Source organism: Citrus clementina, unplaced genomic scaffold, assembly GCF_000493195.1.
Source record: "Citrus clementina cultivar Clemenules unplaced genomic scaffold, Citrus_clementina_v1.0 scaffold_1, whole genome shotgun sequence".
NCBI lineage: Eukaryota > Viridiplantae > Streptophyta > Magnoliopsida > Sapindales > Rutaceae > Citrus > Citrus x clementina.
In genome coordinates, this window is record NW_006263303.1 from 20,169,596 (window position 1) to 20,241,684 (window position 72,089).

At 34.1% G+C, this 72,089-nt stretch overlaps 3 protein-coding genes and 2 non-coding genes across 5 annotated transcripts; 2 read left to right on the top strand and 3 right to left on the bottom strand.

The window, feature by feature from the left end:
* The first annotated feature begins 1,023 nt into the window (after positions 1-1,023).
* LOC18054578 lies at positions 1,024-2,194 on the top strand. The gene is made up of 2 exons (XM_006452063.2): positions 1,024-1,587; positions 1,960-2,194. The coding sequence occupies exons 1-2, from the start codon at positions 1,241-1,243 to the stop codon at positions 2,015-2,017; spliced, it is 405 nt and encodes a 134-aa protein (XP_006452126.1). The 5' UTR covers positions 1,024-1,240; the 3' UTR covers positions 2,018-2,194.
* A 3,991-nt stretch (positions 2,195-6,185) lies between these two features.
* LOC18054579 (organic cation/carnitine transporter 4) lies at positions 6,186-10,011 on the bottom strand. The gene is made up of 2 exons (XM_006452064.2): positions 9,472-10,011; positions 6,186-7,536 (listed from the first exon to the last, which is right to left on the bottom strand). The coding sequence occupies exons 1-2, from the start codon at positions 9,896-9,898 to the stop codon at positions 6,365-6,367; spliced, it is 1,599 nt and encodes a 532-aa protein (XP_006452127.1). The 5' UTR covers positions 9,899-10,011; the 3' UTR covers positions 6,186-6,364.
* A 9,153-nt stretch (positions 10,012-19,164) lies between these two features.
* LOC112095923 lies at positions 19,165-19,268 on the bottom strand. The gene has a single exon (XR_002904083.1). It is a non-coding gene; the product is annotated as a small nucleolar RNA R71 (small nucleolar RNA).
* Positions 19,269-29,251: 9,983 nt separating this feature from the next.
* LOC112095984 lies at positions 29,252-29,358 on the top strand. Its single transcript, XR_002904144.1, has one exon. It is a non-coding gene; the product is annotated as a small nucleolar RNA R71 (small nucleolar RNA).
* A 26,630-nt stretch (positions 29,359-55,988) lies between these two features.
* On the bottom strand, positions 55,989-58,586 carry LOC112095865 (alpha-copaene synthase-like). Its single transcript, XM_024178435.1, has 7 exons — positions 58,455-58,586; positions 58,077-58,341; positions 57,333-57,708; positions 57,031-57,249; positions 56,773-56,911; positions 56,359-56,607; positions 55,989-56,279 (listed from the first exon to the last, which is right to left on the bottom strand). Exons 1-7 carry the CDS (start codon positions 58,584-58,586, stop codon positions 55,989-55,991), a joined length of 1,671 nt encoding a protein of 556 aa, XP_024034203.1.
* Positions 58,587-72,089: the final 13,503 nt, after the last annotated feature.

Sequence of the window (72,089 nt, forward strand, 5' to 3'; positions counted from 1 at the left end):
CGTGAGCCCTAGCCATACAATCACTGTTTATGTGAGTGGTTATAAATTACATTACATGTAACTTAGAATTTGTTTTATTTTAATAGTTTCAATGAGATTATATATATATATATATATATATATATATATATATAAGGTTCCAGATACTGTACACTTGGAGCATGGTACCCCCCATTTTGTCCGTATATGAGTTATCCTTATATCAAACAAAGAACTTGCTTCAATGTTATGAATATACTTTTATGATTTTTAACATCGATGTCCTTAATGTTTTTTCAAAAAAACAAAAGAGTCAAAAATTTGACATATAATTTTAAATTTTTATATTTTGACCCAATTTGTCTCTTAGAATTAATGATAGTATAAGGACAATAACTTGTAAAACTTTTTAGAACATAAAAGATTTTTTTATAAAAAAACATAATATTGATTTAATCTATAATAAATAATTTAAACATATAATAAAAGTATATTAATTTATCAATAATATTAATCTATTTTTTGGAAACAACATAAAATCTATTTAATCAATTATAAATAATTTAAATATAAAATAAAAATTAATTTATTATTAATAATATGACCAAATAACAATGCAAAAAATTTCATAATAATCAACTATGGTTTAATATTTAATTATAAATAATAGGAATATACTCTAAGTGTAAATAATAGAAATATATGGACTTATCCATTACAATTTTAAAACTTCTAATTTTTTCACTTTTCATCAAATAAGAGGGACCCCAAAGTCATTTATAAAAAAATTAGGGTACCATGCACCGGGGGGCACCGTAGCTTCGTCCATATATAAAAATAAATTATTGAACTGAGTTAAGTTAGAGTGTTCGTGACGGCATGTAGTAACTGTCGATGAATCAAGGGAATAGGGCCCGCCGCCGAATGATCCCACATAGACTTGCTAATTTTGTAACAATTCCGAAAAATCAGGGCCACTCTTATCCATAAAAAATAAAACACAAAATTCATTAATGAAAATGAAATCAATTAATTATGGGCCTATAAATAACGAAAGCCAAACCAGAGATCGGGTACACTAAATAGATCCACACACAAAACAACCACGTCAATTTTTTATTTTTTACACCGCCACCCACAAAACCAGTGAGTCTCTCGGTCTCGTTTCCGAAATCCCAATTGATTCATTCGCGAATACAACAACAACAACAAGAACAATAATTTTTTTATTATTATTGTTATTGTTATTATCAAAAATCAAATGAGGTTCTTGTTGGAGCTCGTTTCGTGCTGCGGGTGCCAGGAGTCGTTTTGTGGTGGCGGTGACGGTGGTGGCACCAGCCCAGTTCCCGAGAGTCCGTCTTCGGAGTCGAGCAGGTTGGTCCCCGTCTCGCGGAGGAGTTTCCGGCGGAGGAGGAGGGGAAGGACGGCCGGTGGTGACTTTGGCGGGCGGTCATCCGGTGAGTGGAAGCCCTCCCTGTTTGCTATTTCTGAAGACAACGTTGTTATTGAAAGACAGACGAGTGATTCGGACGGTGCTGTTAAGAGAAAATCCGGAAGTTTTAAGCCCGATAAAATTCGTCTTCGTACTTTCAGCAAGGATTTCGGGTTCGTTTTCTCTTTGGCCTTTCTTTTTTTCTTTCATTTAAATTTTCTCATGTCTGCATCAGTTATTTTAAAAGATAAAAGTTTTGTATGTGATTGGCTAATAATAAATTGACGTAATCTTTAAATAGCAATTAATCGAGTTGGTAAAATTCCTTTTTTTTTACTTCGAATCCGACTTACACGGACACAAGATTATAAATGAGATTAAATTACTTTAAATGCACGGTAGGTGTTTGGTGGATCATATTTTTAAGATAAGAAAATAATCATAATTTTAAAAAAAATTAAATATACATATATATATATATATATATATTTTTTGGAAAAGACCGAAGCTTTTTATGTTTTAACTAACTGGGATTTTGGGTTCAGGCAAAGTTCAATGCCAACATTCATTCCGGCGTTTTCTCCGACACCATTCATGTTTTGATGATGGAGTTGACTTGACTTGCCGCTCACTCAAAGCCCGTGATTGGAGATCTAAATTTGGATGTATACACTTATTATACATAGCTACGTTGTCTATTCAGGATAATAATAAAATTTCTGTAAATTTCGATATTTATTATTATTATTGTCCAATATGGCTGTTTATTAATTAAACCAACCTCAAGTGGCTACTGACTGATTCTTCTTTAACTTAGCAAGTAATATAAATTCATCTTCCAAATTTTGTCGAAACATATTTGGCTTCGAAGGACAATTATTAATTTCAGGTGTGAATCATGTGATAGTAGTAATAAATAAGGTATATAGGGGGAATGATACTTTGGTCCTAGTAAATTTGTAATATCACTTGTCAATTATGTCATAAGTAAAAAAAAAACAAACAGCTTCTACGTAAACCGACTACCAAGAAAACTATTTACATCATGAATCACAAGTTATGTTCAAAATTTAGTACGATCTGGGGCAATTTGCAAATGAGAATATTATATTTATCCTTCAATAATCAGCAATTTATTTTTTCCAATACTTCATATTATAACATATGATATAAGTCTATTAGAAATAAACTACAATAAAATTAAGGGAAGATAGAAGGTGTCGACCAATCCAATCATAAAATTGTTGATAAAGATAACTAATAGGCTGGAACATCAAACAAAAGCCCAAGAGGGTCTGTGGGCTGCCACGGCACAACCCATCATTTGATTCGTGTCTTGTCGTGTTTATTTTTTATTTTTTCTTCAACTCCGCTCAACACAAGAACCAAGGGCCATGCCTAAGAAAAAAGTAACACAATCTTTTCCTTTTTAAATATTTTTTAATTGGGCATGTCAAATTATTGGCGTACTTTTTTCAAGCACATGTATATTTTTTTGGTCCACGTGCCTTTAATCAAATTTAATAAAATAAAAAATTTAAAATTTAAGTGTATATTCAATAATAATAAACTAATAATAGTAAGAAAATGTAATACTAACTATTAAATTAAACCTTATGATATTTTAATTCTTTTTTAATACTTAACAACGACAACAATAACAACAACAACAACAATAATAATAATAAAAATTTCTTAAAGATTAATTTAATTGTTAACTTAGATTTACATGGAGTCATAGATCATAGTCCATAATAACATTAGTTCATACATTCATAAAATCATGATATTTATAATTTTATTTATTAAAATCATGATATCATCTATTCATTTAATAGATTATAAACACAAAAAACTAGATTTTTTTAAAACTAAGAATTAATTTAATTTAAAAATTTTAAGCTAATAAAATAAATTAAAAAATTTAATTTCAAATTATTTATAAAATCATAATATTTTAAGTTTATTTTTATTAAAAAAATTTACTGTAATATACTTTGGCCCATATGTTTATTCATGGGCTACAAGTTGCGTGCTAACTCACCAATTAAACGTATTTGCTTAAGTCCAACCCATACCATGACATCTCAATCTCAACCCACCAATGAAACCTTTTGAAGTGTCGTTAACATATCTCTAATTATACTATACTTTTAAGGTCCATGTGTCTAAAATTTTTAGTTCAACCCAGTCCGCGTGCATGCCATCTCATGCTATGTCCCTTATCAACGTGTTCATTTTCGTGCTATACCCTGATGTATAGACCCGTGCCATGACACATGCCACCCGGCCCATTGACCATCTCTAGTTGTTGACTTATATGTATTTTTGGTTATTGTCTTAACACCAGGGATAAAATGAAATTTTAAAAATTTTATTAGGGACCTAATTTATAATAATAATAATAATAGTGTAATTTTTAGATTTTACCTATTACCCCATTATCCTATTATCCACTAATGTCAAAATTCGATTATTCTGTAAATGAGATGCGTTTTTTCAGTAACATTTTTTACATGAGAGGTAAGGGGTTATGGAAAACAGAGTTGGAGAAAACTGCAAAAGTTGAAATCTGAAAATAAAAAAATGTCGTTCTCCCTAAAACTAATAGGATCATAGCATAAAGTTTAGCAAATTAATCTAAAAAATCATATTGTTATAATCAAATCTTTTCTCATTCCTCTTTGAGACTTGTTTTTGTACTGACAAATTTTGTTATTTTCACTATAATTTTTTTTTATTTTCACAAAACTTAAATTAGTTTAAGAATAAAGAATTATAACAATTCTGATCAGTGTTCTCTGGACTAGTTTGAAGATGCAATTCTGCACACTTTTGTTCTTGACCTTAACCATTTAATACGCTTTTACACATTTAACTAGCTCTGGCGATTTTTAAATTAGCTAGAATTACCTTACTGGAAGTGCTTGTTGATCGCTTCTTTTAACAAAAAATTATGTCTACATAAAATTTCCCCTTAGCTTTATCAAAATGATGAACCAACAAGAAATGATGTTTTGTGATGGCATTGGAATACTTGGGCCCATTTTCCGTACAAAAGCCAGTCGCTAACCGATGTTGGGCTTCTCTTGACCAGTTTGAGATCAAAGAGTTTGTGTTTGTCAGTTTTGAGTCCCAACCATTAGCAGAATGTACATTCAATTTGGGTATCTCTGTTATTGACAATTGTTTCTACATAGAGGTGGACTTGACTTCTTCCACACAGATTTAATCTAATTGGTAACTACTTCATTTTGAATGGTACGCTTTTATTCTTCCCCAATCCGTAGATAGATGACGATCATCGTAATATATAATACATTTAGGTAGCGTTTACTTTTTGGATTGGATTGGGAATCCTAGGAGTGGGAATCCTATGATTGGGAGTGTGGAGTGGGAGTGGGAGTAGGTTGTTTACTTACACTGGAATGGAAGCATGGAATAGAGATCAGAATCCAATTTATGTGTTTACTTTGTCTTGGATTGGGAGTAAATAGTTTCAAATTACAATTTTATCCTTATTTAAAGAATTATAGTTTTTAATTACAAAACTAATAAAAAATATATTTAATGAATAATATTTATTTTATTATATTTTTAAATTTATTATAATTATTAATATTCTTAATTATGAACAATAAATTATTAATTTTAATACAAAATGAAACCTTATTTTATTTTATTTAATATAATTATATTAAATTTATTATTATATAAAATAATAATATAATATTATTTAGTACAAAATTAATATTTTCTTAGAATAAACTATTTATTATTATTAATATTAAATAAATATAGTACTATTATTTTTAAAATAAATATAATAATATTATATTTATTAATTCTCTATTAATATAATAATATTATTTTAAAATAATTTTAACTTAGAATCAATGCAAATTATTATTTAGTTAAATATAATATTATTATTCAAATAAATATAATAATATTTATTTTATTTTATTAATTATAAAATATTAAATTAAATTAAAAAAATAAAAGGATAAAAAAGAGATTTTCCACTCCCACTCCCCACTCCAAAAATAGGTAGAACCCACGGAGTGAGATTCCCACTCTCTTCTTATTTAGAGGAAGTAAACGTTGGAGTGGGAGGAATCCACGCTCCTCACTTCCACTCCATCAAGTAAACACAGCATTAGTTACTATAAGTATTGTTTTATTACTGTCAAATCCAGTTTAAAGCATTATTCAAGTTGTTGGTGATGGAAGCACATATTGCTTCGCTGCATTCAAACATTCATTTACAGGTAGCAAAATGGATTACAATACAATTACATGCTATAAATATGCATGATTTTTTTTTTTTATATTCGTATTGATAAATATTGACACAATTAATAAATGGATTAACACGGCACACCACAAAAAATAACCGTATCGTATTTATATTACACAATCTCAATATGATTATATGTTTATAATACGTGTATCAATTAATATGTAATAATATTATTGAAAATACTAACTAATCTATATACCGAACACTTAATTAATCAATCGTGCACGTCTATATTGTGTTATAACTTATCCATGTTATATTTATATTATGTTAACTTATTTATGATCTATTTTAAAGAATAATATTGACATATTTATTATTTTTTAAAATTATTTTTAATTTTTTATTAAATATATTAAATTAGTTCACACGATTAACACAATTAATAAACCGATCGTATTTATATTTTGACGTTTCAACAAGATTAATAAATAAGTCGTATTCATGTTTGCTTAAATTTAACACGACTGGAATAAGGCACGATAGATTATACGAATTGACACCCTCAACATTCATTTACCTCCATTCACTGGTAAATTCTAGGTGAAATTCAAATTCAACAGCAGAAGGTGATTAAAATAGAGAAAAAGAATTCATCAACAATGATTCTCTTCAACCCTTGCCTGAAGATAAACGCGGTTAAGAGTCTAAACAACACCTTCTCCTTCTTTCATTCCGGCCATTGTGTCATACAACGGCTTGTTTAATGTCTCCGGTAGGTAAAATGCAAACAGCCCTCCGATAATGCCACATGCTGCAAACACTGCAAATGGCAACCAACCACCCAAAACCACCACGAATGGTGCCAAAATCGCCCCCAGTTGGGCGGCCTGTGTTGCACACCCGAGGGCTGCGTTTCTCACTACTGTAGGGAACAACTCTGTAGTGTATATAAATAGCAAATTGTAAGTACCAGCCACCCCAAAGATACCCATAACGCCACAAATCATCCTCACAATTTTCCATATGCCATTGTTTTTAACTAAACTACCAAGTAAGCAGAAAAATCCACTAAACCAAAGAGTGCCTATTGTCATCGGTTTCCTTCCGAGTTTGTCCAACAAAACTGCTGTGATTGTGAATGCTGGCATCTCTGCTACTGCATTGACGAGCACGTTTAGATAAAGGTTCGTTTGGAGATTGACGACGTTTAAACTAATGCCATAGTAGACGACTGAGCACAAGAAGTTAATGGTAACGGCCAAAAACAGGCGTATACGCGTCAATGGGGACTTAATAACATCTATGACAGAACCTGTGACTGCTTCTTTTGTCGCCAATTCTTCCTTGTAATTTTGTTTGCCATTTGAAGCATCATTTTCTTGTTCGTCATCAAGCATGAGAACAACCCCATCAGGCAAATGGCGCCCGTTAGACTTGGCAATAGCACGCATGATTTTCATGGCCTCATTTAGTTTGCCTCGAACAAGATACCATCTAGGAGATTCGGGGAGAAAAGGAAGAATAATAAGAAGGAACAAAATTGAGGGGATTGAAGAAGCAATGTAAAGAGCACGCCATGTTTGAAAAATATAAGCTATGCCTGAGAGTAAGGCTATTCCAGTTGAGAAGAAGTAGAATGTGGACATGCCAGCAGCCCCACGCTTTGATGGGCCTACGGGTTCTGTGGCGAGGACGAAGGCGCAAAGGCCAACACCTCCAGTGCTAAAGCCAGTAAGCATGCGAAGTACGACATAGGTTGAGTAGTTTGGTGAGAATGCTGTTAAGCAACCAAAAACAGCATTCATCATGCAGACTACTGTTAAAGAACCTTTTCTTCCTAGCCTGGAGTCTGAGAGATGGCCAAATACTCCCGCACCTGAAAACATACAAACAATTTTAGTTATGTATTTATCTATACCAAATTTTTGTTAAATTAAGTGGTGCAAGAATTTTCATTTGTGCCTTATTAAGGCACTGTTGTGTTTGAGATAAGTGCTTTCACTTGTCCATATATTCAACCTCAGTCCTTACCTCAAAAATCCAATTCTTGAAGCTAAATCTGTTTAAGTTACGTATAAAATGCTTATTATATATATCTTATAAAATATTGCTGTTGGTTTACTGTAGAATCGCATTAATCTCGTAAACATGTAATTTTTTTACTCTTGTTCTACAGAGAAAAAGTATTGAAACTTTACCCAATGATTTACGTGTTTATAGGAATAATTATTGTGTGCTAAGAGTTCATGCCAACACAGCTGTTCTTTCCTAAAAGAACAACATAAATGGGGACAGGGAAGCTGGCCATACGTAAAGAAGTCATATATAATCTGATGGCCGTACATCAAGAAAAGATCATCATAGGTCATGTTTTCTGATGATGACCATCATGTGTTACCTTATCGTCAATAGCTTTATCGTTTGAGGGAAACTCGCATGGGAGTAGATGAAACGTTTTGTGGGTCACATCCTTTTTTTGGAGAAAGTATTTCGGAAAGATGAGTTGTGAGCCAAAGAAAGTCAGAAAGCTTAGCACAAAACGTCGAAAAACTATTTCACAAACAAACAAACTTGAAAAATCATATACATATACAATCATGACATAGACCATAGAAAAATTATTTATTCGTTAATGCCAGTTGAATCCTTTAATGTTTATTGTGTCTAATCAAAAAATTAATTCTTAATTATACATATTTTTATTACAACTATAGTATCATGTTTTGTCCGTTATGATGTTATTATTTCTTTTGTGAGAATTTCGTTTAGAAATGGCAATTGACAAAAAAGGAAGCAATACACCACTAATATAATTTCCAAATTAAAAAAGCCGTCCTTGATAGAAACATCTCTTTACTTTTCTATTTCATATTTTTTTTAAAAAAGTAATAAAGTTAATCCTGTCACATCTTTTAACAACAGTTTGTTACAGAGAACAAAAGTACTACAATCGTCAAAAGCAAAAAAACAAATAAAAAAAAAACAAGTGGGAGAACAATTTCTCAAACAAAGCTTGGCTGGCCTTTAATGGACAAATATTTGGATCATTTAGGAATCATATAGAAAGTTCACCAGTTGCAACTCTAGATAAACTTCAATCAATCCTTGCATAAATAGAAAGTCGACGCATACACACACATTAAACAAAAAAAAAAAAAAAATTCTTACTAACTTTATGCCTTAAAGTTTTGGAATTTAAAATCTACAATACCATATCTAATTAATTTGCATTTAAGTTAATCTCAAGTAATATCCTAATCATGTGAATTCATATCTTCATTTCTTAATTTATTATTATATTATACATGCAGCTGAGATCGCAGTTTCAATAAAATATTGACTAGACAAGAACCAGTGAATCACCACAAGCTGCTAGCAATATATAAATTAAAATTTATTCGTTAATTTTTTTTTTCTTTTTTCCTGAAATATTTGAGGGCCTCAGAAATTTCACTGCAACCACGCATTCACCTAAATTACAGTGAAAAACATTAGCGGACCAAGAGATAAGCCTTACATATACACCGTTTTTGGCTGTGTCTGCATCTGCCAGCTATGTCTTTATCTTTTCGCTGAATCATCACCACGGGTGATACACACACAAAATTCAATTTCTTCATCCAATTATTTTTTTATGTTATGTTTTTGAAAGTCTTTTGAACGCCTCCTTAATCTTGCGTATGACAACTTTCTAGGCATTTTAATTTCACGTCGACAACGTGACAAGTAATTATTAAATAAAATTAATTAATTAATCAACATAAATAAATGAATAATTAACTAGGAAAGAAAAAAAAAAAAAAAGACTTACCAATCATGCAGCCAAAAAAGAACAATGCCTGGACGAGTCCAACCTTATACTTTTCTTCACAAAAGAGGCCCCACTGAGTCACCGTCGAGCTACCGTCCCCGCCTGTCCAAGCCCACGAACCCGGTTCGAGCCCACAGACAGTTTTCTCCCCGGGGTCACACCCCTGTCCGAGGCAGCTGTATTCCGGTTCCCGGTCGGCAAAGATCATGACCATCGTGTGGAACGCCTCGAGCGCCCACGCAAGGCTTGTAAGCACGAAATGACGCAGCTGCCACGGCCCGAACTCGCCGCAGTATTTGTGTAGCATGTCGTCGACGAGGAGCTTCTCCTGCTCGGCAGGCGGTTGTTTTGGCGGGGATAGGAGAGGTGACCGGAGGGACTCGCCGTTGCCGGGATCTGAAGATGACGTGGATATCCCCATGTTCATTAATTTCGCGTTGTATATTTTCCTATTATAGCTCTTGCATCATGGTGGTGGATGTTTTTGTATTTGTAAATTGTAACGGAGACAGTGTGTGCGCGCATCTATATGGTTAAGAATGAGGGTATTTTTGTAATTTTATTTTCATGAACGGTAGTTTGATATAAATACGACACGTGGAGGGCTTATCTGCCGTAAGATTGTCGGGAATGTTGTTGTTGTCATCTCTAGTTGCCTACCTTGCCGAAGTGAAAATTAAATAGAGAGGAGAGAGTCGGAAATTTCCGAGTCCCACTTGTGACTTAACTTTTAACTTTCCAATACTGTGAAGATATATTAGATAATCTGTGTGTTTTTTTTTTTAACAAGAATTAATTAAGAAATATATTCGTAAATGTATTTTATTTATGAAGTATTGATATGATAATAAGGATCCAACTAAGTTACAACTGGCTTATTCCTTTCACATAAACAGCAACACAATAATAGTGTCCGCATAAGTTTAATTATGAGAAAAATCAGTTTACAGTAAACTATAAATTATCATTTACTTGATAATAAAATTGAGATATAAAATTAGTATGCACCGGACGCAAAGAAAATTCACATCTTCGGTAAGTAATAATAATAATAATATTCAACAATATTAGTTAACATTTAAACTCTACTTCCGATTTTTTATTTATGTGCTAAAATTTTTGTTAAAGTGGCGTTGTGATGGCGTCCTAAATCATGAAGTGATTGCGACGCCCACAACTTAGGCAATTAAGTAGTTTGCAAGTCTTTCACTACCCTGTTACGTGAGGACTAAAATTTTGTCTTGACATATGGCTGCCAAATTAGTTTAAAAAATCTAATCCGCTGGTGTACTGTAAGAAGTCTGGGTTAGCTCACAATTGATTGTCAACGAACAATAATTGTAAAATAAGTCATAATTTGACAATGTTTTTACATGGATTGCTGTTGTTTTATATATATCATTGAATTTGTATCATGATGTGGTGGTCATCAGAGAGTCCATTAGAAGGTACATATCATCATAATGAATCTATTAATTACGTAAGAAATTGATTAGAAATATGTATTTATAGCCGCTTGTCCTGTTTAAACCTTAATTTAAATAGGTTGATAATTTTATTTCCTTAAAACATGGACTATGTATGAGGTCAATTACAGTTGCATATATTATAAATGATTAGACAATTCACTAGAGTTCCATTGGGAATGATCAACTCAACAACTGATAGGATTACTACTTTCAATAGAGTTATACTAATTTGATTCTCTGCCAACTTTCTAATTCAAGTGATAACAACAAATAGAATTAATCATAATCCATTTAACCGAAAAAAAAAATAGAACTAATAATAGATTCATAATCTCACGTTCAATTTTTAGTGTTACATTAATTAATTAATATGCCACTTACATGAAATTAAAATTAATTGACATTACATGACTTCAGAAGAATGGGAATAATATTTCCTCAAAGGATATGTATGCGCGGTGGTTCTCTCACACAGACAGCCCCCACTTAAAAAATATGCGGACACTCACATTTTGGGCGTTGTTGGGGTGGGTAAAAAAACCGTGCACTAGAGAAAACCGATCTAAACCGATCCGAACCGTTCCGATTGGACCGGTTTTAATTTTAAAAAATAACCGAAATATATGGTTTGTAAAAAAAAAAACCGAAATGCAAGTTCGGTATTCGGTTCACTCAGTTGAACCGAAAAACCGAACCGAAAAACCGGGTTATTATTGAAATTTTATTTAAATAGACACGTGTTAAATTTTAATTGGTTGCGTAAGATAATTAAAATATTTTGTAAGTACCTTATTAGTAGTTAGTAAGATATTAGTGATAAAATGTGTTTTGAATACTTTATATTTATTGTTAATAGTTGTAATGAAATTAGGATAAATTAATTGTTGAAAAAAATTATTATATTCATGAGGCCTAATGGGCTAAAAATTTAGAAATTCAAAATAGGTCCAAAAGGCCCAAAATCGAACCGATCCGATCCGAAAAGATCCATTTATGTTCGGTTTTTATTGAGTTCGGTTCTTATTTAGTTCTTTTTATAAAATAACCAATTTAAATCGGTTCTGCTTAATTTCGATCTGAACCGAACCGGACCGAACCGTGCCCACCCCATCAACGGCTGAATTCAGTTGTGAAGTAAAGGCCACTTCTGACATTTTCTACGTGTGGGCCCTGCGTTAAAAACTTTGAAAAAAAAATTCATTTATCTCTGCACGCTTTTATTCAATGGGGACCATGTGTATGCAAAAACATAATTTGCTATTTTTCATTCAACTCTGTTCTCCCCGAGGTCTTGATTTTAACTTGATTTTCACTTTTTTTTTTGGTACAAAGACGTGCAAGACTGTACAAAGACGTGCAAGACTAAGGCAAAACAAAACGAGGGTGTGAAATTCCAATACAATCATGAAGAATCCAAAACTCAACCCCTAAAGGAAGAGAATTGAAGATGTGCAATTCAACAGGCAGAGAAAGAGCAGAGTTTGCAAGAAAGTCAGCTGCAAAATTTTATTCTCTGTAAACATGCTTGACCTGCACTTGCCAGGTTCTGTTCAGCAATTCCTTGATACCCCTGATAAGAGAAGCATGCGCATTTGGCCTAATCTCGTCATCAGCCACCAAACGAGTAATACAAAGGCTGTCAACCTCCACCTGAAGCTGCCGAATTCCATTATCCTAAGCCAGACATAACCCCCGATAAAGACCCCATAACTCAGCACCAGTGATAGTACCCACACCAATATTCATTCCAAAACCAATTATCCACCGCCCATAACAGTTTCTAATCAAACCACTCGCACTAGATAGACCAGAACTTTTACGAGCTCCATCTGTGTTGAGTTTAAACCAATGCCAAGTAGGTGCCACCCATCCAAAATATTTCTCAATCTGCATGGCAGCATGAACCAACAAACTCTAATTAACCTTTTGAATTTCTTCCGTACGGATCTTAATATCCATAACAACAGTACTCTTGCTAGTAAAAACACCATTACGCAGATTCTGATTACGCCAAAACCAAAGCCTCCAAACTGTGACTCCAGACACGGCCAGTCAAACATTCCATCATACTTCCACAAGTTCCCCAAATTATATAACATCCAATCTCGGAGATTCAAACTAAAAAATTGATGACTAATCCCGTGAGGTATCAATGACAACCAGACATGCTTAGTACTGGGGCAATCCCTCAGCACATCAAGAGTATTTTCAACAACACAGCCACACCTTGCACAACTCATATCATCAACAATATGTCTCCGGAAAAGTTCTGCTTTAGTTTTAAGTCTATTCTGACCCACCACCCACAAAAAGGTTTTGATACATTGGGGACCTCTCCACTGCTAAAGAAGGCGCCAAAAGGATTCTTCATTGTGAACCTCCATTTTTGACAAAGCCCTACATGTGATCATCCTCATCATTTACACTGGGAGGCTTGGTCGCTGCCATTTTGAGAATTAAATGATGGGGCAATAAATTCTCAAAAAGCTGCCAATTCTAAGTACCCTCAACAGTGATAAACTTCACCACACACTCCTCTAGCTACTCTAAAAGTATCGGCTGCAAAGCGAAAGTATACAAAGGGTATTCCTCTGTTACCCAGTTATCCCACCAAAATCTAACTCAGTTGCCATTTCCAATGTCCTATTTGATCCCTTTCAAAACCTCAGGCCAAATGCCTCATACAGCCTTCCACATGTAAGAGCCATATTTCGTAAGTAGTGTGCTGGGGAGAGCATTATGAGCCAGCCTATACTTAGACAAGAGAACTTTCACCCATAAACTATTTGAAGAAGCAATTAAACCCCACCCAATCTTCATAAGCAGAACATCATTCATTAAATTAAGCTGCTTAAGACCAAGGCCTCTGCTAAGTTTCGGTTGACATATGTTATCCCATTTCACCAAACTGATTTTCTTCTTGTCTTCTGCCCCGCTCCACATAAACCTCCTACAAGCCTGATCAATTTTCTCTCAAATACCAAACGAAATCCTCGTAGTTTGCATTGCATCAATAGGAATCGATTGGATTACCGATTGAGTGAGAGTGATCCTACCCGCCAAGGACAAATGCATCGCATTCCACCCCGACAAACGTTGGTTCACTTTATCCAAAATTCCCTGATAAGTCAGCTTATTAACCCGTGAATGAATAAATGGCATTCCTAAATATTTTCCTAGGTATTTTTTGATAGAAAAACCCAAGGAACCACCAATTTCCTTAGCCTCAGCTGACTTTACGTTGTGAGAGAAAAAAAAAACTTGTGTCTTTGTTTTACTGACTTTCTCTCTAGAGGTCATACAAGAAACATTCAACACTTTGTTTATAACCATTGCTTGCCTACAAGAAGCCTCTGCAAGCAAAATAAGATCGTCAGCAAAAAATAAGTGAGATAAAAGGGTACCTCCACGAGACAGTTTAATAGGGTTCCAGTGCCCTCTCTTCACTGCGTCATTTATTCCATGGCTTAACCTTTCTATACATAACACAAAAATATAAGGGTAAATGGGGTCTCCCTGTCTAATACCCCTAGAAGGGGTGAAACTCTCAGTAAGTTCTTCATTCCATAAAAGTTGCATAGTCGCTATTGTAATACATTCCGTAATAAGTCAAACCAAATCAGTAGGCAATCCAAACTCCCTCAAGGTTTCATAAATAAAATCCCAACTTAAACGATCATACACCTTTTCCAAATCCACCTTAATGGCCATCTGCCCAATCCTCCCTTTCTTGCGTCTCATTGAATGGATAACTTCCTGGGCAAGCACTATGTTTTCCGTTATGTGTCTCCCCGGGATGAAACTAGTCTGGGTAGGTCCAATAAGATCAGGCAAGACAGATTTCAGCAGGTTAGCTAATAACTTAGTAATAGTTTTATAGATAACCGGACAAAGGCTAATGGGACGAAAAAGTTTAAGGCTAATAGGATTATCCGACTTAGGAACTAACATAATTAGAGTTTTGTTTAGCTCCTTAGGGCCATTAAAAATGCCTTTGATAAGACTACAGACAGATTTTCCCACACATGCCACTGGGTCTGGTAAAAGAGAGCATGCAACCCGTCTATTCCAGGGGCTTTCAAAGCCTTCATGCTGAAGACAACATTCTTAATTTCTTCATCCTCCACTGCTTGTCCCAAAGCTTGCATTCGACTCTCCTCAAGGACTGGGAAGGCATGAACAATAGGGTATGGATGATAGGTTGCATCCTCTTTGGAATAGAGCTTTGAAAAGAAAGACACAACATAAGCTCTAATCTCATCATTATTCAACAACCAATTATCCATATCATCTTTAATCATTTCAATGTTATTTCTCTGTCTCCCCTACATTGTTTTGCGATGAAAGAAGGTAGTATTACGATCCCCACACTGGATCCATTCCCTCCTCGACTTTTGATACCATAAAATTTCTTCTTGAGTTAACACTGCTTCCAGCTCCTTTTTGAGTTGAATTTCCAACCGAGTTAGGTTAACAGAATGGTACTTTTTCAAAGCCTGCCGGATACCCCTAATTCTCGCTAACAAGCGATTTTTATGTCTGAAGATATTATCAAACACTTCTGTACTCCAGAGGGAAACCTTTTCAACAAAATGTTTAACCGAATTCAAATACTCCACGTCTTGTTGCCAAACATTTGACACAAAAGGCTCAAACCGTTAATCAGTCAGCAAAAAAAAAAGGAATCGAAAAGGCTTAGGGCTATTACGAGCAGTTTGAAGCTTCCCAAATTGGACTAGGATCGGTCGATGATCAGAGCAAACCTTAGGAAGGTGGAGGACCGAAGTGTCAGAAAATCTTTCGATCCAATTGTCGTTACAAATTGCTCTATCAAGTCTTTTGTGTAACGAACCACGAGCCCATGTGAAAGAAGGGCCTTTGAACTCCAAATCACAAAATTTATTATGATGAAACCACCCGTTGAAAAGTTGACAAACACCATTAGATCTCAGAGAACCTCCCTGTTTTTCCGACGCATTTAAAATAGCATTGAAGTCACCCCCAGGCAGCCAAGGCCCTTGGACAAAGCCGGCAAGCTTATCAAGATCACTCCAAAGTTGCTTCCTCACGGAAAGAATCAGGCTGGCATATATAGCAATAATTGAAAAAATGAGCCCACTGTTGTTAGACACTCTTAAATGGATAAACTGTCGATGGTTCATAACAATCTCAACATCCAAACATTCTTTCCAAAGTAACCAAATTCCTCTAGAAAATCCCACAGCTTCCACTCTATGAGATCTTGCAAAGCCACTCTTTCTAATAAAATTATCAGCCTTGATACCACTGACTCTGGGCTCAAACACGGCTACCAGAGTAGGATTATAACTTCTGACAAAGCCATTAAAAGTTCTACAAAAACCCTGAGATAAAACTCCCTGACAATTCCAAAACATAATGGAGAAAAACATTAAAGACATAACGCAGAAAAAAAAGAAGAAAATGTCCCTTACACCTCAAACTCAAAGGCCCGGTTTTCCAGAGCCATCTAATTTTTGTCCTCCAAGGATCCAGCAGAACTCGACTCCTCCGAGTCCTCATCTCCACTCTCTCCTATGTAGTCACTATCATCTGGGTCATCTGTCAGATTATCCATATTCCAGCTTGCCAAATCTGGCGGATCCCCCATAGGTTAGTCACCAAACTCCTTGTCTTTTCCATTCTCGCAGAAATATAAGTGGTTGGGTGTAGATGCAAACTCATGTTTGTTCCTGTTGCCAGTTATCTGTTCCAGGGTCACAACAGAATGTTTCGTAGGGTCGAGGCTTGTGGAGGACTTCGCTAGATTGATAGGCTTAGCCATGGTTTCTATGTGTTTATGTGAAGGATGAGGGAGATGCATGGGAGCTGACGTGTCCTAAAAAAGAGTGTTCTAAAAAAGTCTCCTTTCGTAGTTTTTTCTCTGCATGAGAGAAAGCTAAATGGTAGCTTTATTGGGTCTTTAGGACTATGAGAATCACTCCTTGAGAGTGTTTTGGTGGTGTTATGTGTTGAGTGTTAGAAAATGCATATTTATAAAGGAGAAAACCATCATTTTACATTTTAAGTCTTACTAACAACCCTTACTTTTATGTTTTTAACATTCTTGTGATTTAATTACGTGTGTTTTATTTTAATTAAGTATTTTATGTATTTTAGGAGCATTATAGTCATTTCACAATAAAGGAGAAATCAGACGGCAAAACGGACATCACTTTTGAACTCAGGACGGTCAAAAACCTTAGGAGGAGCATAAAAGGAAAAATGACACTATTCACATGTACGGTACTATTCACGTGTACGGTACTGTATACGTTACTGTTCACGACATTGTTCACATAGACAGATGATGACGTGGCATTGACCGATGATATGGCATTGACTGATGAGGTGTCACGATCCTGTTGGACTAAAATTCTTATGTACTGTTGATGGTGACGTGGCAGCATATCAGTGGACGAAAAATCTCGCGTACGGTGCATGCATCACACAGGATTATTTTCAACCAAACCGCGTTACTGTTCATCCGGGTCAAACCGTGTTACTGTTCATCCGCGTGGTCAAACCGTGGACTGTTGACTGATGACGTGGCGCAATCCTGAGCGTCCAAACTGTTTTTAATCCGATGGCCATGATTTACTCCATGTATCTATAAAAAGGGGGCCTCTCCCCCCTAATTTGATATCTCTGAATCCATTTTTAGACTCCATTTTCTGTAATTCCCTCTCCATCTTGTATTTTCTTCGTATTTTAATAAATTTCCATTTTGCCCCTAGTTCAATTATGAGTGGCTAATTTTCTTTCAAGCTTGGGTTGAAGGTGAAGTCTCAACATGTGTCATGGGCTTAATTTGGTAAATTTATTTTCTCTTCCCCTCTAGTTTTTGTGGATGTTTTGACTTCTCGTCGACAAATAATACTAATCTTGTCTAGTACTGCCTTGGTTTCACCAGCCCCCTAGTACAAGGTTATTATTATTTGGCACGATAAGCCCTTAGTACCATATTGATTAGAGCGCGGTTCATGAGGTGTGGATTCCCCCCTCATGATTTAATTGGCATTAATACGGATTATTTAGCCCATGATGCATGTTGATACGGATCCAGATACCCAAGTACGTCAATTTAATAGATTTTCTCTTCAATTTATTCTCTCCATTGCAATTCCAATTTTAGAATTTATTCTCGTCATTTTAATTTAAGTATTAGCATATTCCAAATCATTTCCACCATAAATCCAACTACCCATTTACAAAATTAATTCTATATATAATTAAAATCCACCTCCTCGTGGGATCGACACTCGTCACCATTAGTCTATACTACAACAGATTCGTGCGCTTGCGAGTACATTAAAATTTACACAATAAATTTTTGGCGCCGTTGCCGGGGAGGTAAGTAATTTTAAATTCATAGAATTAATTTTTGTGAATAATTTCTTTTAATTGTTTTCTTGTAATTTTTTTTTAATTAAAAAAAAAAGAAAAAAGAAAAAAAAAGTGAATCTACATTTAAAGGTTAGTATTTCTTTCTTTTTTCTCTTCTTTAAAATTCTGTAATTCAATTTTCAATTTATTTTTCTTTGTAATTTTTTTTTGTTTATTTTATTAATTTAATTTTTAGTTAATTTATTTCACGTATTTATTTTTGTGTATTTTTATAGAAAGGTTGTAATAGCGCAATAAGGTTAGTATCGTAAATTCTCCCTCTTCTTTATTTTTATTTGTCTTGTTCCCATCTTTATTTTTATTTTATTTGTTTTGCATGCATGGTCGTAGGTTATTATTAACTAATCTTGAACCTATAGATCTTGAACTAGAAAAAACATTTCGCACACAAAAGCACATTAAAAATAAATTTGGAATGGATTTACAAGCACCACAGGAGAGGCCATTTAAGGACTATTTTAGTCCCTTAGCTAATTTGAGCACATCATGCATAAGATACCCAAATGTAGCTGCTAGGAGTTTTGAATTAAAACCCAGTGTGCTAAATTGTCTCCCAACATTTTATGGCATAGAAAATGAGGACCCATATAATCATCTGAATGATTTTCATGCAATTTGTCAAACTTTTAAATATAAAAATTTTTCAGACGATGATGTTAAACTCAGATTATTCCCATTTTCTTTAAAGGATAGAGCTCGTTCATGGTTAAATACTTTGCCTGCTAATAGCATCACATCATGGGAACAAATGGTAACAAAATTTTTGAATAAATATTTCCCAGTGCATAAAACCAATACTATTCGCAGGGAAATCTCAGAGTTTACTCAGAGAGAAGACGAGCAGTTTTTTGAAACATGGGAGCGATTCAATGGGCTACTCTTGAAGTGTCCACATCATGGGTATGAGAAATGGCACCAATGCCAATACTTTTTGGAGGGATTACTACCAAATGTGCAAGAATGGCTAATGGCAACAAGTGGAGGAGAGCTAATGTCAAAAAGTGCATCAGAAATTTGGGAATTCTTCCAGCGACAAGCAGATAATTCCCAACAACGGAGTCGATCACTCAGGACTACTAGAAGAATTAAAGGAGTGAATGAGGTTCAAATTGGCGAATCAACTTCAGGAATCAAAGAAGTCAAGGAGATGGTTGAAGGTCTTGCTCGACAAATAGCATCGTTATCGACTGCTAAATCAACAGAATCACATGACCATGACTCATACTCAGATCAAGCCAATGCCATAGGTGTAATAAGAAAACCATCGAATTACAACCCATACTCCAACACATATAATCCTGGATGGAGAGACCACCCCAATTTTTCATGGTCTCAAGGATTCCAACAAAATGGACCAGCAGCTCCAGCTCCACCAATGCAACAAATTCCTCAAGCCTCTCAGCCCCCATTTAGACCATTCAATCAGAATCAGAACTACTCTCAACCCAGACCATGGGAGGATGCATTCCAAAATTTCAAGAATGTTACTCACTCCACGATTGAGCAACAGAACCGCACCATTGATGGACTACGAAATGAATTGAGAGCGGGCTTCAACTCACAAGCTCAATCAGTTTCAAGCCTCGAGAAGATGATGGGACAACTTGCTTCTTCAGTTCAGACCTTGGCAATGACTGTTGAGAAAGGCAAGTTTCCAAGTCAACCAGTGCCTAATCCTAAAGGAGTGCATGAAGCAAGTACCAGTTCACCACAGCAGCATGGAGAGGTCAAAGCAGTAATGACCTTGCGAAAAGGAAAAGAAGTCGACAACAAAGTGGAGATGCCGGTGACAAAAGAAAATCAAATTGTACCTGTGAGTGTTGAGGACTCATCACCGGAGGAGAAAGAAGAAACCAACCCACGAGAATACGTTCCCAAAGCTCCATTTCCTCAAAGGTTAGCAAAAGGCAAAAAGGGAAAATCCACAGGTGAGATTCTCGAAATCTTCAAACAGGTAAGTGTTAACATCCCTTTACTTGATGCTATTAAACAAGTTCCATCTTATGCCAAGTTTCTTAAAGACCTTTGTACTAAAAAGAGAAATATGCATGTTCAAAAGAAGGCATTTTTAACAGAAAACGTTAGTTCTATACTCCAACATAAAATTCCTTTAAAATGCAAAGACCCAGGCTCCCCCACTATCTCATGTAGTATACGGAACCACACAATTGAGAATGCTTTGTTGGATTTAGGAGCTAGTGTAAATCTTTTGCCTTACTCTGTATTCGTGAAACTTGGACTTGGAAAATTACACCCAACTCCAGTGGTGTTACAGCTTGCAGATCGGTCCACGAAAATACCTCGTGGTATTGTGGAGGACGTGCTTATCCAGGTAGACAAGTTTTATTTTCCTGTTGATTTCATTGTAATTGACACTCAACCAATACAGGACTCGAGGAAGCACATCCCCATTATTCTAGGTCGACCTTTCTTGGCAACTGCGGATGCTCACATTCAATGCAGGACTGAAAATATGCAGTTGTCATTCGACAACATGACTATGGAGCTAAACATTTTCAACATTGCCAAACAACCTCACAGTGCAGATGATGGAATTGTTGATGTGGATTTAATTGAAGCATTAGTTGATGATACTTTTCTTTCAAACCTTAGTGATGATCCTTTACAAACATGTTTAACTCACTTTGGTTTGAATTTTGATATTGACAGATCAGTCGATGAGGTCAATGCCCTGCTTGACTCAGCACCATCTATGGACACTAATAAATGGAAGTCAAGAGTTGAGCAACTAGCACCATCAGAGAAGCAACTCATTCCATCATCAGAATCACCACCGAAACTCGAGCTCAAACCATTGCCCAACACTTTGGAATATGCGTTTTTGGGAGAAGAAAGTACTCTACCGGTAATCATCTTATCATCCCTAAATGACGAACAAAAAGGTAAGTTGTTGGATGTTTTGAAAGAGCACAAATGGGCATTAGGATGGACCATAGCAGACATTAAAGGTATAAACCCAGTAGACTGCATGCATTACATTCACCTTGATGAAAATGATAAAACTACTAGGGAGATGCAACGTCGGTTAAATCCTAACATGAAAGAAGTTGTTAGAACAGAAGTCCTTAAGCTATTAGATGCAGGTATCATTTACCCAATTTCTGATAGTTCATGGGTCAGTCCTGTACAAGTCGTCCCCAAAAAGTCAGGAGTCACAGTAGTTACCAATGCCGATAATGAATTGATACCTACTAGAGTGACTACAGGATGGCGTGTATGCATTGATTATAGAAAGTTGAATTCTGTCACACGTAAAGACCATTTTCCTTTACCATTTATTGATCAAATGCTTGATAGATTAGCAGGACATGAATTTTATTGCTTTCTAGATGGCTACTCAGGATATAATCAGATTCCCATAGCACCAAAAGATCAAGAGAAAACTACTTTCACTTGCCCTTTTGGCACATTTGCATATAGGAGAATGCCATTTGGATTATGTAATGCACCTGCTACATTTCAATGATGCATATTGAGCATTTTTTCTGATATGGTTGAACGATTCCTTGAAGTCTTTATGGATGATTTTTCTGTCTTTGGTGACTCATTTGATCAATGTTTACATCATCTAACTCTAGTTCTGCAGAGATGTATCGAGAAGAATTTGGTCTTAAATTGGGAGAAATGCCATTTTATGGTAAAACAAGGTATTGTTCTTGGTCACATCATTTCGAGCAAAGGTATTGAGGTTGACAAAGCCAAGGTGGATCTCATTTCTAATCTTCCTCCACCTAAAACAGTCAGAGAAGTAAGATCTTTCCTTGGGCATGCTGGTTTCTATAGACGTTTCATTAAAGATTTTAGCAAAGTTTCTAGACCCTTATGCAATTTACTTGCTAAGGATGTACCTTTTGTCTTTGATGATTCATGTCTTATGGCATTTGAAAAATTAAAACAGTTGTTGACATCATCACCCATCATTCAGGCCCCAAACTGGAGCTTACCATTTGAGCTCATGTGTGATGCATCTGATTATGCAGTAGGAGCAGTATTAGGACAAAGAGTTGATCGAATTCCCCACGTTATTTACTATGCTAGTATGACATTGAATGATGCACAGTTGAACTATTCAACTACTGAAAAAGAAATGCTAGCAGTAGTGTTTGCATTAGAGAAATTTCAATCTTATCTCATTGATTGTAAAATAATTATATTCACGGATCATGTTGCTCTTAAATATCTTCTCACAAAGAAAGATGCAAAAGCCAGACTAATTCGTTGGGTGTTACTTTTGCAGGAATTTGACTTGGAATTCAAAGATAAGAAAGGCACAGAGAATGTTGTGGCGGACCACCTCTCTCGTCTCCATTTTGACACAATTACAGAATCATTACCATTGAATGAGTCATTTCCAGATGAACAATTAATGAATGTGGAAGTATTACCTTGGTATGCTGATATAGTTAATTATCTTGTTACAGGTAAACTTCCAGAGCATTGGACCAAGCAAGATAAAGCTAAATTCTTTGCAGAAATAAAGAATTTCTTTGGGATGACCCGTATTTGTTCAAGTATTGTGCAGACCAAATTGTTAGACGATGTGTCCCAGAAAGTGAAATTCATAATATCCTTTCATTCTGCCATGAACAAGCTTGTGGAGGCCATTTCAGTGCTAAGAAAACAGCGACTAAAGTTTTACAATGTGGTTTATATTGGCCATCTATATTTCGAGATGCTTACACTTTCTGTTCTTCATGTGATAGGTGTCAACGAATGGGGAGTATTACACGGAGGAACATGATGCCACTAAATCCAATTTTAGTGGTTGAGATTTTTGACGTATGGGGTATCGACTTCATGGGACCCTTTCCCCCGTCTTTTGGCCATCAATACATATTGGTTGCTGTTGACTATGTATCGAAATGGGTAGAAGCAATTCCATGTAGGACCAATGATCACAAGGTGGTGATAGCATTTTTGAAAAGCAACATTGTTTCACGCTTTGGATTCCCTCGAGCAATAATCAGTGATGGTGGTGCCCACTTTTGTAACAAAGCATTCAAAGCACTTTTGACAAAGTATTCAATCACACACAAAGTGGCGACTCCGTATCATCCGCAAACTAGTGGCCAAGTTGAGATCTCCAATCGAGAAATAAAGCACATATTAGAAAAGACGGTGAGGCCAGACAGAAAAGATTGGTCATTAAGACTTGATGATGCCTTATGGGCATATAGAACGGCTTTCAAGACCCCGATTGGGATGTCACCCTACAGGCTAGTATATGGAAAAGCTTGCCACCTACCTGTGGAACTTGAGCATCGTGCGTATTGGGCCATCAAGAAATTCAACTTTGACATGCAGTAAGTGATGGGTGTCGAAGCCAACAAAAATAAATTCCTACTCTAAATAAATTGTGTATAGTGATTGAGCAGGGTCGTGTCCACAGAGATCGGTAATTATTTAAATCCTTTTAAAATGCAAAACATAAAATGGGGGTTTTGTTGACAATAATAAAAATCAAATTAAAATAATAAGAATGCAAATTAAAGTTGTAATTCAAATTGGAGAAAGCTCTGGTTGAAGGAATTAACTCAGCTTGATTCGACTATTGATCATTGATTCAAATATATATTATTATTACTTATGAATAGACCGGTTATAGCTACTGAGACCCTCTAATAGCCAATCTCTCCTTAATTAGTTGATAACCAAGGTACGACCGTTGGATATTTCCCTAATCAATAGACAACCCTAGATACGATCATAGGATTTAATCAATTGACAGCCTGAAAAACCAGAGAGACCCAAATCCTAATCAACACATATGATGATTCATTTAAATTAGATTGTTTATTCTCACAACACAACTCTCTGCTATGTTATTTGTCACAAACATTAAATTCTTCATACGATGAATCCTTTAATTGACAATAGATTAAGTTGATAATTAAATAGTGGCCAATTACCTAATTAACAAACATAATCATAAAACTAATTCAGAGAATAAACAAATACCCAAAAAGTAATAAAACAATTAAAGCATAAGAAAGATCTCACAGTAGTGATGAATCAAAGCTTCGTTATCCTTCAACCAGAAAAATAGGTTTAGTTCTTCATAGAGAGAAGAGAAAAATTAGATCTAGGGTTTCTTTCTTTTTCTCCAATCCAAAAATCCCCCCTTTTCACAATAGATTCCTCCCTTAAATACTCTTTCTCTCCTCTCTTTTAGAATTCTATTTAAAATAAAATACTAATATCTGAAATATTAAATTCGTAATTACAAAAATAACCAAAAATACAAAACACGTTAAACTAAAAACTGCAGGTCCGCAGTTGACAGCACGCGCCCACGCCTTATCAACAAAGTTCTTCTGACGCTCATAATTTCTCCAAGAGAACAATCATCCTTAAACATCATCTTATAGCTCAATTTTATCATCAATCAATAGAATTGCACCTACAAAAGTAAAACACAAGTAAATCACTATTATTAAGTGCAAAACATTGATATTAAGGGAAGTAAATAATGCAAAACTAGTGCATAAATTGCACTCTAACAAATTCCCCCACACCAAGATGATGCTTGTCCTCAAGCATATAACTCAAGACTAATCTCAAATCTCCACTAAATTCTCATCTCAACTCATCCAAAAATAATTTTAAGCAAGCATACCTCAAGAAATTAAGTCGATCAACATTCGAGAGACAAGGATTTTTAAAGCATAGAATCTCATAAGATAGAATAAGAACATTCAACCACCAAGAAGATCCATTCAAAATTCAAGTGCAACAAGATTTAATAACCCTCTCAATGACTTCACTCCATGCACTCAAAGTGTTTAGGGTATCATTTATGCACTCAAATCAAATCAAAGAATGCTATTACCATAAGCTTGCTCATATATCACATCTCAATCCACAAAACATGAATAAAATGCAAAAATCTAAGGGTCTTAAAAGGGTTGTAATGGGGTTAAATAGGTTAAATGAAAAAGAAAGGTCTATGAAAGAAAAAGAGATCAAAATGAGAAGAATGAACTCATTGAATGAACTTATGATATCAAAATGCTTATTTCTACTCAAGTCACCACGAATGTAAACATTTTTTTTCTTCTTTTTCTCTTTTTTTTTGATTTTTTTTTTCGATTTTTCTTTTTCTATTTTTTTTTCTCTTTTTCCTTTTTTTTTTTTGAATCAAACAAAAGAAATGAACCTTGCACAATTTAATTCAAGCATAATGCTTGTTGATCTAATTGAGAAACTTTAATACAAGGTAGAAAGAGCAACAAAATATATACAAAATATATCCACACAATGAGTCCAAAAATCTCCTTAAATTGAGGCTCAAAAAGAAGAAGAATGGTTAAGTAGACGGAGAGAATTAGATGGGTAATGGTTAAGGCTCAAACAAAGATAGTAAATCAAGGTCTTCGGGTAGAGAAAAAAAAAGAAAATGCAAGAATAGAAAAATGGTAAATGGTTTGCCCTTATCATTTTAATGCAAAAAAATCCCGTAATGTGGCTTCAACATGCATAACAAAGCAAGTTCTAGAATAAACAAACTAAGATTGATATTCACATAATAAAAATAATTAGAGCAAAGTGGTTGCTCATAGGCTCAAATCCTCACAAAGTTGGTAAATTTGCCATCAATTCATGTACACTCTTCAAATGAATCAATCATCAATAGTGGTGTAGAATGGGAAGAAGGTATGAGTGAAGGAAAGGTAAAAATGATAAGAAGTGAGAAAGATGTATATAGTAATATGAAAAGTGAAAGATAAAATGTGAGTGATGAAAGAGTATGATAGAATAAAATAGATGTAAATAATTTGAGATAGATGGGAAAAAAGTAATGAGAAAGAAAAGAAAAGAAAAATAATAATATATGAAGCATACTAACTCCAAAATCATTTAAGGATAAGTAGAATGAAAATAGATGAGTAGAGTGAAAATAATAATTCCAGGAATCAATAATGCAAAAATCCCTCCCCCACACCAATAACTTACATTGTCCCCAGTGTAAGATAATCAAAGCTCACATAAAAATTAAAGCGTAAGGATAAAAGATTAAAGGCAAAAACTTCCCTGAATTGTGAGCTTTGATCCTCATAACGTCTATGGGCTTGGCGGGAATGGTGGGATAAATCCCACACTCTTGAAGTATGCGGCCAAATTCTGCTCCATCTTGTCACGGATTTCGATTCACGCGGCTGGAATGCAGGTCGTAGGCTGGTTGCGGACTATTGCTGCTCGACTGGAGCTTGCGGGTACACGGCTGGTGGTTCAGTTGCGCGCGGATGGGACTGATGCTGCGAACTGGTGACGTTGGATCTGCGTGCTGCGGCTGTTGCTGCGCACTGGGGGATTGCTGGTGCGCGCGCTGGTGACGCTTGTTGCGTTGCGTGCTCGGCTGGAGCTTGCTGCGCGGCTTGGGGCTGGTTGCGCACTGCTGGTTGCGTGCAGGATGCTGTCTGCGTGGCTGCGTTGCGCGCGACTGATGCTGCATTCTCCGGCTGGCTGGTTTGCTGCTGGCGTGCTGCAAACGGCTGGAGAAGAAAACAATTTCTGGAAAATTAGGGATTTTGTGAACAGTAAATTTTTTTTTTATTTTTAACAATGATTTTTTTTTGATTTTTTTTAAATAAAAAAAAAATATATATATAAAAGAAAGAACAAAAGAAATAAATAAATAAAATAAAATGAAATAAAATCAATTAAAATTAAATTTTTTTTTTTTTTTTAGTGATGAATCACTTTGAGACACTAAAAATTTCAGAAGTACTTTTCTAATAAGCACGTGGGCACGCCTTAAAACTATTTTACTTTAAAAATTACAGAAGTACTTATTAGTTAAGACGTGGGCACGCCTTATCAAAAATTTTCTTCTGACCAAAATAAGCAAACACATTATTTAAAAAAATTTGAATCAAAATTAAAAGAAGATATAACAAAAACCAAAATAAATAAATCACTTGGGTTGCCTCCCAAAAAGCGCCTTTGTTTTATGTCTTTGGCTAGACACATTTATGCATCAATCTCCATAATTTGGACTTTCGAGAGCCACATCCTCCACAATATTCACCGAAAAACCTTCATAAAAAGGTTTTAAGCGATGACCATTAACCTTAAGAACTCTGTCAGAGGTCGGGCTCCGAATCTCAACTGCACCATGAGGAAAAACATTAGTAACAATAAAAGGTCCAACCCAACAAGAACGTAATTTACCCGGAAAAAGTTTACGTTTAGAATGAAAAAGAAGAACTTTTTGACCAGCAGAGAACTCCTTTCTCAAAATCATTCTATCATGAAATGTCTTCGTCTTTTCCTTGTAAAAAATTTCCTGCGCTATAGGGTTAATAACATCTACAGAAAATACCGAATGTTCCTCACTAGGATATTTCATGGCATCATTCATATTGAATTCTATAACCTCTCCATCAAACTCCATAGTGAGAGTCCCTTTATGTATATCCATTTTAGTCCTAGCAGTCTTAAGAAAAGGTCTTCCTAGCAAAATTGGGACAGAATTAGAGGAGTTATCATCTTCCATATCAAGTACATAAAAATCAGCAGGAAAAACCAACTCATTAACTTGTACTAAGACATCTTCTAATACCCCATCAGGATATGCATTAGACCTATCAGCTAGTTGAATTATCACACCAGTTTCTTTTAATGGACCAATATTCAAAGATGAATAAATGGAACGAGGCATGACATTAATAGAAGCTCCTAGATCTAACAAAGCCTTTTCAACTCTAACACTACCAATTTTACAAGGGATAGTAAACATACCTGGATCCTTGCACTTAGGAGGTAGTTTCTTTTGGAGAACTGCTGAAACATTCTCCCCCATGTGAACTTTTTCATCTCCTCTTAATTTTCTCTTGGAGGTGCACAGTTCCTTAAGGACTTTAGCATATCGAGGTATTTGTTTTATAGCATCTAATAAAGGAATATTTACCTCAACCTTGCGAAATGTCTCAAGGATGTCTTTCTCTTGTTCCTCCTTCTTGGATTTTGCAAATCGGCTTGGAAAAGGAGGAGGTATCACAATAGGTAGGGATTTCGCTTTGGTGGGTTGTGCATCTTGAGATTGAGGCATTAATTCATTCTTCTCAAGCTCATCTTCTACATGCTTTGTCACTTTCTTACTAGGCTCTTGCAACTCCGTCCCACTTCTAAGGATGACAGCACTAACGTTTTGCTTTGGATTCACCTCAGATTGTGAAGGCAGTCTCCCTAATACTTGAGACTCCAGACGGCTCACTGTAGTCGCCAATTGACTCATTTGGTTCTCCAAGTTCTGAATGCTTGCTGTAGTTGCCTGCTGAAATTGTTGAGTGTTAGTCGCAAGTGATTTAACAATTTCTTCAAGAGATATACCTGACTTGGAGTTTGACTGTGGAGGTGCTGGTTGTCTTGGTGGATACTGTTGTGGGAATCCTGACGGCCTAACTCCATAGCTGAAGTTGGGATGATCCTTCCATCCCGGATTGTATGTTTGTGCATAAGGATCATACCTCCTCTGAGGCATGCCTGGAAATCCTCCAACTGCATTGGCTTGTTCAATGGGTTCTTCTTGAAGTGTAGGACACATATCAGTTGAATGACCCATATTGTAACATATACCACAAGTCTTCACCTGCTGCACATTACCTACAACAAACTTTTCCACAAGAGAAGTAAGTTTATCTAAACGTTGTTCAACAGAAGAAATATTTACCTCATTCACCTTCCTTGAAGTGAGCTCTTGCCTGCTGCTAAATTGTTGTGCATTGGCAGCCATATTTGATATCAACTCCCTTGCTTGAGTAGGGGTCTTGTTCACCAACACGCCTCCACTAGCAGCATCTATCATACTCCTATCCATCAATGACAGTCCTTCGTAAAAATATTGAATAAGAAGTTGATCAGAAATTTGATGCTGAGGACAGTTGGCACACAATTGTTTGAATCGCTCCCAATACTCATATAAAGTCTCCCCAGGAAGTTGTCTGATCCCACAAATATCTTTTCTGATGTTGGCAGCTCTTGAAGCCGGAAAGTACTTCTCAAGGAACTGCTTCTTCAAACCATTCCACGTTGTAATTGATCCAGGAGGCAAGTAGTACAACCAATCTTTAGCTAGCCCATCTACAGAGAACGGAAAAGCACGCAGCTTAATCTGCTCTTCAGTCACACCTTGTGGTCTCATACTTGAACACACAACATGAAACTCCTTAAGATGTTTATGAGGATCTTCACCTGCAAAACCATGAAACTTGGATAATAAATGAATAAGACCAGACTTTAATTCAAAATTTACCTCCAAGTCTACATATTGAATGCAGAGTGGTTGTTGATTCAAGTCTGGTTCAGCTAACTCTCTAAGAGTTCTTTCTACAGGTGCAGGTCTATCCATCACTTGTTCTTCTGAATCGCTAGATGATTCAACTAAATCAGGCACCGTATCTGTTTCAGAAAGCAAAGGCGACGAGGATCGTTGCTTAGCTCGCTTCGTCTGCTGTCTCAGCTGGCGAGCTGTCTTCTCAATTTCAGGATCAAACGAAAGTGTACCTGTACGAGAAGAACGAACCATACACCAAGTAAAACGTAAAAAGGATTACATAAATGACACCAATCCCCGGCAACGGCGCCAAAATTTGATGGGTGTCGAAGCCAACAAAAATAAATTCCTACTCTAAATAAATTGTGTATAGTGATTGAGCAGGGTCGTGTCCACAGAGATCGGGAATTATTTAAATCCTTTTAAAATGCAAAACATAAAATGGGGGTTTTGTTGACAATAATAAAAATCAAATTAAAATAATAAGAATGCAAATTAAAGTTGTAATTCAAATTGGAGAAAGCTCTGGTTGAAGGAATTAACTCAGCTTGATTCGACTACTGATCATTGATTCAAATATATATTATTATTACTTATGAATAGACCGGTTATAGCTACTGAGACCCTCTAATAGCCAATCTCTCCTTAATTAGTTGATAACCAAGGTACGACCGTTGGATATTTCCCTAATCAATAGACAACCCTAGATACGATCATAGGATTTAATCAATTGACAGCCTGAAAAACCAGAGAGACCCAAATCCTAATCAACACATATGATGATTCATTTAAATTAGATTGTTTATTCTCACAACACAACTCTCTGCTATGTTATTTGTCACAAACATTAAATTCTTCATACGATGAATCCTTTAATTGACAATAGATTAAGTTGATAATTAAATAGTGGCCAATTACCTAATTAACAAACATAATCATAAAACTAATTCAGAGAATAAACAAATACCCAAAAAGTAATAAAACAATTAAAGCATAAGAAAGATCTCACAGTAGTGATGAATCAAAGCTTCGTTATCCTTCAACCAGAAAAATAGGTTTAGCTCTTCATAGAGAGAAGAGAAAAATTAGATCTAGGGTTTCTTTCTTTTTCTCCAATCCAAAAAATCCCCCTTTTTCACAATAGATTCCTCCCTTAAATACTTTCTCTCTCTTCTCTTTTAGAATTCTATTTAAAATAAAATCCTAATATCTGAAATATTAAATTCGTAATTACAAAAATAACCAAAAATACAAAACACGTTAAACTAAAAACTGCAGGTCCGCAGTTGACAGCACGCGCCCACGCCTTATCAACAAAGTTCTTCTGACGCTCATAATTTCTCCAAGAGAACAATCATCCTTAAACATCATCTTATAGCTCAATTTTATCATCAATCAATAGAATTGCACCTACAAAAGTAAAACACAAGTAAATCACTATTATTAAGTGCAAAACATTGATATTAAGGGAAGTAAATAATGCAAAACTAGTGCATAAATTGCACTCTAACAGTAAGCTAGCTCAGAAAGAAGATTACAACTGGCAGAACTTGAAGAAATTCGCAATGATGCATACGAAAATGCCAAGATTTACAAGCAACGAATGAAAGTCTTCCATGACAAGCACGTTATGAGAAAATCGTTCACTCCAGGTTAGAAAGTGCTTTTATTCAATTCTCGCCTGCACCTATTCCCAGGTAAGTTACGCTCTCGTTGGTCTGGTCCATTTATTGTACATACTGTTTTTCCACATGGGGCAATTGAAATTAAGGACCCAAAGAACGGTGTCACGTTTAAAGTTAATGGTCAAAGATTAAAGCCATATCTAGAATACCAACCACATAGAGAAGACATCGAGATAAATTTGAGTGACCCACCAAATTTGAATTGATTTTTTTTTCTTTTCGTTGATTTGATTTTTCTTTCTTTCTTTTTATCATTATTCTTTTGCTAATTGAAATTGTTTTTGCATAAGTGTGTTTATTTTACCATTAAGTTTTCTCTTATTATTTTTAATCATGAGTCTCATACTTAGACCGTTCCTCCTGAACATTCTTAAACCACTTCAACGTGTCAAAACTCATCTCAAAAGGCAGATTCAATTTTGTAAAACACAACGCATTTGGGCTCTACAACCACCAGAGTTAGTAGCCTATGTTGAGGGTTTAGAACGCCAACTCAGAGACATTGAGAGAAGTGTTTACGACATCCAATTGGAGCTTGAGGTAAATTCAATAAGAGGACGATTTTAATTTTCTTTGTGTGTTTTAATTTATTTTTTTTGTTTGAGTGCTTTAGTTTGTTGCCCCGGTGAAGTGGCGGATAACGGTACTCCGTGATAATCAAGTCGGTTACTTCAGTTTCCCATAATAACTGATATTCTGAGGCGAAAGAATGGACAGAAACGAGATTCTAGCGAAGCTTCACAAGCGATTCCCTTCACTTCCTCAGAATGCCCTCCTTACGATCTATAAAGCTCGGTCCGAACGCATGCGATTACTCATGAGGAATAACATAACTGCTGACATCCGTTGGTTAATCGAGGCTAAAGTACGATCGGCAGGTGAGTTACCTCCAAAATTTATTGCATTCATGCCTGGTTGTGGTAAAGGAAATTATGCAAGAAAACGACGAGCTCGAAGAATTTCTGTTGCTTGTCATAAGTGTGCCAGAATGAGTTGCAATAAAAACCCATGTTCTTTAGGAATGGTTTCTGATAACAGGGAAGATAAGATTCAATTCATTAGGGATGGCTTGAATAAGGAGTCATTGGATGATATCCTTTTGTCTCTTGAAACGCATCCCAATGGATATGTACAAGGAGCGATTCTCCAGTTATGGCCATTATTCTAGAAAGAGCATGCACGATATAGTCTCGGGAATCTGACTATAAACGGCCCTGTTTGCCAGTTTATAAGAAAACTGGATAGGAAGCCTATCCTCGACCCATAGAGGGCGTTCAAGCCGTTTCTGGACGTAAAACCCGAGGAAGATGTGAGCCACAGTCGCAACTACCTGTAAATATCCTTTTACTTTATTGTTATTTTATTTCACTATTGTCTTATTGTTTGCATTATTGTCTTTAATCATTTTATTACTGTTTGCTTTTTCCTTTTTACTGTTTCCTTTTTGACTCGCGAGCCACGTGCTTTACGCGTTATTTGACACTGACATGTTACCTCATACACAACTGTGACCCATTGTCACCAAGACTCTTAAATGTGATTTTTTTTGTCAAGCACTCACAAATTGTTTTTCGAGAAGTATCGCAATGGCAGCTACTCCCAATAGACAATTCAAGAACATTTGTGTGCTTTCCGGATTTACCTATGGCAAACATAAAGAGTTCGTTGAGGCAACCATAGATCTTGGTCGAAGCACAGCAGCGAGAAAATTACACTTGGTGTATGGAGGAGGTAACCGAGGGTTATCAAAAATGGTCTCAGAAGCAGCTTTTATCAGAGGAAGTCAAGTGTTAGACATCATCCCAAGAGTCCTAAAACCATTGGGCAGTTCGTCTGACTCATCAACTGGAGAAGAGTTAGTCGTCTCAGGTATGCAAGAAAGAATCACTGAAATGCTTAATCATGCTGATGCTTTTATTTTCCTTCCAGGAGATCTTGCAACACTAGAGGCACTTATCACACTAGCATCTTGGGCCCATCTGCACATCCACCAGAAACCCATCGGTTTGTTAAATGTCAATAACTTTTTTGATGGCTTTATCGCATTTCTTAACCATGCAATAAAAAACTATTTCATTCCCGCTAATGTGAAAAAACTGTTTATTTGTGCTCACACTGCTAATGAGCTACTTGATCTGTTACAAGCTTATAGACCGGAGCCAGACCCCTGGACCTTTGTGTTGGAGCGTCCAAATAATGATGGTAACAGTAGCAGTAGTAAGAAGTACAAATTAGATTTAACTCTCCGCCTGTAAATATTTTCTTCTGTGTTGCACCACCCAGGTGATGTCTTCTAAACTCTACTTCTTTCCTTTCAAACATTGAGGACAATGTTTCATTCTGGTTGGGGGGAGGGAATAGTCGACAATTGTGGAATCTTGGTTAGGTTTTTACTGATTTTTGTTGTAGAAACTAATTGTTGCTAACTTTTTGTGTTGAAGATGGCTGAATATGGAGTGTAGTTACTCTAGAAACGCATCTTCATTGTTTGAAAAAAAAACAAAAAAAAAATTTCAAAAAAAAATCAGACATTTTCTTTTTCTTTATTAAGTTTTGATGTTTATTTTTCTTCTTTTTAATTTCTCCTCTATGAATATACATTTTCCAACTTTTGAGTCGAAGATGGCTGAATATGGAGAGTAGTGCCTCTAGAAACGCATCTTCTAAGTTTAAAAAAAAAAAAAACTATTTTCGTTTTCTATCATTTTAAGTGTAACTTTTCTAATTAGTTTTTATGCATTATTTTCACATTTCTGCATGCATATTTTCCTTTCATGTTTAGAATAGGTTGGGGGGTAGAATGTTGTTTAAAAAAAAAAAATTGTGTGATTTGTTTTAACATTGGATGACATGATTAATTTCAAATTTTAGTATTTGTATTATCTTTGGTCTTAAGTGATGTTACATTATGTTTGCTACTCTACATATTGATGTCGGAGACAAATATGAGTTGCTTGAAGGAATGAACATGTCATAATAAGTACCAAGTGAGTTTTTGAGGCTATTATTTTTCTTGGAGAATAACCCTTTTGCCCACTCTTTATACAGCTTAGCAGTCTATTATTTTACACACGATCTCTAAATTGCTTTTGAGTTAACCCTTAAAAAAATTGTAAAAAAAAAAAGGAGAAAAAAATGTGTGTTGTTACATTGGGAGGCCCATCTAACTAGTAGATATGGATGATTATTTAGAGCCCTAAAAGACGATGGAAAGGCCATCTTTGATCCGTTTGAGCCTTTCTAGCCATCCCTTTTATTAAATATCCATAGTTAACCCTTTTGAGCCTTTTAAAAAAAAAACATTTTCTTTGTCAACTTATCATCTTGACCCACTCTGATTTGGAGTATTACCCGATGTCTTATAAGTTCCATCACCTATTTATGTTTGAAAAAATTGTAAATAAGTATTTTTGTTCAGTGAAGTTATGCCAAAAAAAAAAAACAACAAAACAATAATTGTTGTTTCAAAAGAAAAATAAAAAAATAAAAATAATAGGTGAAATCCACCTTGCAACTTCAAAAAAAAAAAAAAATTCTCTGCATTTTTCTCAAACATACATTTTGTTTTCCTTATTTCTCTTCTTTGTTAGCCATGTCCCTAGCCTACGTTACGTCCTAATAAAAGTCCTTCTTGATTTTAGGGAACTATAATCTGAAGAAAAAGCTAGTTATATGGGCTAAAAAGATGTAGTGATGCATAATTAAAAAAAAAAGAGATAAATAAAGTGGGTTGACTAACATTTTATTTGACTTGAGATCGTATTATTTCTAAGCTGAGGGCATATTTATTTCATCTTGGTGAGAGCATGTGATATCACTTCTTTATTATTTTCTCTCTCAATTACCATTCATTGGAGTGACTATTTTTATTGGGTTTAATTTATTTGTGAGAGTGTCACTACTTCCAGTGAGATTTTGGGGTTTGACATGTCATTATTGAAAGTAGCTATAACAAAGTCTACTGGGCTAATTCATGTGGATGGTTGATGTGGGTGTGATGTTGCTTTAGACTGGAGATAATGCTTATACTTTTATTTGATTGCTATCATTAATCTGATTGAATAAACACGAGTGTTTCTAAAAAAAAAAAAAAATCATTTTGAATTTGAATTTTGTTTTCGCTTTATTTGCTAGGGACTAGCAATAAGCTGGTTGGGGGGTGTGTTGAGTGTTAGAAAATGCATATTTATAAAGGAGAAAACCGTCATTTTACATTTCAAGTCTTACTAACAACCCTTACTTTTATGTATTTAACCTTCTTGTGATTTAATTACATGTGTTTTATTTTAATTAAGTATTTTATGTATTTTAGGGGCATTATAGTCATTTCACAATAAAGGAGAAATCAGACGGCAAAACGGACATCACTTTTGAACTCAGGACGGTCAAAAACCTTAGGAGGAGCATAAAAGGAAAAATGGCATTATTCACATGTACAGTACTATTCACGTGTACGGTACTGTATACGTTACTGTTCACGACACTGTTCACATAGACGGATGATGACGTGGCATTGACCGATGATATGGCATTGACTGATGAGGTGTTACGATCCTGTTGAACTAAAATTCTTATGTACTGTTGATGGTGACGTGGCAGCATATCAGTGGACGAAAAATCTCGCGTACGGTGCATGCATCACACAGGATTATTTTCAACCAAACCGCGTTACTGTTCATCCGGGTCAAACCGCGTTACTGTTCAAAGTCGGGTCAAACCGTGTTACTGTTCATCCGCGTGGTCAAACCGTGGACTGTTGACTGATGACGTGGCGCAATCCTGAGCGTCCAAACTGTTTTTAATCCGATGGCCATGATTTACTCCATGTATCTATAAAAAGGGGGCCTCTCCCCCCTAATTTGATATCTCTGAATCCATTTTTAGACTCCATTTTCTGTAATTCCCTCTCCATCTTGTATTTTCTTCGTATTTTAATAAATTCCCATTTTGCCCCTAGTTCAATTATGAGTGGCTAATTTTCTTTCAAGCTTGGGTTGAAGGTGAAGTCTCAACATGTGTCATGGGCTTAATTTGGTAAATTTATTTTCTCTTCCCCTCTAGTTTTTGTGGATGTTTTGACTTCTCGTCGACAAATAATACTAATCTTGTCTAGTACTGCCTTGGTTTCACCGGCCCCCTAGTACAAGGTTATTATTATTTGGCACGATAAGCCCTTAGTACCATATTGATTAGAGCGCGGTTCATGAGGTGTGGATTCCCCCCTCATGATTTAATTGGCATTAATACGGATTATTTAGCCCATGATGCATGTTGATACGGATCCAGATACCCAAGTACGTCAATTTAATAGATTTTCTCTTCAATTTATTCTCTCCATTGCAATTCCAATTTTAGAATTTATTCTCGTCATTTTAATTTAAGTATTAGCATATTCCAAATCATTTCCACCATAAATCCAACTACCCATTTACAAAATTAATTCTATATATAATTAAAATCCACCTCCTCGTGGGATCGACACTCGTCACCATTAGTCTATACTACAACAGATTCGTGCGCTTGCGAGTACATTAAAATTTGCACAACATTAGGCATATGTTTCATCTTTCGAAAATGATATTTACCCCGGGTCAAACCTCGAAACTAATGCAAATGATGCAGTTTTATATCTTTTTTTTTTTTCTGCTTTCATTCTCCATAAAACCACATCGTTTTGGCTTAGTTAAGGCAGCCCCAACTGCTTTCTCTTTCTCTTAGTTTCACAACCATTCGTGTTTTATTTCTCTATAAAGCGAATGCTTTCCCTTCCCCTTCGTTTCACATCCATTCGCGATCCACAACTGGCAGCCACCATCACACATACCCAGCCATCGTCACCACCACCACTGACAGCCATCGCGCCTGGCAGCCACCATCACGCATAACCAGGCAACGTCACCACCACCATCAATAGCCATCACGCGACAGCCATAACCATTCACAAAGCGGCACAATTATCACATAGCCTTCGATCTTTGCTTCGATTGTATGGTTGATTTAGGTTATGGAAAAATTGTTACGATATTGAGTTTCCTCCCAAGATCACTCCAAGCAATTTATCAAGCAACAAATTAACAAAAAATTTAATTGGAGAATACAACAATCACACAACACAAGATTTACGTAGAAAACTCCAAATCCGGAGAAAAACCACGGCCGTTGTCAAGAGACAACCAGAGAAAAAAAATATTCACTATGTGAAAAATTATTACAACCACACTCTCAGAAATAATTTTCTCTCACCTAAGCCCCAAATACATAATTTCGAGAAATATTCCTTAACAAAACAAATCTGTAATACCCATATTGAGGAGCCAAATGCTCCTTCAATATAACTACATGCTTAAGAATATTTCTCTCCCATGTTGGAAGCTCTCAATGCTTCTCTTACATTTTCTTGCTTCTCAAATTTTGGGATTGCTTCTCTGGGATTTTTTGGATACAAAAAATAAGGAGAACTCCTCTATTTATAGCCAAATTGTGGTTTCCTTTTCTTCCTCTTTTTCTTCTTTGCATGGGCGGCACCCACCCATTTTTCCTTGTTCAATGATGGTGGCTGGCTCAACCACCCACCGTCTTTGAATTCAAAGATGGTGGCTCAGCCACCCATCATTTTGACTCTTTTTTTTTAATCACATTTTCAACAAAAATTTATGTCTAGCATACTTACATTGATGATGTGGGAGATGGTGACTTATCCTTTGATTGGTGTTATGAATGATATGAGAGACGGTGGTACATTATAAACTTTGTTGGCATAAAAGAATTAAGAATTCCGGTGCTATCTGGATAACAACTTAAGGGTTTTGCAGTTGGATTTTGTCTCTCGGGATTAGTTCTGAAACGAAGAGGAAGAGAAAGTGAAACGAAGACGAAGAGAAAACAATTAAGACTGCGGTTGCTTTTGCCTTAACTAAACCAAACGGCGTCGTTTTAGGGAGAATGAAAAAAAAAAGTAAAACGGTTATTTGCATTAGTTTCGAGGTTTGACCCAGGGCAAACATCAGTTCTGTTCATCTTTCTCTACCTCTTAACGTACTACTTCTCAAATTTTAGTGGTTGGTAAGAGCATTGATCACTAAGCTTCAAAAGTCATCAAACAAAGGGGGGCCATAATCACAGGAGAAAGTTCGAGGTTGGTGGGGGGCTTTTAAAGTCACTTTTCAACCAAGTGAAGGAATAAAAAGGGGTGTTTCTGACAAGCTATGGAAACAGAAGAATTGATACGGAAGTGTAAGGCTATAACACTGGAAGGAGAAGAAGTTGACCAATTTATTTTTGAAGGCCAAACGAAAGAAAATCTAATCCAATGGACAATGTTCAATATATGGGAAAGTACTAACATGGGAAAAACTGGTTGAATTGGTTAGTCTTATGTGATGGGCAACCAGACCAAACAGTTTCAAAATTTTTTGCAATGGAAGATTGACGACGAAATGATCTAGGGATTGTGACGGGGACAAACGAGATCGATGCTGCCAAATTGAAACAAAATAACCAAATCATAATCGATCCGTGTAAAAGGCTTCGCTTGCCAGTGCTTCTTCTTTTTCCTGCAGCTTGGTTGGTCGGTCCGCGGCCGCCGTCAATATTTCTTGTGGTTCTGTCGATTCTTGACCGTCGATAGTCAGCCACTTCTACAACATTTTCACTAAAGTGTATTCTAATTAGCTTGTTTCCTTTTGTAAGTTGCCCATTTCAGCTTTCATCTATGTCGTTGATTGTTGATGAAAAAACTAAGTCCATGATCTCAGTGTAAGTGCTTGCTTCCATCTCCAAATGCTCTTTCATGATATTGATTTGATTTTTTTTTAACTAATTCTAATTTAAAATTTTAAATAAGTATTTATGAATTGTTGCATTGGGTGCTCTTATATGTTGTTTGATAAATAATATTTACAATAATAAGAAAAGACATTAATTTGGCTACAGCATTGTGATCAGTATGATAATTTTGAAGGGCGGAATGAACTCTCAAATAATTTAATGCCACCTTGTAGAATGCTCTTTGAAGGAGATGCAGCTTCAGCTTCTCTTGGTGGTGGATTTTAAAATGGATGCTCATTGGAGGAGGTACAGCTTCGGCTTCTCTTCGTTAATTTTTTGGGTTTTCTTAATTTAATATTTGAAAATTTTACTGTGAAACGATGTTGTTTAATCTATTGTACCCGGCTGTACCAGGCAATCGTTTGGGTTGGTTTTTTTTTTCACCCGTATGCAACTGTTTGAACCAGTTTAATTTTCTTGCTCTTATGTGCATGTGGCACATTTTTATTGCTAATTAGTTAAATCTTAGGCTGTAAGTTGCGAAAACAGTGACTTAGGGAGGCTAAGAAAAAAATAAAGGCTGGGCGTGGGTGAGAGTAGTAATGCCAAATCTCGTTGGCACTTGGGTGTGGGAAGATGTAGTCATGAGAAGAGAAAAAAAAATAATATAGTATATTGTATTTTTTACATTGGGTAATTTTTGGTTGAGTCCTTATTATGTGTAGAAAAAAAAATTAGGGATTAGAAATTTGTAAAATGAATTAATTAATGGAGAATTAAAAGTCAGCTCAAGATGATATTGTACTATCCTTCTTTTTGACAATGATATATTTTCGATTTTGGTAAGGTTTAGATACTGCCATAGAAGTTGTGTTTACAGTTCCAATGGTGAAGCTTGATTGGTAATTTTATATGTTACACAAAGAATGTGGGTAGTCTTTGAAAGTTATAACATTAACTTTGGTTGAGTTGATAAAAAAATATTAGTTAGTTTAAACTATTAATATCTATCAATAAAAAAAAAAAAGGAGGTGGCTCAATGGTTTCTTTTTTATTTATTAAAATACCCTCAGTGCTGTTATCTTTTTTTATGAATAAATTAAATTAAAAACTTAAATGACATAAATTTAAATTTGAAAGGATTTAATTAATTGATTTTATAAACTTCTAATTTCTGAAATTTTCCTATAAATAATAAGGACTCAACTAAAAATTACCTAATATAAAAATACAATATATTCATTTCACACAATATAGATTTTTCATTTTCCTCCCTTCTCCCAACTCCACCTGCCCACACCCAAGTAGCCAAATCGTTGGATTATCTTCGTCATCAAGGGACATGTGTAACTTAGCAAAATCTTGTGTTTTTATATTCACATGCGCCCATAAGCAGAAAATTTCAGAAGTTGCCTTTACTTCACAACTTAATTCAGTCTTTGACGGAATTCAACGGCCAAAGCGTGAGTGTCATCAAATTTTTTAAGCTGCGTGAGAGAACCACACTATACATATGTGTATATAAACAAAATTTTATTAAATAAATTTATAATGTTAGAATTGCCACTTGATCATCCATTTCTCCAAAAATTTATTACTTGGTGCGTTTAGGTCATGATCATAATACCACCATAACACGTTCTCTAAATTATTTTTCTTTTCACTTTGAATTTCTTCGTACGAGAAAAGCTGATCCAACGAGGCAATTTGTGCTTCATGAGAATACTGGAGTCCCCCACCACCCGACGTGATCGATCGTTTGATGTTATTTCCTCCCAATTCTTGAATGACTATGGCCATTTGTCTAGTCTTTTTCAGTACTTGTCCACACACATTATGAGATGGGAAAATAATTATTAACGCGAAGCCATAGAATCACATAAACTAGAATACCGTATAAATTAACTAATAAAGCTTCGTTTGGTGGTGTAGGGTGCGTTTGGGATTGCGGTTGGGCAGCTGTAACTTAAAAGATACAATATTAAAGTGTTTGGTAAACACTAACTGTTGTAACTTGAAAGGTATATTGATGTGGTTTTTTACTTGTATCATGAAAAATTTATTATATCTTTAATAATTTTATCAAAATTATTATTTAAAATTTATATTTACTATATATTACTAACTTTTGTTTCATAGTTACAGTTTTTTTTTCACAGCAGCTGTAGTTTAACAGGGATTTGTCCCCGCTATACCCTGAAGGTTAGATATTTATCCAACTACACCCCCATAATTCAAAATTTCTTTCATATACCTTTTTCAATGTGCAATTACAAAATTACCCCAATTTAATTTTTCAAATTTCAAAATCTGCCTTCACGAGCTACCATACACAACGCCTGTCCTGCTGCTGCAAGTTCATGCTTCTGCTGCTGCAAGTTCATCCACCACATTAAAGGCTACAAAATCACCGAATTAAAGGCTGAAAATTCACCGAACTAAAGGTCATTAACCACATTTACACTTATTTTTTATTTTATAAAGAGAATTTATGGTGCATAATTGTTAGGGTTATATGCATTAGGGTTTTAAAAAACAAATTACCCACATGATTTTGGTCATTATCTTGCTTATTTACTGATAATCTTTCTTGTTGGTAATGTAATGAAGCTTCTTTAACTTGTGAATTTGAAATTGAAGAGAATGAATTCATAGCTCTTTAATAATGGTTGTGGGAGTTCCTAATTAAATATTATCCTTATGAATTTTCGGTTATGGCTACACTAGTTTATGCATTAGATCTTTATATAATTTTACTTATTGTTTGTAGTTGAACTTCATCCATGGGAATTATATATCAATTTTCTTCAGCTGCGTATGCATTCATTATGCTACAATCTGGGTTTTCTCTATTCTTTGTTGTAAAACCTTTATTTTGCAATTCTAATTTATTAACAATTTGCTATTTGTTTCAGCATAAAACTATTGATAGTACACTATTAATAAATCAACTGCAAGTAGATAAAAATAGTTACCGCATTTCGTATATATATTTGCCGTTACTTGTTAAGAATATTGTCTGTATTTCGTAGGTGTATTTGCCAATATTCATGAATGATCATTGGGTTCTCGGTGTGGTCGATATACTTGGGGGCAAGATTTCTATTTATGACTCTATGATAGACTTAACAAAGGATTCAGTTTTGGTGAGACAATTGCTGCCTGTTGCAGACATGATACCTCTAGTACTTCAGAAGATAGCATATCACGAAACACATCCAGACTGTAGTGAGGTTATTTCGAAAATTCCTTGGCCCATCGTGCGAGTGCGTGACATCCCGCAACAAAAATCAGGGTATGTACTATATATATAATGTGTTTTGAACATAATAATAAGAATGATGATTTTTAACAATTGATTTATATGAATTTTTTTAGTGGTGACTGTGGAGCATTTTTGTTGCGGTACTTGGAGGTCCTAGCCCATGGACTTGATGTCAATTCATACTGCCAACAAAATCATGTTACACAATTTCGACAAGCCTTGATTGTAAAATTATTTGGGCATAGGTCATGGAAAAAAAACTTTGTAGTGTCATTTTTTGGATTATGAGATGTAATAGTTGTAATGAGGATGTTGTTGATATTTGATGTTATTAAAGACAATTGACAGTATTAATATATTTTATTTATTTGTTATTTATATTAATGATAGATAAGATAGTTTGCACAATATATACACAGGGAATACACTGTAAGAGAATACATGACTGCAGTCGGGTATTTGCACAGATACATGACTGCGGTCGGGTATTTGGAAATAAACATAATACGCTCTGTGACAAAATACTCGACTGCAATCGGGTATTTGCACAGATACACGACTATGGTCGGGTATTTAGAAATAAACATAATAAGCTGTGACAAAATACTCGACTGCAGTCGAGTATTTACACAGATACACGACTGCGGTCGGGTATTTGGAAATAAACATAATAAGCTCTGTGACAAAATACTCGACTGCAGTTGGGTATTTGCACAAATACACGACTGTAGTCGGGTATTTACAAATAAAAATAACAAGCTCTCTGTGACAAAATACTCTACTGCAGTCCAGTATTTGCACAGATACACGACTATGGTCGAGTATTTAGAAATAAATATGACAAGCTCTCTGTGATAATCGAGTATTTGCATAGATACACGACTGTAGTCGAGTATTTAGAAATAAACATGACCAGTTTTGTAACAGCCAAAATACACGATTGTACTCGGGTATGTGCACAGAATAAAAATTCTTTTCAATCATTCATTATATTGATGACACAATCAATATAGATTTTAAACATATCAAACTTCAAATAAATGAAACTAACTATAGTTCGATTGCCTATCAAATAACACAAATCCAATAGTTATTGAAATCGTAAATAAGTTGTAATATAATAGAAGTTATTTAACATTCATCATAAATTTTTGGCATATTCAACCCAAACACTCGGTCCATATTTTATAAGTCTCTGGTCGTCTCCCTTCAATACTTGTTCTTAGAAAGTCACACAAACATGTTTATTCATCTGCGAAACAAAAAGGTAAAAATTTATCACTAAATATGAAAGATATTAAAAAAATTAAAACAATAAAAAATAACAAATATATAAGGTTCATAGTAGTTGTGTAACTTATTAACAATTATAGTATGTAAGTTTATACGTACACGTTAGTAGTCGTGTAACTTATTAACACACACGACTATAGTCTAGTAATAGTAAAAGGATATATATAGTGAAAAATATATATTTTTTGAACCAATAGAATAATAAGGTGTCATAATAATTAAATTTTTTTGCACATTTTCACGACTACAGTCGTGTAAATACATACATACACGACTGCTGTCGTGTATGTCGGGTGCAGAAAAAAATTTGACAACAACTTCAGATTTTAACGAATGTAGTTATAAAATCCATCAAATAACAGTCATATGATGCAAATGTAATGAAAATATGAGTTGCTTTAGTGTTTATCACAAACCAAACAAAACCCTAAAAATAATATAATGTCAACAAATTGAATAGATAGCCCAAAATAAAATAAAAAAAGTTTCAAATACCTTATTTATGAGATGAATAATACACCCAGCTGCAAACAAACTCAGTGCATTAGCTGTTTGTGAGTGATTTTGAGTGTGGTGTGAGTTTTTGTATAGATGATAAATACGTGAGAAGCAAAGAGTGTTGTGAGTTGTGTGTGTGTTTTATATTTTTCTTTAGGGATATTTTAGATAATGTACCACATAAAAAGGCATACTTAGATAATTTTCAAACATGGGGTATATTTAACTAAATACACTACTTTTAAGGCATATTTAATTAAAAACCCCGTAGTTTAAAAGATACAGCACCTCAATTCCAAATGCACTCGTAGTGTTGTGTCTTTTATGTCGTCATTGTTAAGAATAAATCATGATGTCCATGTCAGCAGCTGAGTCAGCAAGCTTGTTGAGTTATTGACCACATCAGCAATTAGTTACACGTGCAAAACAGTTCTTAGAGTTTGTTAATGTTTTCCCGCCAATAGTTTGTTATAAGTTGTTGAGATTATTCACATGCGTTGATTGCTATAGAATCTTCTAGACATGTGTATATAAAGCTTTGTAATTCTTCATTTCAGTTTAAGATTAATAAAATGAATTCAGTCTGATATATTTTCTCTCTGAAGCTTTAGAATTTTCCTTTCAACCAAACACTTTATTTTCTTTAACTTGGTATCAGAGCCACTCTATTTACAAGTGATGGCTTCTTCAAGCTCGAATCCTTCAACTCATGTTTCTTCTGGAACATCCTTTACCTTTACCACACCAATCAAACTTGATCGCACAAATTATACGATTTGGAAACAACAAGTACTCTCTTCAATTCGTGGAAATGGTCTTGAGAACTACATCGATGAATCTAGGCTCTGTCCAGATCAATTTCTTCCTAATAGATCTGGATTTGGTGAAGCAAGTGGAGAAGGTCGTGAGAATCCAAATGATGTTGCATGGAAACGTCAAGATCAGCTTCTACTCAGCTGGATCATGTCCTCAATGAGTCTTGAGATTCTCAGTCTCGTGGTAAGCTCACAAACTTCTCTTGAGCTATGGAAGAATCTGGAAAAACAATTTCGATCAGAATCAATGGCTAAGAAAGTTCATTTTAAAATGCTTCTCAGTAACCTAAGAAAAGGATCCTTGTCTATGACTGAATATTTCACAAAACTTAGAACAATTTTTGATGGTCTTGCTTTAGCTGGAAGTACTCTAAGTAACACGGATCTAATCACTCATTTTATCACTCGATTAGATCATTCCTACTATCATGTTGCTGTTTGCATTGAAGCAAATATGTTGACCATGGATATGAGTGAAGCCTATGCTATGTTGTTAACACATGAGGCTAGACTTGAAAACAGTAAGAATGTTGATAGTAAAGAGGCTAAAAGCAACTATATGGCTAATGTAGCTCAGACTGAGAACTTTCAAAAGAAAGGCAATGGTAATAATCAGAATAATTGGAACAAAAATGGAGGTGGTAACTGGAATCAAAATTTTGCTGGTAGAGGTGGAGGATATCGAGGTCAAGGAAGAGGTAACTGGAATCAAAATTGTAATACTGGTAGAGGCTTTGCTGGTAGTTTTAATACTGGTGGAAATTTTAATAATGAAGACTTTGCTGGTAACTTTAACAATGGAAATGCTAATGCTGGTGGCTTTGGCAGAGGTGGTTTTGGGGGTAATAGAAAGAACTTTGCTCAGGGAGGAGTTATGTGTCAGATTTGCTTTAGGTATAACCATACTGCTGCTGAGTGTAGAGACATGTTTAACAGAAACTTTGCTCCAAGCTTTCCAGTTCAAGGCTATCATCCAAATCAGGGACCAAAGTAAGCTTATATGGCTACATATGAGGGAGTTGCTGATCAAGGTTGGTATCTTGACAGTGGAGCTACCCACCACTTTACCAACTCAGTTCAGAACTTAACTGATGGTAAGATTTATTTTGGCACCAATTCTCTACTTGTAGGAAATGGCCAAGGTCTTCAAATCACACATATTGGTAATGCATGTTTGTATACTTCTTTTGGTTCATGCATTCATCTTCATGATATCCTATGTATTCCCAGAATTACCAAAAATCTTATAAGTATTTGTAAGCTTCTTTCTGACAGTGACATTACAATTGAATTTTCATCTGATGCCTGTTTTCTAAAGGACAAGGTGAATGGAACACTGCTGGCTCAGGGGATTGTTGAAGGAGGGCTGTATAAGCTGTTGTCATATGAAGAATCATTTCCTCCTTTTGATACACCAGTCTTCCAACCAAGTTCTATGGTGTCAGTCTTTTCTTCTCATCAAACTTGTGTTGATCCTTTGTCTGTGAAAATAAAGTCTAGTTTTCCAGTAAGCTTTCATGCTTCAAGTAATGTTTCAGTCAGTCTTTTACATAATAGACTTAGTCATCCAAGCAAGCATGTTGTTCAAACTCTCTTGAGAAACAATTGTATAAACATTACTTGTGATAATAAGCAAAAGCTTGAATTCTGTAATGCCTGTTAACTTGGTAAACTACATTAATTTCATTTTTTAGCAACCGAAATCAAATCAAAACATCCTCTTGAATTAATCCATACTGATCTTTGGGGACCAGCGTCTGTACTGTCTATGGAAGGCTATAAGTATTACATTTCTTTTGTTGATGACTACACTAGGTACTGCTGGATCTTTCCTCTTGTGCTAAAATCAGACGCCTTAGGTACCTTCAAAAACTTCAAAACCCAGGTAGAAAAACAGTTCAATTTACACATCAAAGCATTACAATCTGACATGGGGGGGAGAGTTCAAAGCTTTTACCTCTTTTCTTCACCAAGAGGGTATCTAATTTAGGCATAGCTGCCCTCACACACATCATCAAAATGGTGTGGTTGAGAGGAAGCATAGGCACATTGTTGAAATAGGGTTAACCCTCATTGCTCAAGCCCAAATGCATGTTTCTTTCTGGTGGGAAGCTTTTCACACAGCTTCTTATCTCATTAACCGAATGCCAACCACAGTTCTAAACAATCAGTCACCTTATCAAAAGTTGTTTCAACAATTACCAAATTATGATTTCCTTAGAGTGTTTGGCAATGCTTGCTATCTTTTGCTTAGACCATATAATCAACACAAACTTGACTTTCATTCTCAAAAGTGTTTGTTTATAGGTTATAGTCCTCTTCATAAGGGTTACAAATGTCTGGATAAAACAGGGAGAGTGTTTATTGCCATTAATGTTACATTCAATGAACATGAATTTCCTTATTCTGAATTGTTTCTCTCTTTTGATTCTTTATCAGAGTCAGATCAAATTTCTTCTCCTTCATTCTGTATTCTTCATGACAGTAGCTCAACACAGCAGCCTCCAATACCTTCATCAGTTCCAGTAGTGCCACCAACTCCAAACTCCATTTCCTTACCACAAATAAACACTCCTCCTTCACCACTCTCTTCAAATGCTCATTCTCATACATCTATCCAAAATTCATCAGTAGCCTCTCCTCAACCATCCTTACGAATAGTCCCTACTCATCCAATGATTACAAGAGCCAAAGCAGGAATTTTCAAACCCAAAACATATCTTACAGCCACTCGAGATATTGAACCAAACAGTGTCAAAGCAGCCTTAGCAGATCAGAAATGGTATATGACCATGACATAAGACTTTCATGCCTTGAAAAACAATGAAACCTGGACTCTTGTGCCAGCTGAATCAGCCACCAAAATTGTTGGAAACAAATGGGTGTTTAGAGTTAAGTATAACCCAGATGGAAGTGTTCTAAGTATAAGGAACGATTAGTTGTAAAATATTTTCATCAAACCTATGGTGTGGATTTCTTTGAGACTTTCAGCCTTGTTGTAAAGCCTTGTACCATTAGAATTATTCTGAGCCTTGCAGTGATGAACCATTGGACCATAAGGCAGCTGGATGTAAATAATGCATTCCTAAATGGTGTACTAACTGAAGAAGTTTTCATGCATCAGCCTGAAGGATTTATTGATCCTCAACATCCAACTTATGTCTGTAAGTTAAATAAAGCCTTATATGGTCTTAAACAGACACCCCGTGCATGGTATGATAGATTAAAAGGCTCTCTGTTGAAGTGGGGTTTTCAAACTTCTAGATCAGATACCTCTATGTTTCTTAAGCACACTGGTTTAGATATTTTAGTTATTCTCATATATGTAGATGATATCTTAGTTACTGGTTCTAGCAGTGCACAAATATAGAGAATTATTACACTTCTTGGTTCTGAGTTTGCTCTTAAAGATTTGGGTGAATTCAACTATTTCCTTGGGTTAAAGGTTACTCCATCAAGTGCTGGGTTACATCTCTCTCAAACAAAATATGTTGGAGACATCTTAAAGAAGGCTCACATGCTTGATAGCAAAGGCTGTAATACTCCAATGAGTGTAGCTGATAAGTTGTATAAAGATAAGGGTAAATTGTTTGAGAATCCTTCTCTTTACAGGAGTGTTATTGGATCCCTTCAGTATGTAACCTTGACAAGGCCTGATATAACTTTTACTGTAAACAAGTTAAGTCAATTCTTGGCTGCTCCTACTGTGCTTCACTGGCAGGCCTGCAAAAGGGTTCTTAGGTATCTTCAGTGTACAACTACTTATGGGATTCAATTTATCTCTGTCTCTCACAGCCTTCTCAGATGCAGATTGGGGTTCTGACCCTGATGACAGAAGATCTGTTGGAGGCTACTGCATCTTTCTTGGACCCAATCTTGTCTCATGGTCATCTAAGAAACAAAATGTTATTTCTCGATCATCAACTGAGTCAAAATATAGGGCCTTAGCCTTGACAACTTCAGAAGTATTATGGATTTCATATCTGTTGTAGGAACTCAGAGTGCAGCTCAACAACACACCTGTTCTGTATTGTGATAATAAAAGTGCAGAGGCTCTGGCAAGCAACCCAAAATACCATTCACGAACCAAACACATTGAATTAGACTTTCATTTTGTGAGAGAACACATTGCCAAGAAGGAATTTACTGTTGAACATGTATCAAACTCAAATCAATTGGCAGATGTACTTACTAAGCCACTTGGTTTTGATCATTTTGCTTATATGAGAGCTAAGCTCAATGTCTGTCCCAAACCTTGAGCTTAAGGGGGCATGTTAAGAATAAATCATGATGTCCATGTCAGCAGCTGCGTCAGCAAGCTTGTTGAGTCATTGACCACATCAGCAATTAGTTACACGTGCAAAACAGTTCTTAGAGTTTGTTAATGTTTTCCCACCAATAGTTTGTTATAAGTTGTTGAGATTATTCACATCCGTTGATTGCTGTAGAATCTTCTAGACATGTGTATATCAAGCTTTGTAATTCTTCATTTCAGTTTAAGATTAATAAAATGAATTCAGTCTGATATATTTTCTCTCTGAAGCTTTAGAAATTTCCTTTCAACCAAACACTTTATTTTCTTTAACTGTAATTGTGAAAGAGAAATTTTAGTTGTGAAATACAAATTATCAATGTTTGATAGGTAAGACTTTTAAATAATAGGTAAGAAATAATAAACGTAATATGAATTTTTTCATCAAACATTTGTGAGGTAAAATTCTCCTAATTTTATAAATTACAGTTGTAATATTTATCAAGCCTAGAGTTGTAACTTTAGAGCTACTTCCACAGCTAGCATACAGTTAAGGCAAACAAACATACCTTGTAAATACTTTGCGAAAGCATTTTGTTTGATGCATGTACTGATTTGAATTGCTTTACTGAAAAGTTTATTGTTAGCTATGTTTCATAGATAAAAATACTTAATTTTATCCATATTTTTTGTTTCTTATTATAATAAAAAACTTTGCTAACATCAAATCCAAGAGTCTGCAAATTATGGACTCAGCTAGCAGATAACTTGAGGATGAAATACGATGTCTTTGGATCTAGTTCCTAAGATTTAGGCTAATTATCTGATTAGAATTAGAATTTAAACATTGCGTAAAATATTTTTTATTTTATTTCAGAGCTGTTGATTTAACTTTTTAAGGACAAATAATATTTTCATTTAATATAAGATAAATTTTAAATAAATTAATATGCAAAAAATGAAAAGTTGAGAATAATTAAGTAGATTTAACTGAAAATTTGAGCGTAGCTAAGGTCTAGATCAAACTTTTTAGATCATCCTACCATGATCAGGTGCTTTCTATTATAAAATCTATGTCGAATTAAAAAAAAAAAGAACATTACCACAAATATTGTAACAATAATCTCCTTTAAGATTTGGTGTCAATTTCATTGGCAAAATGATAACTATTACTACAAAACTATCTTATTTGGTATTAAGGTACTGTAACTTTTAGCTCTTAACTACTAGTTAAAAAAAAATTGGAGATGTGATATAAAATTATATTATGTTTGGTAAATATAATTTGTAAACAATATTTTTTTTTATAAACTAATAGAAGTACTATTTCATTAAGCAATTATTAGATAATTCAATTTGGTGGTTTAAAAGCCAAAGCTGTAATCTTCTTTTTCTGTTAAAACCTATTTTAATTCCCAAAATATTATTTTCTAATTTCTCAGTATCTTTTTTATTAAAAAAATTCAGTTTCTTCCACAAAACTCTAATTATAGATTTTTTTTTCTTTTACAGACTTTTAAATGATTAAATCATATGTATTTAACTAAAAAAATCATATACATATAAATAGATTAAAAATGGACCCAAATGGCTCGAAACATATTAGTCATAGGCAAGAACTCTGGAACCAAGTCCAACTTTTTTTTTCCCTTTTCACTTTATAAGGCCTCAGGTAAGCGAGATTTATTAATAAAAGAAAAATGAGAGAAGTTCCTAGAAAATAACTGTGAGAATTTATAGTTAGTAAAGCCTCATTTATTTTTGAATAAATTTTTTTTAAATTATCAGGAGATTTCTTAAGAAATTAAAATGAGGAAAAATGCAAAACTGAACACAAAAGATTAACCAAGTCTAAATCAATGAAAATATGTAGGGAAACCTTTTATTAGTATTGTAGTACATGAATACAAGCAAACCTTTCATTATTAATTATAAGGCAGAATTTGATAATTGTGACAAAAGCACAAAAGTACTTTGATCGAGGAACAAATGCCAGAGCTTATTTCGAAAGACAACATTGAATAATTTGTATAGGGTGTAATCTGCATCGCAGAAACAACTCAAAAGGGAACAAGCTTCTCAAGCAATGTGGCGATGTAGTCTTTGATCACATAAGAGTTGGTGTAGCCATCATCATCCTTGTATATAACATCCATCACTCGTGCAAGATTGAGAATGCACTAAAGGAGAGGCATTGCCACTCTGTTGGTTTCAGTAATCCTTCATTTATATGATTATATCTTTCCACCCGTTTGACATTTCTTTGCGTAATATTTGAATCACCTCTTCATCAGAGAGACAGAGATGCCATGCTGCTTCATGTAGCATTCGATATCCGAGGCAACATGTTTTCTCTTTTGCTCAAACTACAAACATATATTTATATGTAGAACTTAATAATGATAATGAGACAATGAATTAACAGTCATGGACCAATATTAATGTATATTGTACCCCATGAGATACTCCTCGACTGTTGGAACGTAGCCTTTATTACACCACTTGGCTTCCATAGGGAAGGCTCGGACTCCTTTCTTCAGGTTGTAGACAAGTAATTAACTTCTACTAATTAAAATAGAAAAGAAATTTTGGCTTCCCCTAAAGCAGTTTTAAATATATATAATAAGTGGCTTACCTATTCTATTGCATTCAATATGATCTTCCATTCTTTGAGATTAATTTGCTCCTCAACTTCATCAAAATAACAGTAGTTCTTTATAAATCAGTTTCATGTACTCTGGAAGTACATCTATATTGCTAATATCCCACCTGAAAACAAATATGAATAGAAAGTAATGTTAATCTTAATTGAAACAGATACGATAAACTCATGAGCTGAAGGTTGAGTATAGATTTCTTGGATTTGACCTTTTGATGGCATTTGTAAAGAGCTGAGCTTCTTCAATTGCACTGTAGGCGTCGTAGGTATTGTCTATAATGGATATGAATGGAATTATTTTCGACAATGTCATTCTTCCAAAGGAGTATGGAGGCTCAAAATACACTCTCATTATCCAAAAGTAGCATTCTACAATTCTGTCTCCAACATATGGCAGCTTTGTCTTAACATCTAAAGTTTTCCACCACCTGAAATGCAAATGATCCATTCATATGAAAAATATCTCATATCGATTGAGAATAGTTAGGATTAACTGATTTGAGTTGAGCTAACTTTAAGGTATGATTGAGTTGAGCTAACTTTAAGGTATGATTGAGGCTCATAAGCATATGGCATCAGATTCAAAATTCATGTACGAGTTGGCCCACACAACTTTCTTCGTGACAAGAACTAGACAAAATGATTGCCCTGCATGTGATAGAAGATGATACGGAAAATATCTCATATCGGCTTGAAATAATTATTCGGTTAAGAATATGAAGGTCGAGAGTGAGTCCAGGCCATCTATGAGCTTCTATGTTTAGTCTTATCATCCAAAACTTGTTTTGAATTTGAACTTATCGATAAAAATTTTAACTTACTCAGTGAGGGTTGTTAGCTCCTTCCGGTGAAATACTTTCGGCGTGCAAAAATCTAGTTTTGCAAACCTGAGTATTGTTTGATCTTTTGAATCATCTTTTGAGTAGACATCGTTGTAATACCTTGCCTCCAACCTTGTTAAGCCTCTGCGGAGTGGCCTAGTCAATGTATGATGTATTTTATCAGAAAGCTGAGAGCTACTAGAGGAACCATTGATTCAAGTTAAGAGGTAGTGAAAGCTAGGGCTTCATTTAGCATATTTTCTCCGCGAATGCCTAAATGAGCAGCCTCATGCAGACTTAGTATGCGGGTCACATCATTAACTAAGGATGACGTGAATTTTCCTTCATCATCTTTGAATATGCCGAATATATCTGCTTTCATTATCAAAGACTAAATCGATTGAGATCAATCTCCCATGGTCTTAAATTTAAGCCATATTTCATGGTCTTAAATTTGATCCATAGAATTTGGCCTATTGTCCCGTTTGTCTTTGTATTTTCAAAAATTTTAAAACGTCTCGGTCATTCTTTTTAAAGCTTTTGCTTCTATTTTTTTAAGGTAAAATAGTATTATTATGTAATTTAAATTTTAAAAAAATTTAACATGCAACAAGTAAAGAACAATTGTAGATGCACGTAAATTTGTGATTCATGATGTAAATAGTTTTCTTGGTAGTTGGTTTACTTAGAAGCTGTTTGTTTTTTTGATTTACTGCTTAATTAACTTAATTTTTGTCAACTAAGCCATTAAGTCTATTTGTTTTTTTTCAACTTAATGAAATTTTCCAGCTAGTAAATCACTAAGTTATTAAGTTAATTTTTTTAGCTTTTTGCTTAATCTAAAAAGTATGAATAGTATCATTAAAACACATTCTCCAAAATATCCCTATCTAATTAATTAATTTTTATCCTTATCTAAATAAAATTTAATAATTAGTATTATTACTCATCTTTATATAACCTATGATAATATATAGTGGTAGATTATTATTAGTATTATCTTTTTATTTTCTTAAAATTAACATTATTTATTTTCATAATTTTTTACGAATATTTTTCATATAAAAACATCATAAACTATTATAAATTTGATTAACATATATTAATATAAAATATTAAAGGGTTGTATTCAATTGAATATGATTTACGTTATGATATTATCTTATTTATGTTCTGTGAGGTGTTTATTATTTGTTTAACATTTACAATTTGTAAGAGCACAAACATAAAAATACTAGTTTTTAGATTTTTTTTAAGTTAAAGAACAAATAAATTAATATTTATGTTTAGCAATTCAGACAAAAAATAAAAAACAAACATATCATTTAGGTTTAGACATTTAGCTCTATTCAGAATTTAAACTAATTCTAGTCTATTCAAATTTCAGACCAAAAAACAAATGTTACCTTAATGCATGGTTTTGCTGTTTTTCTAGCATGTAGGCTTTGCATTGTTCTTGTTTTCAATTAATATCCTTTTTTAGGGGTATGGCTCATCACATCCTCTCCCGACTAGATCTAATAATTTTTTTAGATCAACAAATTTCTCTCATATTATCAAGGCTCATTTAAAAAGAAAAAAGGGAGATTTTAATAGAGACAAATGCACAACATGACGTTTTGGCTTGAAAACTTAAGGCCAATTGGGTAATTAGTTCAAATTCTCAATAATAGTACATAATATAAGTTGATATTATTGGTGGGTAAATGTGTATGGGTGGCATTTTGGAATAGGTATAAAAAATAATTTATAAAGTAGGGATATTTTGACATTAGAAATTAGTTGGCTTATTCACATTTCTTTATTTAGTAAAAAAACTAAAAAAATGACTTATTTTATTAAATCAAATTATCTAAAAAGTCCTATTAAGTTGTAAAAACAAACACCTCTAATTAATTTAATTAATTAAATTAAGGCACTTTAAATTATTAATTTAAAAAACAAACACCTATTAATTTAGGACGATTCACTTCACCAGCAAGTGGAATGCCTAAGCTTTGCCTACAAAAGCAAGAACAATGAACTGCTCAAGCACAAATTTCAAGTGAAAGAAAAAAAGATATTGACATGTTTGTTCTTTTCTGTTTTCCGGGATGAAAGCCCTTGTTACAGCGATAATTTTGATCAATAAAAAAAAGAAAACATCAATTACGAACAAATTAGGGGACATAAAATAATGAGGAGCCTATTCCCGCTAAAAGAGACATGACATTGACGTATTACCACAAACGACCATTAATTAATTTTTTAATATATGATTAATTAAATTTGTGATCAAGTAAAAGCAGATTAATATAATTATTCAAACATATCTAAAGAGAAATTAAGTCAAGATTGACGGGCGAAATTATAATCTCCAAGGAATTTTTTATGAGATATACTAAATTAATTATGTTGAATTATGCATACGGACTCAATCCACAACGGTTGGGAAACAGAAGAAATTTTAGGTAGTTCAATTATTTCCATACTAAAGAGGTTTCAAGTTGGTCAACATACACCTTTGGTAAACCATCTCTAGTTATAAAAATCTTAGGCTACTTATAAATAAAAATAAAATTTTATATTATAATAAATTATAATTTTTTTAGATCTCATCTTAAGGAACTTGTCTCCATATAGTAATAATTATTTGTATGTTACAAAAAATATATGCGCATTCTTTAAAATTATGTCTATCCTTATTGTTAATGCCTATACATATTATTTGACCTGTTCCATTATTAAATTATTAATATAGTTAAGAGACTCAATTGGAGTCGTAATTGATGTGCCATGTATCTATTGGATGATAAAATATTAATTTTACTAGTTGAAACGCCCAATTTATTAAGGTTTGTCAAAACCTGGTGTAAAAAATTATCAGCAATAGATTTAAGGGAAAAATGGTCATTTTAGTATTTTCGCATTTCCGAATGAGTGAAAGAATGTTATTTTTGGATTCTGGAGGGTCAAGAACCTTGGTATAAGTGATAACCGAAATTAAATGGGAGATACCATTAAGAACATATATTTGGTAGATGTTGAAATCCAGTGTGGTAACTGGTAAGATTTACAGTGTTATGGTGCAAATCAATGAAAATATGCAGGGAAAACTTTATAAATTGTAGTACAGGAATACAAGTAAACCTTTCATTATTAATTATAAGGCAGAATTTGATAATTGTGACAAAAGCACAAAAGTACTTTGATCGAGGAACAAATGCCAGAGCTTATTCCAAAAGACAACACTAGTAGTTTATATAGGATGTAATCTGCATCGCAGAAACTACTCAAAAGGGAACAGGCTTCTCAAGCAATGTGGTGATGTAGTCTTTGATCACATAAGAGTTGGTGTAGCCATCATCATCCTTGTAAATAACATCCATCACCCGTGCAAGATTGAGAATGCGCTCAAGGAGAGGCATTGCCACTTCTGTTGGTTTCAGGAATCCTTCATTTATATCTTTCCATCCATTTGATATTTCTTTGCGGAATACTTTAATTACCTCTTCATCAGAGACGCCATGCTGCTTCATGTAACATTCAATACCCGAGGCAACATGCTTTCTTTTTTGTTCAAACTACAAACACAGAAGTTAACAATAATAATAATAAGACGATGAATTTATAACCATGCATCAATATTAATATATACTGTACCTCATGAGACACTATATCATCCATAAGTCTGCAAATAACTTGGGAGGCTTTCACAATTTTAAGGTAATTGGAGATCCATTCAAAGGCCTGCTTATCAGCAATCTTTCCCATGCCAAGAAAAGAAGCCGTTGCCAGCATATGATAGCAAGTTGTCACAAGTGAAACTTGCATATACTCCTCCACTTTTGGAAAATAACCTTCACTGCACCACTTGGCTTCCTCAAAGTAGGCTTGGACTACTTTGTTCACCTGGTAAACAAATATTATAACTTTAATAGTAATAAGTGCAAGCTAGAAAGCCATTTTTGGCACCAGCCCCAAAAGCAGTTATATATATATATATATATAGAGAGAGAGAGAGAGAGAGAGAGAGAGAGAGAGAGAGAGAGAGAGAGAGAGAGAGAGGTGGTTTACCGCTTTTATGACATATGACATGCAATATGTCCGTCCTTCCTTTGAGATTTGCTCCTCAGCTTCGCCAAAAACATCCAAGAGTCCTTGATAAATCAGTTTCATGTACTTCGGAAGTACATCTATATTGCTAATATCCCACCTGAAAATCAAGTGACAAAACCTCCCATCTTAGAAAATACAAATAGGAAATTTAATTTTAACTAAAAATACATAGAATTAATTGAGCTGAAAGTGTTGAGTAGATTTCGTGAACTTGACCTTTTGATAGCATTTGTAAAGAGCTCAAGTTCTTCAAGTGTGCCATAGGCGTCGTAGGTATCATCTAAAATGGATGCCATTGCAATTACTTTGGAAAATATCTTTCTTGCAAAGGAGTATCGAGGCTCAAAATACACTCCCATTGCCCAAAAATAGCATTCTACAACTCTGTTTCTAGCATATGGCAGATTTATTTCAACATCTAAATTTTTCCACCACCTAAAAATTCAAATAGTGTCAGTCTAGTCATCAATATTTATTCAGTTAAATTTGAAGTTATCGCCTAAAAAATTTGAACTTACTCTGTGATGATACTTAACTCCTTGCGGTGAATTACTTGAAGCATGCAAAAATCTAGTTTTGCAAACTTTAGTAATATTGCTTTATCCTTTGAATCATCTCGTGAGTAGAGATCGATGTAATAGACTGCCTCCAGCCTTGGTAAGCCTCTGCGGATTGGCCTATTCAACGCATGAAGTATTTCATCAGAAAGCTGAGGGCTTACTTGAGTAACCATTGATTCCAGGTGAGAAGTAGTGAAAGCTAGGGCTTCATCCAGGATATCTTCCCCGCGAATGCGAAGATGTGCAGCCTCATACAAATTTAGCATGCCGGTCACATCATTAATTAAGGATACCTTGAACTTTCCTCGATCATCTTTGAAACCGCCAAAAATATCTGCTTTCCCATTCAAAGAGTAATTCGACTGATATCAATCTCACATAATGGTCTAAATTGATTTAAACCATATAGTTCAGGTAGCGATATGTATAAAAGGGCAAACTCCCATTTAGCTAGTCTCTAGATTTGTTTAGCCAATTGGTCAATTAGTCTTTTTGAATTTTCAGAACTTTTTTAAAATGTTGGATCTTACCTTTTAAGATTAAATTCTTTTTTTTTAATGTAAAACTGACATGGATAACAATTGAAAAGTAAAGAATAATTAGTTAGATTTTTAATAGAGACAAATATACTATATAAATGTTTTGGTCTGAAATACATAGAGATTAAAGAAGAGTTATAAGCTATGATAAAGATTTTATTACCGCATGATATGCGATATCCTTGTTGTCTGAGTAACCGAAATCGAAGAGCAACGGAGTGTACATCGTTGCCATCATACTCATCAGGAGATAGTTTTTCTAGTTCATCTTCTATCTCCCTCTCAAAATGGTAAGCCACTCCTAAGCGTTGGACGGCATCAATCAAGCTCAATTTTTGAAAAGACTTGTCGGTTGGTGAGATTAACATGTTCTTTATTTTTTGCTTAAGTGCTTCAAATTCGTCTTGATCAATTGTGGGATCCATTGCCTACATACGCAAGAGAGAAAGTTGACAAGTTCATTGAGAAAAGTGGAAGTTAGATACTTTTGCTATGAAAATACACGCCAAGAAAGTACTAGAATATGAACATTATTAATTACCACAGAGTCGTCAACAGAAGAATAGTCAAGGAATTTTTCCCCCCAGAGGGTGGGATGATAACTAGCTGTGGGACGGTTGCCGGCTGTAGCATTCAGAATGGAAGAAGGAACTTCTGAATCTTGAAGTGCCATTATCTTATTCTCTGGTTAATTAGGCCTAGCTAGCTAAATGATGATATAATTCCTTTGGGCTTGGTGTGTTTCAAGGACTTGTCTGAGCTTTGGTATTTATAGGAGATTCTGATAATTGGAGTTGCGTAGGAAATTAATTTTAAATTGAAGGGACAGCAATATCTCACCGGTGAAAAGGTTATAATCCATGTTGTAATTATGTAAAATGTGCGGCATGCATGCGTTACTGATCAACTATTTTTTATACGCCTATCATATAAATTTAACTCGATTTTGATTCTAAGACAAAGTAAACACATAAATAGTAATGCAACTCATTCTAATTATTATTTCTGCAATTCAAGCAGCTAAATTATTACGATTTCAATTCTTCATAAGTATTATTTACATTTTACTATAAAATTGTAAACCACTTTATATTTAATTAGACCACTCTATATAATTTACAATTTATTCATAAGTATTATGAATTTTATAATGCATTCACAAAACAAGAATCAAATTTAGCTGGAAATATAATGAGTTACAATCAGAATAGCTACAATCAAAATGAGGAATTGGAATCAGAATAATTTATTTACTTGAACTGCAGGAATTATAATTAGAATGAGTTGTATTACTATTTATGTGTTTATTTTGTTTTAAAATCAAAATTAGAATAAGTTAAATTGTAACAAACTGTTATAAAATCCTTAGTTAATTTTTATCATAATTATTATTTTGTATTTTAATATTTGCTATTGTTATTATTATTCAAAAATTAATTATTAATAATAATTATTGTTAATTATTTATTATTATTAATAACTTAATGAAAAATTATTATTAATTGTTGTTAATAGATTAATTAATTATAATACTTTTTATTCTTGTTATTAATAATAACAATAATAATCTATTTAAAAATATAATTATATTTATGCTTATAATAAAATAATAATAACAGTTATAACTCATTTAATAATTATTATATTTTTAATTAAATGGAGGTTATTTTGAAAATTTAAAATTATAGGGGCGAAATCGTACTCTAGGATTTTAATAAAATAAAACTGAATGTAAGGGGCTAAACGAAATTTTATAATCTAAAAATTTTTATAATATTTATAAATAAATTATAAATAATATAGAGTCTAGGGGCCTATATGAAAGTTTACAGGCTAGCCCTAAGTTACATTAAATATAACTTAGGCTAACCCTTATTATATAGATAATGACAAATATTTTAAAGTTTTTATTTTCAAAGAATAAATATTTGCAACCTTAAACTTTCAGAAAATAATTAGATAATTTCAAATTTTTTTAGTAACGGACGCCTTACCAACAAATTATTCAATGCCAACAAAAAATAATTCAATATACCTGTGAAAAATATGCCTGGAGACAACTTTTATTAATTTTCAAAGGCGGCTGACTTAGAATGATGTACGTGCTTGTCTCTGTGTGTGTATAATTATTCTAGAATGCGGATGTCCCACAAATATCTCACAAATTTTTAGAATAAGTACAAGTTCTCACAAATATCTCTTAGTTAACGTGAAAAATATGCCCCCGACAACTTTTCTTTAATTTTCAAAGGAGGCTCTGACTAAGAATGAATAGGCCGCTTAACTTAGTAGAAGTGTCTTGATGTTTCTGCAACATGTTATGTACTAACATTTTTTCAATGTCCCCACGGAGGAATTGCCAAGCAAAGACAAAACAGAATTCCTTTTCTAATCTTTTAAAATCATTCTCCCTCTTGATTCAGTACAGATTCAATTAATTAAGGAAGTTGTGTACTCCAGTTCCAGTTGAAGAAACTGTTCATGGCATTGCAGTTTTCAATCAAAATAAAATAAAATCTGCCATATCGGTAAAATAATTATCCACGCAATTTTTTTCTACAGTGAAATTTAATATTATCAAAGAAAAATTCATTCTTCGGAATTTATTTTATTTTTAATTCAAATAAACTAACTACCTAATTGCTCGCCACAAAAAAAAAAAAAAAAGTTCGTTTAGGAACTCTGTTGAAGTTAAATCTGCTTATGATTTCATTGTCCCTGAAGGCACCTCATTACTCTTTCGACATTAAACTTAAAAAAGAAAAAAAGAAAAAGAAAAAAAAAAGAATGTTATTTAATTATTGCAATGAGTTTGTTGTGAAAGTCTTAACGTCGTAAGAGTAAAAGAGTATTATGAAAACTGTAAAAAGAGTCCCACTGACCTGCCGCTGGTCTCACACAAGTCCTCCTTATGCAGAAATCAGTTTTTTTATTTCCTTGTTCCTTTTTCATTAATTTTATGCGCAAAGCACAATTGGATGTATGTTCAAAATAATTCTCCCATGTTCCGTTTTATTCATCGAACCAGCATCTTCAATATTTTCCTTATCACCTTATACACTTTAAAAGTTGAAAGCAAAAGACGCACATAAATTAACATATTTTAAAAAAAATGAAAAATAACGAAATGGATTAGTAGAAACATCTTAATATGTTTTTGGAACTTGCCCACATTTTTTTTTAAATATAAAGCGTCTCTAAAAGAGTTAGGACAAGACTAAATGGGATTGGGCAACCACATACATGTTATGAGCTTGCCCACAAATCTTTTATGATATCTAAGTAAAATATAATTTCGTACTGAAGAGTTGAGAAAAATTAAGGTTAGCATAAATAATGACATGATTAATGGATGTGAGGATAGGTGTCCAACGTAATAATAGTTTAACTATTTTTATTATAATTGAAACAAAATTTCTGAATAATCGGGTTTATTAAATAATAATGAATTGACAAATCTAGGGTTTTGACCCCATTATATAATAACCCTAAATATTGTGAATTTATCAAAATATTTAAATCTGAAATATTATGTTATAATAAAATTCTCCTAATCTAAATAAGAAAAGAAAAACAGTGTTCAAATCCGAATTCTAGAAAAAAAAGATAAAAATCCTAGAAGAAATAAGAAAAATAAAAAAAATTTTAAAATTGAAAAGTGACGAGGAAAGAAGTAGAATTTTTAGCTCGACCACGAGATAGAACTAAGCAAGCTGTTCTGGGTTGGTTCATCTTATCGCAAGTTTTAAAACAGTACATTATACGCTAAAAACGGACATCTGTAGTACAAGTCATGGCCTCCAGAAAATACTCTGTTTTTAATACACAACAATCGTACATCACCTCTTCCCTTCCCTTACTCATAAGGCAAAAGATTCAAATATCCCATAATTAAGGATGTATCATTAAAAAAAATAAACTGGTTATTTTTGTTAAAAAAAGGAAGATAAAAGAGAACAAAATATGATGAAATAATGATAAAAATATTTGTCCTTTTTGTGAAATTTTAATTAATACATGTACAAATGATCATTTTTAATTAACTCGCATATAGACTCATAAATATGAATTAATACTTTTGTACATGCGTGGATTGCAGATAAGTGATACTTCAAATCAAGAGGAATACAAGTCAGGAGCCTGATAAGCCTGCCCATAAGTTGCAATTGAATGATGCAGTCCAACGATTGGGTGTGGCCTATCACTTCGAACAGGAGATAGAAGATGCATTAAAAAATATTTATCATGATAACTTTGACAATTGTTGATGCCAAAATCCATTGAGTCGATTAGTGACTCGATCTCAGATCCCTGCATCAGCATTAAATTTGTTTGGTGGGAAGCTACTGGTTGATCTCCAAGAAGATCCTCCGACTATGAACAGAATATTCATGAGCAGATAATCTTCAAGCTGCGAATCAACAATTACCTGAAATTACAGAGAATGGTCAGGGTGCCAGAAGTTTTTCCGGCGAAAACCCTCCGACGCTCAAGTCAGTTTATAGGTTTACGGGAAAAACCAAATATTTAATTTATAATTTTTGTGAAGAAAGTAATCTTAAGTAAATGTAATAGAAAAATCAAAATTGAGAAAGAAAGTTCAACCTCCCTTGGCATGTTTTCTTTGGGTTTTTATAAACACCCCACACCCACGACCTTAAATCGTGGCAATTAATGAATTAAATTCATACCCTGATTTTTTGAAGGTGATATGTGGCGGTTATTTTGATTGAGTCATGCTTCTTGGTGACTTGGTCCAATGGCTCCTCAAACCCGTCTGCTTGAGGTCACCAAAATTGCCACATGGTCGAGATAGCTGGCTCAAGGTCATAAGATTTACCCCCTGGTCGAGGTGACTGCTCATGGTCTCAAGATTACCACCTGGTCGAGGTGGTCTGCTTGTAGTCTCAAGATTACCACCTGGTCGAGGTGGTTTACTCATAATCTCAAGATTGCCACCTGGTTGAGGTGGTATGCTCATGGTCTTAAGAATTACCACCTGGTCAAAATGATTTGCTCATGGTCTCAAGATTACCACCTGGTCGAGGTGGTCTGCTCGTAGTCTCAAGATTACCACCTGGTCGATATGGTCTACTCAAGGTCACTAGAATTACCTTCTATTAGCCTATCAACCATTTGCTCACTTTTTATTTTAGGAGATCATGGTTACCCTATTTTATTCCCCAAACAACTATCTTTAAGTGTTGTAATTCATGACGGCATGCTTCCTCAACAATTCTTTCCTTTTGAAAGTCTTTCCTTGCCTCTACTTCCACCTTTTCCATCACTCTTGGGTGTTTAAGCTTTTTTGACAGGGCGCATTCTATAAAAATGTCCTGAAATGGGATTATAATTTGAGTCATACATGTATATGTTGATGTAATTTATGAATTTTTTTTAGAAACTAAAGCAAAGAAAGGTTGAAATGGCTCATAAACAGTATATTTTGTGGATCCTTGCTTTGAGTATAATGAAATGGCAAAAATTGACATCCCCGAATTTTTTAACACCGTTAGATAAAAGCCAGAAGCACTTTGGGTTGGGTTTTAGAGCCATGACAAGCAGCAAAACCAACCCAATCTAAATCTCGGCTTTAATCCTAGGCCCTTTCTGGTCCAATCAAATTTTAAACTGATTCCACACCTAAAAAGTGTCCCAATTTGGTCAGATTTAGGGATGACAAATTGGTCTATTCAAATTGGATATCCATATATCTAATTCAATTGGATTGGATAATATCCATCCAAAATCATTTTGGATGTGGATATAGATAATTTTAAAAATATCCAATAGATATTGGATGAGTATGGATATTTAATGGATATCCAAAATCCAATTAATTTATATGAAAAAAACAAAAACAAATGTACTAAATTATTGTTGTTAGTTTTAGCAAGCGAAGGAGGCACAAACTCTTCAGCCATCGGATTCAGCTTCGAGAACAGCTGAAATCCCCTCCGCCGTTGGATCGTTGATTGTTCTGGTTGTACAATCCCTGATCGAGCGACATCACCATCGCTCCTCCGTTTTGCTTCGGATGATCCTGACCGTTTGATGCCGATATCGATCCCGCTGACGATACAACTGAATCTTGACTCGCTGATTCAACAACAACCATGGTTTCTTTTTTCCTTTCTTTTTTTCCTTCTTGTCCCTGGTTGACTCTCTCAAAAATCTTGACTTTGGATTGATCAATCCTCTTATCTGTGTAGTATTTGCCTAAGCGGCTGGTTAGTCATCATAACTATTGGATAAGCTTGGAAATACGGCATGAGTTTTCGGACAGCCATCACTAGCGCTAACACCCACTTCTCCATTCCTGAATACCTTGTCTCCGCACCAAGCAGTGCTTTGCTGGTGTACTATATGGGGTACTGAATCCTTGCCTCCTCCCTCACTATAATTGCGCTCGTGTCATCGACAATAACGTTGCCTTGAGCAAATATTGTTTTACGTGATGAAATGCCTCTTCACACTCCATCGTCCACTTCATCTTCTTGCCTTTTCTCATTACTTTGAAGAAAACATGGCATTTGTCAGTTGCTCGCAATATAAATTAGTTTAACGCCGCCAACTTTCCCGTAAGACTCTGCATGTCCTTGATTGTGCAATGAGACTTCATTTCAATCACAACGCGTATCTTCTCGGGGTTAGCTTCAATTCCTCTATGGCTTACCATAAACCCCAAGAACTTTCTCGACGAGACCCCAAACACGCACTTTTCTGGGTTAAGTTTCATTTTATACCTCTTCAAGAGCTCAAAAGTTTCTTCTAGATGCCTCGGATGCTCTACTTGATTCCTAGACTTGGTGATCATATCATCTACATAAACCTCCATTGTTTTCCCAATTAGTGGCTTGAAAATTTTGTTAACCAACCTCTGGTATGTTGCGCCCACGTTCTTAAGGCCGAATGACATCACCTTGTAATAGTTTAGGCCAACATTAGTTATGAACGTAGTATGCTCTTCATCTTGCTCTAACATCAGTATTTGATTGTTATGACTTTATGAACGTAGAATATTTGATGTCCGGGAATAGAAAGTCTCTAGGGATGTCCATGTTCATAATCTCCTCAGGGAGAGTTGACTCACTATCCAACATAATTCTCCAAACTAGTTTCTTTAGTCGTCCCTAAAGCTCGTCAATCACCTGAGCCAAACGACGTAGCTCCATTTTCTAACACCATCACACGATCTGGATTCTGAAGTACTACTTGATCACGCTCCCTTTCAGGGATGTCGGATTTTTCCGGCGTTAACCCTTCGACGCTCAAGTCAGTGATTTTGTGTGATTTTCTTTATGGGAAAGATGAGATATTGTTCAGAAGGTCCAACCCCTTTTTCTGGATCTTTTTCCCGCTTTTATAGACGACTGCGAGCTTCGTTTATTGTGGTCGTTATCTAATTAAATGCATTGATTGTGTCATTTAAGTGTGTGAGTTAATATATTTGTTCACGTAGTTATTGGTCAGTCGTTGTAATGCCTGATCATGCTTTAAACACGCTTGGACGTTAAAGACCAATTCCTAAAAAGAACTCCTTGTCTTAGCTTATGAAAATCATGTGACCAGCTCATGGTCTGCTCGAGTCATGCTGGCCATGTTTGCTACATCCGACCATGTAAGTGTTTGATACATGTGACCAGATAACGAAACTTTCCTCAACTTGGCTAAATCTTAATACCCCAAACATTACCAATCTCTATATAACTTATGATAATATATAGTGGTAGTTTATTATTATTTTTATCTTTATTTTTTTATTTTCTTAAAATTAAAATTATTTATCTTCATAATTTTTTACAAATATTCTTCATATAAAAACATAATAAACTATAATAAATTTGATTAACATATAACAATATAGAATTGTATCCAATTGAATATGATTTATATTATGATAATATATTATCTTATTTATGCTCTGTGAGGTGCTTATTATTTGTTTAACATTTACAATTTGTAAGGGCCCAAATGTAAAAATTCTAGTTTTTAGATTTTTTTAAGTTAAAGAATAAATAACTTAATATTTATTTTTAACGATTCAGACACAAAAAAAAAAAAAGAAAACATATCATTTATGTTTAGACATTTAGCTCTATTAAGAATTCAAATTAATTCAGATCTATTTAGATTTCAAAAAAAAAAAAAAAACAAACGATGTCTTAATGCAAGGTTTTGCTGTTTTTCTAGCATGCATGCTTTGCATTGTTCTTGTTTTCGATCAATATCCTTTTTAAGGGGTAATGCTCATCACATCCTCTCCTAACTACATTTAATAAAATTTTCAGATCAACAAATTTTTCTCATATTGTCAAGGCTCATTAAAAAAAAGGAGAAATTTTAATAGGGACAAATACACAACAGGACGTTTTGGTTTGAAAATTTAAGGGCCGACTGGGTAATTAGTTTAAATCTTAGTGACTAAAAGAATAATGAATTATAGATTAGGATTGAGTACTGAGCTAATTTTTTCTAAACATTTAATCAATGGCTAAGTTTTTTTTCTTTTTATATGATGAAGAAACTTATTATTACCCATGGGATGTGATATCTTTGTTGTCTGAGTAACCAAAATTGAAGAGCAACTGTGTGTAGACCGTTGCCATCATATGCATCACATTCATCAGCAGAGAGATTTTCTGATTCATCTTCTATCTCTCTCTCAAAATGGTAAGCCACTCCTAAGCGTTGGACGACATCAATCAAGTTCAATTTTTGGAAAGTCTAATCGGTTGACGAGATTAACATGTTCCTTATCTTTTGTTGAAGTCCGTTAAACTCATCTAGATCAGTTGTTGCATCCATTGCCTGTTTACACAAGAGAATTAATTGCATGGGTTTATTGAGAAAGTGCAAGTTAGATACCTTTGTTACGGAAGATACTGCAAGAAAGTACTAGACGATGTAAGTTAATAATTACCACGGAGTCATTTGAAGAATACTCTTGAGGAACTTTTTTCCTCAGAGTGTAGGATGATGACTAGCTCTGGGACGCACTATAAGAAATAGCTGTATTACCGACCAGACATTTTCGAGCGTGCAGTATATCCTTGAAAATAAGTACTTTTTATAAAGGCATTGACAAACTGTCAGATAAATTTGAAAAATTTATATATTTTTTTAAGGTAAATTTGCCTTAGTGATGAAGGAACTTTTTTTTTTGTTGAAAATGCAATGTGGAGCTCAAAATTACTCTTAAAATTGGTAAAGTTAGATTTAACGCCACGCTTAAAAAATCCCATCGTAGAAGTCACATGTGACTAACTCACAAACGCACGATACGTAACAAAATAAAAAGATAAATTTAAGCTATAAAAATAATTTAAAAAACCAAAAATGAATGTTTCCATGTCAGCCTCGTCCAATTCACCCTTGCCGACAACGATCGTCGAGTTTTTTTTAATCTCCGGCAGAAATCATGAAGCTATCTTTTCATCGGCAATAATCATCGAGCTTTCTTCTCGCCTCACAATTCGAGAAGCTAGCTCTCGCCAGCTACGATCGTCAAGCTCCCTCGCCCACAACAATCTCTATCCGGTCGTTTCTATTCCATTGCTTTCAATTATTTTCAACTTAAATGTATGATGAAGTTATATCCATTTGTTGTTTTGAACGAGTAAAGAGAAACCTACAATTATTTGACTTTTCGATTTTGAGATCGGATGGTTCACATTGTTCACTTGAATCGTCCACTGTTAAATGTAAGCACCAGTCTCTCTCTTAACTTTACCTTCGTCTTTGTGTTATTTTATTTAGTTCTAACTATGTTATAACAGTGGAACCATACCATACTTTTTGTCTTTATTCAACAAAACCGTTAGATACTTTCTCGTTCAATTTAACGGCTGAAATTAATTATTGAATAATTGATACAGCAACTTACAACCGTTACAGCCGACCCTTCCTAAAGTTTCTTAGCAATAATTGCATTAATTAAACGAGATTTAAACACGATAGCAAACCATATAGGATGTCTTCAAACAACAGTGAATACAAGCAACTCTCTGAAATTCATCAACTGAGCAAATTCAAGAAGAAGGCACGCCAATCTTAATTCGAATAAGATTTCCACCATATAACAGTTTCTTAGAAAATTAAGACAAAATTGTATCTTGCTCACATGAATGGAATTTAAGTGAGATTTAACAATAATCACCCTCAGAAATTTACTGAAGTAAATAATACTTGCAGAAAACTAATCTACAGCAACTAAGTGATGCTTCAATGTGTTAATCCACCTGCAGATAAAACCAATAAATCATAATGGATTAGGATTATCAGCTTAGAGGTCAGTCAGATAAAAATAGTTCCCAGCTAACCAATAATAGCCATTTCTTTGATTCAGCTAAGTAATTTGATTATACTCACAATCAAGCCCCAAGAAAAAAAAAATGAAAAATCGTCATTTTTGCATTCCAATAAATCAAAATTCCACTAAGAACAAGAAGAAAAAGAAAAAAAAATTTAAAAATACCCAGACAATCAAACAACTCAATCAAGGGGTTAGATAACAACTCAATCAATGTACTGAGGTGCACTTTATAGGTCCATATCACTGGCGATGGGGGGACGTCAGGGATAGGGATCAAGTTGTTTTCTTTTTCAATCTGTAAATAAATGATTGCCCTCTTTTTTCTCTTTTTTAACAAATTAAAAAGGCATAATACAAAGCATTTAAAAAAATAATTTTTTTTTTAAGTTTTGCAAAAAAAGAACTTCTAATCCAATCCTCGAATGAAACATTTCAACAGATTTATGCAATTTTTATCTTGGTAAAATTGATAAATGTATAATGCATGTCAAAGAGAAAAAACACACAATCCCATAAAAAATGAACTAGCAAATAAAGTAGATACCTCAATGAAAAGCGGTTAAATGTTGAAACATAAATATTATGCCATTTTTTCAATTTATACTTCAATGATCAAATTAACAAACTCTATGTAGCTAACTAGCCATGTGCAGTACACAGCCGTCGTTGGTATTTGCTGGTTGAAAGGAAAAAGATGGCACCTAAACAAAGTATCAGCCACCTAAAACAAGTAAACATGTATATAAAACTTCATATTTCTTTCTTTTTTATGCATATTAAAAATGTATTACAGTGTGGATGATTACCTTAGTGCTCAAACCACTTTAATGAATTCAATTCCAACTTATCTTCAGCATCATTTCACCTTCATAGCCAATCCATTTTCGACAACAAACCATGCTGCAAATCCGCTACAAAGTGACTCACAAATCTCAAAGCTACATGAGAACAAGCAAATGAGTTTTCTCAGATTTTATTCAAATTGACAAACATGGCATAATATGTCAATATTCTTGCAATGCCTACAAATAACCCAGTTTTATAATACCAAAAACAACTTCATTGATCTACAAATAAATAAAATAAACTAAACTTTTCATTGAGACAAATCCTAATTAAAAATATTTATAAATTCATCACAAGAAAATAAAATTCACAAGCACCCAAATAACCAAAATAATTTAAGATTTAAGAAAAGAATACTAAACCTTCCATGCCTAACCAATCTCTGAGAATTACACTCTCTCTTTCACAAAATTTTCTTCTGTTCGTTCAATAATTGAAACCCATTAAACCCAAATGCAAAAGTGATAAATGAGAGCGCCGGTGGAGCTTGGTTTTTTCATGTTCGACACGACGGCCGAGAAGGGGAAGCTCCCTTGGCGACTTCGAGGTGGCGATGAGCACAGACACAATCACTATGGGTTTACATCTATACAATCCTTATGCAACAGACAACCGTGCATTTTCACAGAGCTAAGCTGAGTAACTGACGGTGAGTTTTGTTACAAGTAATTTTACCTTTTCTTGACTGATTTTCCGGTTTGCTTTAACAGAAATGTGGCCATCTCTTCGGTGTTGGATTACTTGCTTTAAAATCTAATGGTTACATTAAATATATAGACAAAAACTGTGGTACCAACGTAGGTGAGTCCTTTTATTTTTTTAGCTATTTTGGATTAGGGTATGGTGTCTATGTTGCTAGTGATTGACTGAGTGAATTAATTATGTTACATAGTTGTTAAATAGGATTTAATCTGAAAATTTGACAAACTTTTATATATTACTAGTGATTGATTGAGTGAATTATGTACGTTTATATATTTGTTAAAGTCGATGTAATGTATTCTTCTACTTTCTTTTGCTTCTGCTTGTTTAACAGTTAGGTGTTTGTTGAAAACCCTCAATGAACTAAGAAAAGTATATAGTTCTTTGTTTAAAGTTGGAAAACCTGGTACTAGGTACATGCAAAAGAAACGTGCACTTTATATGTGCTAATTTCTATAACTTTTATGGAGAGATTAAACAAATTTGTCTCAACTGGTACTATTGTACATCTTATATGGTCAAGTTTGTAGCAGTAAGTTAGAACACGTAAGTCATGTTGTTATAATTTTTTGAACCATCACAAAGGCCTAGAATTTTTTTGTTGTACAACAAATTTGCTGGCTGTCCGCTGCCTAGATAAGGTAGATCTAACAAAAGTTTCTTATCATTTTGGTCATGCAATAATGTTAGATGGTGTGAATTATGCCTTGCAGTGCTGGAAATTACCATGCAGCTTCTTGAGGTATTTTCCTATTGCAATCTTAATTTTTTAATATTTGATGTTTTTGGTGAATGGTGACTTAACAAGGATATTGTGATTCAGTTAATACCACTGGGCATAATGAAATGTTAATGTAACTATTCCTAGTTCATTATGCTGAGGTAACTTCTCTTACTTTACTGAATCTTCACTTTATTTTTCCAACTTCTAGAAAATACTTGTGATCTGAACACAGATACTTAGTTGCTGCTCCTGTTCAACTCAGGCTCCGTTTGGAATAGCTTTTCAAGTAGAGCTTTTGACAGTAAAGCTTTTATAAATAAAGTTTTTATCTAAAATATTTTAGTTGTTTGACTGTCAATGAAAGCTTTTATTAAAAAATTATGAAATTACTTTAATAGACAAGTTTTTTTAAATTATGTTATGAAAATAATAAAATAAAATTGTCAAATAAGTAGAGGATATTTTAGCTATTTTAAAATAACATTTTAAAAAAACTTTTCAACCTCTACTCCCAAAAGCCCAGAATTTGAACTTTTGCTAGTAGAGGCAAAATAGCTTGTTTTCCCTATATATTTATATAAAAAAAACCTTATTTAAGCTCTAAAAGATCTATAAAAAAAAAAAAAAAACCAAACAACAATAAAGTTTATTATATGAGCTTATGGAATTAAATAAGTACTTATACCCATTAGATAGGTTATACCAAATAGGCACTCAATGCTAGCAAGTGCTTATCATGCCTAAACTTAAGTATTTTCTTTTCAACAACCATCCTAGTTTCTTGCTTGATATGTGTGAGCTAATTTTTTTTTTTTAATGCCACAATAATCTAGTGATAACTATTAAAAAAAACTATATTACCATGACGAGCTCATGGCTTAGACATAGCAATTTACATTCAATTCCTTTGTATGAACTTCTTTATTATTTAATGGGATTTTTAGTCCTAATAATATTCTTCAATGGTATTTTAGGAGTTAAGAAAAATGTTTCAGATAATGAAGAAGACATTGGAAAATATTCAAGTTTTGAGATCATTTAATTTGTGTATACATTTGGGATACTTTTATGTTAGAGATACCATCAAATTGATTTTTATGAATTTTTGATTGATTTTTATGAAGCTACTTTTAATGCATTGTGTATTATTAATTTGTTGGTTATCTTATATTCATAATATAGAAACTTCAAAAATTAAATTTAGATTTTATTGTTTTTGTGGAAAATGAAAAGAAAAAAGTGCATGAAATAATATTATTGAATAAATAAAGGAGAACACTAAAAAAAATGGATGCACATTTTCGACTGCCTATTTAGTATTTCCAAGGACAAAAAGTAGTTGGAAATGTATAATTATTTGATTTCCAAGGGATTATTTTCGAGGGCAGTTAATGACATTTTCGACAGCAATACTGTCGAAAAAAAAATTTCTCTAAAAACTCATTAGAAATTGTGTTTTTTCGATGTGACTTAATACGATGATGATCAACAGTATGATTCTCTCATAAATGATTTTTTCCGAGGGTATGTGTGCATTTCCGAGGGCAAATACCTTAAAAAATATCATTTTTTGTTGTAGTGACGGTTGA

Bases quoted from the DNA above. Each gene is read 5' to 3' on its own strand.
- LOC112095865 (XM_024178435.1), bottom strand. From the start codon at position 58,586: ATGGCACTTCAAGATTCAGAAGTTCCTTCTTCCATTCTGAATGCTACA. The intron at 58,342-58,454 runs GTAATTAATAAT...TTGCGTATGTAG, and splicing joins CTTCTGTTGACGACTCTGTG to GCAATGGATCCCACAATTGA. The intron at 56,912-57,030 runs GTCAAGTTCACG...CTTGATTTTCAG, and splicing joins TTTACAAATGCTATCAAAAG to GTGGGATATTAGCAATATAG.
- LOC18054578 (XM_006452063.2), top strand. From the start codon at position 1,241: ATGAGGTTCTTGTTGGAGCTCGTTTCGTGCTGCGGGTGCCAGGAGTCG. The intron at 1,588-1,959 runs GTTCGTTTTCTC...TTTTGGGTTCAG, and splicing joins ACTTTCAGCAAGGATTTCGG to GCAAAGTTCAATGCCAACAT.
- LOC18054579 (XM_006452064.2), bottom strand. From the start codon at position 9,898: ATGAACATGGGGATATCCACGTCATCTTCAGATCCCGGCAACGGCGAG. The intron at 7,537-9,471 runs GTAAGTCTTTTT...GTATGTTTTCAG, and splicing joins CTTTTTTGGCTGCATGATTG to GTGCGGGAGTATTTGGCCAT.